The sequence below is a fragment of the Cajanus cajan genome, chromosome 2 (assembly GCF_000230855.2).
Source record: "Cajanus cajan strain Asha chromosome 2, NIPB_CcT2T_4, whole genome shotgun sequence".
NCBI classification, from domain to species: domain Eukaryota; kingdom Viridiplantae; phylum Streptophyta; class Magnoliopsida; order Fabales; family Fabaceae; genus Cajanus; species Cajanus cajan.
In genome coordinates this window covers 53579032-53651120 of record NC_138518.1, presented here as the reverse complement: position 1 = coordinate 53651120, position 72089 = coordinate 53579032, and the positions used below count along the sequence as shown (strand labels likewise).

Here is a 72089-nt window from a genome sequence, read left to right as displayed (position 1 = left end):
AATCCTTACTGAAGTCTTGAAACTTCCCAAACACTATACTCAATTTCTTTAATGCATTTTGATACAAATGCCAAATATAGAGGCGGTGGCATGTTTCTGGCCATACCAAAGCTAATTCCTTTGCCATTGCTGCATCTTGGTCAGTAAGCATAGTCTTTGGTTTCTTTTCTGACATAGCTTTAGCAAAAGTATTGAACAACCAAATAAAACTTTCAGTCGTTTCATCATATAATAATGCTACTCCAAAAATAATGGTAAGCTTATGATGATTGACTCCAACAAACATTGCAAATGGACGACCTTCTTTATTTTTTCTATAAGTAGTATCAAAACAAACGTCACCAAAATATGAATAATCAATCATCATTTTCACATCAGCCCAAAAGATCACTAGTGGAAAAAGTGGCTTTTACGTCTCCTAAATTACGTCGGAATGGGCAAAGACCGACGTTATAAAAACGCGGTGGCACAACCGTAAATAAACAGAAGATAATTTACGTTGGCCTGGTAGGGGTCCGACGTAAATTATCAGTTCTACGTCGGCTCTATACCTGCCCGACGTAGAATTGATAATTTACGTCAGACCACTACCAGGCCGACGTAAATTATCTCCTGGTGCTACAAAACTCCCAATATTCTCATATTCCCGCGCGTGCCTTCTACTCTCCTTCTACTCTCATATTGATTCTCATATTCTTGTACGTAAGTTTCGGAGGCCCTTGTTTGGACACATTGCTCTCAGTCTAAGTCCTTGAAGAGTCTGCACTGAGGTAACTTTCATTCTCATATTCTTCCCATTATTTTGTTTATTTTTGTGTTTTACGTTCATCTGGAACGACCTGTTCTGCAAGGAGAACGGCCCGTTCTGCTGGAATTTTTGTTCTTGTAATTTGTTGATCTGGAACGGCCCGTTCTAATTTCAGTAAGGGCCGTTCCAGATGCATTAAAGAAGAGACTTTTTTAGGCATTGACCTTTAGTTTACCATCCATTCTGTTTGTGTATTATTTGTTTTTTTATTAGTTATTATGTTGCTATATTGTTATTATGTTTTAGGCATTGACCTTTAGTTTACCATCCATTCTGTTTGTGTATTATTTGTTTTTTTATTAGTTATTATGTTGCTATATTGTTATTATGTTTTTTACTTTATTTGTCTATTCAGTTAATTCATTGTTTTAATAATGAGAGTTTAATTTTTTCAGGATTATGGAGGATTCTAGGTCTGGCAGTGGAAGGAGGGAAGGTAGATCTGTCACCCGATTGTCTGGGTTGACAGCTGGGCGCATTGCCAAGGAGAGGACACTGGTTGAGGTGGATCCTCGTTCTGGCAAGGCATCAGGCCCAAATGCTGCCAAGTTTAAGAGCTATTTGGGAGTCCTAGCTCGACGACATGTTTCTATTATCATTCCATCATGGGATGACGTTCAGGAGGTTGACAAGAACCCATGTGGCAGGATATTCAGGTATATACTTTCACATCCCTTGAATATTATATAACTTAAATACATTATTTATTAATTGTTGTTATTTTCATAGCAAAATTTTGACATTCCTAATACTGAGGTCGTGAGGAGGAAGATGTTATCTGCCCTGGCCACCAGGTGGAGAGACTTCAAGACTTTCTTGACACGGGAGTATGTATTTGGAGAGCGACAAAATGAGACTCTCTGTCTAAAGTACCAGATCACTGATGAGGAGTGGATGCAATTTCGTGCCACTCGATTGGACCCTTCGTGGCAGGTTAGTTATTGATAACTCTTACATTGACACAAATACTTAAGGTATATTTTAATTAATCTTATTTTCTTTTTTGTATTATTGCAGGCTAAAAGAATAGTTGCCCAAGAACGACAGGCCAAGAATGATGCACCCCATGTATTGTCAAGAGGGGGATATGAAAGAAAAAAAAAAGAAATGAAGAAGGCTAGGGCAGAGGCAGCAGGGGTTGAGTCTGCTGACCGTGTGGAGTCACCTCCCCGCCATGAGATGTGGATAGCAGCCCGGACAAAATCAGATGGGCAAATGACTTTTGAGTCTGCAAGGGTCGTTGCGGATAAAATAGTAAGTAAAAATATACAAACTAACACTCTTCATTTCAACTTATTTAATTCATAAGTGTAGTTTAGGGTATACTTATTGTTAATATGTTGTAGGAGGGTTTAGTTGAGCAGAGCACCCAGGGCTCATTTGTTTCCGATGGTCGGAATGATATCCTCACAACGGCCATAGGAAGGCCAGAGCACGGAGGCCGTGTGCGTGGTGTTGGTGGTTCTTGGAGCCACCGAGATTTCTTTGGTGCCCGATCATCGAGGAGCACTGTTGACTCTTGCAGTCAAGAGGTTATGCAGAGATTGGAGCAGAGATTGGAGAGTCAGTTTGAAGAGAGATTGAAGAATATTCAAAAACAGTTTGAACAGAAGTTTGAACTTTTGGCTCGTTCTCAGCAACAGACTGCAGTTGCTCATGATGGTGTTCGAGTCAGCACTAAAGGGAGTTGTGCTGCTCCAAATCCCTCACCGGATCAGACTCACACTGATGTACCAAACCAGTGTGAGTTATATGTTGAGGATGACCCCCCACGGTTAGTGGCTTTTGGCCGAGTATTTGAGGGTGGCTCAACCATCCATGGTGTCCCTCTACAGCCAGACTGGACACCGGTTGTGGTTGACCAAGTTCAAGATGCTGCTGCTCCAGTGCCTTTGCCCAATACAGAGGTTCAACTAGTGGGGCAGGCAACCGGCATATTCTTAGCTTGGCCAAAACGTTTGGTCATGCCGCTTTCAGCACGGGCAAAGGTAATTATATTATTGCTCTTTTATATTCTTATAATTCTATTATTGTTTAACTAATTTTCATTATTTCTTTAGGATTTTATCAATCGTGGTAAGGAGGTCATCAGAGAACCTCATGTTGATGATGTTGATATCGCAGAAGCTGAGGGTGATCCCATATTTAAGCTTCTAATCATATTACCACGATTAAAGAAGAAACCAATTCAATTGCAGTGGGACATTAGAGTTTTTGGAGTTGATAGCTCTGATGTTCCACTATACATATCTTTGCCTGATGCATTAGAGATTGTTGGGGGAAACTCCATGTTAAATATATCTATCATACAGCTGTGGGCCATGTAAGTCATATTTTCTTTTATGAGTCTAAATTTACAATAATTACATTTAACTTATAATAATTATTTGTGTTAGGTACATGGACAAATTGAGTGTGGAGTAAGGACAAGCAGAAGTATATGGATTTATTGAGCCTCAATCAATCCAAAAATCAGGAAACACTCAGGTCCAGATCCAGCAATATATGCAAACATGGATGAGTGACTCAAGAAGAGATATATACATGGCTCCATACATTGACGGGTTAGTTTTTTAATTGGTTTTTTAATCATGGTAATTTTATAACTAATTTGTTTGTCATACAATGTAGGTCCCATTGGCAGTTAATGGTAATCATTCCTAAGGAATACACCGTGGTGTGGTTTTGTTCACTACATCGAAAACCAAGCCACGAAATTAAATGCCAATTACAAGGGTAACTAAATTTTTTCATTATGTTTTAAAACTGTAATTATATATATTGGCTAACATTTGTTTTTATTTCAATTAATTAGAATCGTGTCTGGAGCTAATATATTAAGTGGAAGAGGCGGATCATCAAAGTCATTGCATTTCATATGCCCTAAGGTTAGCAAATTAATTCATACAGTCAATAATATTTAAATTTATTGACTTTGGAAATAGTAGTTATTTGCTTCTCATTTTAGTGTATTAAGCAACAAGACTCGTTTGAATGTGGCTATTACATCATGTATTGGATGAGAGCCATAGTTTCTGCGGGTATTATTGATTCTTGGGCGCAGGTAATTCATATCAAAATTTATTTAACTATATTTACCTTTAGGATAATTAACATTGCATATTAATGACACTTAAATTAATGTTTCAGGTCTTTGAAGATCCATCTTCATTGCCCGAAGATGAGTTGCTCAAGATAAGAGAACAATGGACAACTTTTTTTCTAAGTTTAGTTAGTTAGATATTATGTTTATAGTTTGATAGTTAGTTAGTTTAGTTAGTTAGATATTATGTTTATAGTTTGATAGTTAGTTAGTTTAGTTAGTTAGATAGCATTGACAAACATATGTTTTATAGCTTTTTTAGGATAATAGGATTTATAGCTTTTGTCATTCAATTTTGAAATATAATTTGAATTTCTATTCTGGACTGCTTGGTTTAGATTTGGTATTTTGGACTATATTTATACGCAGGTTTTGGGTATATCAAAGATTTATAAACGTTTTAAAAAAAAAACAGCCACAATTTACATCGGACATGGCGTTGCCGACGTAAATTTACGTCGAGCCTTGCAATGGCCGACGTAAATTTACGTCGGACCACTCCATGTCTGACGTAAAATTGTGGCTGTTTTTTGTCCCTTTTACGTCGGTCTGTGAGAATCCCCGACGTAAATTTACGTCGCCTTTCAGAGGCGACGTAAATTTACGTCTCCCGTATTAATGTCGGAACCTTTTCCGACGTAAAAGGCTCAAAAAAGGCGACGTAAAAGACCCTTTGTGTACTAGTGGATATTAGTAATTAAGTCATCCTCATCGACTTGTATTGCATAAAAGAAATTAGAATCTTCTAATTGCATTTTTTTCAAGTACTCTAGCACACCACCTATATCTCCTGACTTCATTTGCATTGTTCTCTTGGAATGTAAATAATTTCTATAGTCTTCGGGAATGAATCCAAGATTTTCACGACCACCAGCTCACCTAGCCATTAACTCACAACTTGCTTTTGGAGTAATTCTAGAATCATCAGCTAAATGAACCTCGGCTACTTAAGGAATAGTCATTTTCCTTTGAGATCTAAGAAAATGTCTCTTACTAGGAGTTGTAGTCTCATGTGCTTGCTCAGCAATAAATTCAGTTACACGATACTTTCCCGTTAAACGACTATTAACTTTCATCTTTGCCAAACAACCAAATCTTGATTGTGGTCGAGGATTTTTGACATTATCTTCTCACTTATCTTTCCCACGATATCCTTCACATGAACAACAAAATACTCTATTGACTATCTTCCCATATTTATCTTTATGCCCTTTGCTAATCCTCACACTGAAACCTACTCTATAAGCATAATCATTGTAAAAATTATATGTTGCATCTTCAGTCTCAAACTTCATCCCAACTTTTGGTACAAATTGACTAGGAATTGTAACATGTATCATATCAAAAAAATTTCGTTCAATTTCATCCACATTATCAATGCCCATTTCTTGATGTTCTTCTTCAGCCATAACACAATGCTCTAAACAAGTGACCAAGAATTAGATACATATGAAATAAAGAATGAACTTGTGTAATAATCCAACAAAATTAGAGTCAAACAAAATGAAACAAACACGATGTTTAAAGAGATCAAACAAATCTTAAATCAAGAAGAAAACCACAAATTATGTAATGTAAAACAGAGAAAAATAATAGAAGTAGAAGAAACTAAAAGGTAATAGAAACATGAGAATGACTTACGTGAGACCCTGTTAATAAAGTCTTTAACGCATTTTTATATCTGTTTGTCAAAAGAGAGACAAAGCAACAAGAGTGATGAGTGGAGGCACAAGTGTTATTGAAGAGCTCGAAAATAGGGGATTGGATGTTAGCACCAGGCTAATGATAATGGAGGGCACACACAACAAGTAAAATAATCAATAATAGAAAGGAACGTTACGTGAAAAAGGAATAAACAAAAAGATGTTATATTTGAAAAAAAACATTATATAACTATTTAACAAAATATTTAAATATAATAATTTTTAAAAATATATATATATCTAAAAATCATTTTCCTATTATATTTATGTGAATCGTATTCCTGAAATTACAAAATAAAAATAGATATTTTCATAGAAATAAATATATTTGAAAAAAAAATTATATAACTATTTAACAAAATAATAATTTTGTTAATATAACAGTATCAGATCTTCATCATGTAGTGTATGTGGCAAAGTTTATTCCTTTTCCTTAAATTATTTTTGTAACATATCAAGCAGTGTTTAAAAAACCGGACAGAACCGGCCGGTCGGACCGGTTGGACCGGGAACCGGTGGTCCAGCCGGTCCGAACTTTAAGTTGGATCGGTTATGCAGTCGACCCGTTTCAAACCGGATTGAACCGGTCAATTTTCCGGTTCAACCGGTGAACCGATGGGTCAAACCGATTCAACCACTTTTTATTTATTTATTTTTTATTTTTTAAGGGACCATAAACCACAAAAATAATAATGAAAATTGAATCTTTTAATAGAAGAAGAAAGATTCTTATTAAATATAACAATAACTACTTGTTCTAATGTATTTGTTTTTATAATATACAACTTAAATAACTTTTATAGTATATTATTAATTTTATATTATATATTTAATAATATAATATATATGTAAATATTACATATATTATTTTGTGATATCAATTGCAAGCATATTATATATGTACATATTATTTATATTTTTAATTTGTATTAATATACAGTTTAATATGTAATTTTTTATATATTTTTTACAAAATAAAAATAAAAATAATTTTAAATAAGATAGAAAAATTGAAATTTAAAATAAGATATAAATTTATTAAAATTTATAAGTATAAAATATATTTAATATGAACATTTTTTTAATATAAATAAATAAAAACCGAGTCATGCGGTTCAACTAGTGACCCACCGGTTCAACCTTTGACCCACTGACCCAGTACCTTAACCGGTTCGATAACCGGTCCGGTTTTTAAAACTATGGTATCAAGTTATTTTAGAAGGCCCAAAAGCCCAGTATGGGTGATTCAGTAGCCCAGAATGGGCCGTTCCCAAACCGGAACGGGCCGTTCCAAACTATTGAATTGACCTATAAATCATAGTTGAGAACAGGTCGTTCTGGAGGGAGAACAGGTCGTTCCAAACCCCAAAACGGACCATTTTGGAGGGAGTACGGGCCATTCTTGATGGAGAACAGGCTGTTCTGGATGAGTCCCAAAACAGACCGTTTTGATTTCAAAACGGGTCATTTTGCATGTAATTTTTATACATGATAAAGGGGTGCAGAACGGGTCGTTCCGGATTTGGAACAGGCCGTTCTGGCCACTACTGAATGTCTATAAATAGAGTTGGGTGGTTGAGGAGAAGAGGAGGGTTTTAGAGAGAAGGACTCTGGACTAGGAAGCTTGCTTTGGGTGGATTGAAGTCCTAGGTTGAGCTTCGGAAAGGGAATTCCACTTCTTGGCTATTCTGAGCCAATCTTCAGGTAAGGGAAGCTAGATTGTAAAGTTCCTGGTTCTATGTGAGTTGGGAACTCATTTGGGTACTTAGGTTGATTAGTATGAGTTGTATTATGTGATGAAAATATTGTGTGTTGCTAATATATGATTAAATATTTATTAATGATGTTGTTGGAGATGCATGTTGTAGTTAAGTTGTGAAGTTGTTTACAAGTTGTGTGTTGATCTATGATATTGTTGAAGCTAGTTGAAATTAAGTTGATAAAGTTGCTATATGTTATGTGTGAACATGTATATGTTGTGAAGTGCATGATGATAATATTGTTAAGTTGTTAGAGGAGAGTTGTATGTTGCTAAAAAGTTGTATGTTGTGCCATGTGTTGTTTAAAGTTGAAATGAGATGTTGTGTTGTTAAAATGTGTTGTTAAATAATGTTGATGAGTTGTTGTACTGATATACCATGTTGTTTAAGTTGTAAGTTGATTAAGCTGTGATGATAAGTTGTTGATCACTAGGATTAGAGGAGATGTTTTCGAAGTTGCTCATCCCATTGTGCGGATTGAGATAGTTATGGTGCTCTAAGAGCCCAATTTGTTGAAAGCCCTCCTTGGAAAGTTGTCCCTTGGAGTGGACGTTGTGTTGTGCTCCTCTAGGACTTAGTTGATCCCGAGTGTGGGCAAGGTCGAGGCACACGTGTATAAAGCGACCACGGTATAGGGTCCAGGCCGAGCTATACCGATTACAAGCGGCTAGATGTTTATTGTTGTAAAGTTGTTATGGTGTCTATTGTTGTAAAGTTGAAAACTTGGTGACATATGGTGAAGATATATGTCTTATGTTGAGATACATAGTACTAAGGTGATAAGTTGAAAGTTGTTTTAAAGTTGAATCCCTTAGTATTGTCTGGGCGACATGGAAATAGTCGATCCATGTCATGGTTGAATGACCAATTTGAGTAAGGTATCTAGTTAGAGATGTAGTCTTTGACTAGGTACTAGAGGGTGCGTGGTACTTGGAGGACAATGGGTGGTCTAACTCCATATGTGGATTGGTGATGCTAGCCAAGGCCGTGGTAGGCTCATACCCAAACCCTTCTGTCCTGACAGTAGTACTGGACCTCCGAGTCTAAGTGGCACACCTGAGAAATTTCCTATTGTTGTCTATATCTGGTTCTCTTCAGAGTTCCTAACGTTGTTCTATACTTGACCTGGTTAAGATAGGTCAAACGTTGGATTCAGTAGGGTTTAGGCCACCTAGACTGCTCAACCTCAGTTGTTGGAGATCTCCGAGTTGAAATGCGTGATGACGCATAAGTTGTCGATGAGTTGATTTGTTGTTGATAAAAGTTGTATCTATGTTGTTATGTTGTTAATCTGTGATTGTGTTGTATGTTGTAATTGTGTTGTATGTTGATCCTATTGAGGATGATGATAGTGTGGTTATGTTGTAAGAGGTTTAAACATGTGTTGTTGAAAGATGGATAATATATGTGTTGTTTGTCTTCTGTGTCGGTTGTGAAGATGATTATAGTTGTTATGTTGCATATTTGATATTTATGAGTTGTTTATTGTCTCTAGCTTACCCTTGCATGTTTCCATGTGGTGTGGACTGTGATGATCATACGTTGTATGGGAGCAGGGCAGGGATAGGCTGGGAGATAGCTGCTAGAGGCCACAGGAGGTGCCTGGAGATGAATATTTTTTTTGTAGGCTACCTTATAGTAGCATACTTTGTTGTATATAATTTATTTGTTATTGGTTGCTTGATTAGCAACTTGTATTGTAAATATTTTATTATACTATTTTAGTATAAATATTTAGTAGTGTGTAGTGTTATTTCCTAGTGTGATGGCCATGGCGGGTCGTTACACTTTTATGGTATCAGAGCAGTTCGAGTCTAGTGGACACTCTGTGGGGGTGGTCCCTTTAGGTTTTTGTTGCGTTGAACTCTGTGTTGTGTTGGATGTTGTGTTTTTTTGTGTTGAGTAGTTGAGATGTAGTGTGTTGAATAAGTTGTTCATTTTGTAGAAAATGCTTAAAACATGAGCAAATAGCCCATGCCATGGAGATGATGGCTATGGCTATGCAACAACAAAATGCATACTTTGCTAGGATGGATGCTGAGAGCTGCGACTAGTGCCGCAAGACCAGTTGGGTCATAGGAGAGTCGGGTTTTGGCTGAGTGCAGGAAGTGTAGTCCTCCTCAGTTTAGAGGTGATGCAGATCTAGAGGTAGCTGACCACTGGATCTGTGAGATGGAGAAGATGTTTACAGTGTTGAGGTATTCTCAGGAAAGGAAGTTGGCTTATGCAGTGTATATATGTTGATAGGGGAGGCAGAGTATTGTTGAAGAAGTATTAGTCAGATGTTGAATTGACCGTGGAATGGTTGTGGACTAGGTGTGCTTTAAGAGGGCCTTCCTTGATAAGTATTTCCCAGAGTGTTAGGCATGCTCGGGAGGCAGAGTTTATAAGATTACAGCAGGGGAAATGGCGGTGACCGAGTACGCCATGAGATTCAAGCACTTGGCACACTTCTACACTCGAGCCACCTTTGAGGCTTGGAAGTGTAGGAAGTTTGCTAAAGGCTTGAAGTATGATTTGAGGAGAATGGTGGTGCCTATGACACGAAGTTTCCAGCCTTGGTAGAGAAGGCGAAGGTTGTAGAGCGGTTAGAGAGTGTTGACTAGCTAATGAAGATTGTTGGTGGGCCAGCTAGGTCCAAGAGTGGTGGTGGTTCTCAGAAGAAGCCTTATGATAGACCCCAATCACTATAAGGGAGTCTTGTCACAAGGAAACCTATTGACACAGCTAGGAGTGGGGGTTAGAGTGGAGCTGTTACTCTCAGATGTTACAGATGTGGTGGACCTCACTTTATTCGTGATTGTCCTCATACCGAGAGCAAGTGCTTTAGGTGTGGCCAGATGGGTCACATGTCGACTAGTTGTCCTGTAAGTGTCAGATAGACCAGGAGTGCCCCGAGGGGTGATAGATCTACTATAGCTAGGAGGGTGTTTGCCTGTATGTAATTTGGGGTTGAGATTGCTTGTGTCTGCGCATGCTTCTATTGTTGCGTCTAAGATGTGTTTTGGTTGTCCCTTGGAGATGTATGATAGGAAGTATAAGGTGAACTTGATCTGTTTTCCTTTAGTGGAAATTGACATAATCTTAGGGATGGATTGGTTATCTGCCAATCAAATTCTTATAGATTGTGCCAATATGGAGTTGGTTTTTCCCTTAGAGGGAGGATGAATTGTTGATTTCAGCTAGCAAAGTTGAAGTGATGTTGAGAGATGGAGCAGCGTGATGTATTCTATTTGCTGCTGTGAGTGTGAAAACTGAGAAGGTGATCAATAGGTAAGAGTTATGAGGGAATTCCCGAAGGTGTTTTGGATGAGGTGCTTGGGTTACCTCTTACTAGGGGGATTGAGTTTTAGCATTAGTCTGGTCCCTGGTGTAGGGTCAGTGTCGGCTGCTCCCTATAGGATGGTCCCAACAGAGTTGGTTGAATTGAAGTGTCAAGTGGAAGAGTTGAAGAGAAAGATTGACTACTTCTCCTATGTTGGTATTGCCTAATCCTAATGAGCCATTTGAGGTGTGTTGTGATGTTTGTCACCTAAGGTTGGGGTGTGTGTTGATGTAGAATAGGAGAGTAGTTGTATATGTTTTAAGGTAATTGAAGAATCATTAGAGGAATTACCTTACTCATGACTTAGAGATGGTAGCAGTTGTTTTTGCCTTAAAAGTATGGATGCACTATTTTCATAGTGCGGGATTTAACGTCTTTGGTGATTACAAGAGTTGAAGTACTTGCTTGATCAGAAGGAGTTGATCATGAGACAGAGACAGTGTGTAACATCCCAAATTTTATTCAATGAAAAGAAATATTTTTTTATGTATTTATTATGTGAATAAGTATTTTATTTATGTATTTTACTATTTACGTATACGTATTTTTACTATTTATGTATACGTATTTTACTATTTATGTATATGTATTTTACTATTTACGTATACGTATGTATGAATAGTATTTCACTATGCAATTGCACAGTGAAGGGCGGCTGCACGAGGGACGCGGGTTCAAATTTTATAATAAATTTGAATATAATAATGAATAGTGCATAGTAATTTATAATATTATTTTAATGAATAGTGCATAGTGCATAGTAACTTCAAAAATTCTATAAATAGGGACTTAAGGTTTTGAAAATTTAGAATTCTAGAGAGAAGGAAATTCTGGAGAAATAGAGAGAGAAAGTAAGAGAGAGAGAAGGAGAAAGAAAAGGAGGTTCTGCTCTAGTGCCTTGTTTAAGGAGAAAGAGGAAGAGATTCTGCCCTAATTCCGATTCCTTTTAAGGAAAGATAGAGAGGAGGAGATTCTGCCCAAATTTCTGTAAACCCAGGTAAGGGGGGAGTGGGAAACCTCGCTTGGGGGTGTGGGAATAATTGTTAAATAGTTTGTTTGTTGGATTGGCTCCCGATCCCTTACCTGTTGTTTATTTCTTTGAATATGTATTATTGATGTGTTTTGTTTTATATCTTATTTACATATTAGAATCTGTTATTTGAATGGAAGGCTAAGCCTCCTAAGTATTTATAAATTTGTAATCTGTTATTTAAATGGAAGGCTGAGCCTCCTTATTATCTTATATTACCTTTTAAGCTTCCTACTTTACTTAAAAGATCTTAATATATTATTATTGAAAAATATGATACCTAAGCAACCTCTGGACTGTTGGATTGTTGGACTGTTGGATTGTTGGACTGTTGGACTGTTGGACTGTTTGGACTGTTGGACTGTTTGGACTGTTGGACTATTGGACTATTAAATTGGATTATTGAAATAATTCTTAATTATGAAATATGAATATGATATGTGTAACATGCTAAAGGTTGAGTCTGTGAATGTATGACATGCATCATATGCACATATTACTCCAGGTGTGCCGCTGAGGCCGCATACCCACGACTAACAAGGTGTACCTTTGAGTCACCCACGATATGCTAACAAGGTGTATGAACACCAGTGATAGGTGTGCCTTCGGGACACCAGTGATGTAACATGCTAACGAGGTGTATGAACACCAGTGATAGGTGTACCTTTGGGTCACCAGTGATAAATTCTGAAACTTCCGTATGGCGCCACATGCATACAATAGTGAGTCAAGTCAAGAAAATCATTATACATAAGCATATATGTGAGATTGATTATATATGTGAATTATACTGCGTGTGTGTGTGCTATTTAACTTTTATTTCTATATCTGCAACTGAGTGAGAAGTTTCTCACTCCCTTGTCATTTTTGTGTATATTTAAATTATGATGCAGATAATTAGCATGAGGCTGAGGATGTTGGTGGTGAAGCTTAGGCTTCTGTTTGGGTTTCGCTCTGATAGGATGTGACATCGGGATTAGCTAGACTTATTGTTAAATTATTATTATTTTTCTTTTGTAATTTTTATGTTGAAAGTGTGTATTTTTGTCATATTATAATTTTACTAAAAGATTATAAGTTAATTCCTAACTAGGAGGCTCTGCCACCTTTACTGGGATTAATCTATAATCTTTATTTTATTATTTCTTGACAATTTGATACTTACAGTTGAAAATTATGAATGTGCATCTTTTACCCAATGATACTTGAGATAATTATTTTATATTAGACTAAGAAAGAATTTATATATAGATGGTTTATATCTATTGTAATTATGTTGGGGTAGAGGGTGTCACATTTAGTGGTATCAGAGCGGCGCAGGGGAAGCGTGATTGTCTAATATGGAAAGAGAAGTAGAGAACTTGAATCAAGGTATGGAGAGTGAGTTTAAATTTAGAGTGGATGGAGTTTTGAGATTTAAGGATAAGTTGGGCATTCCTAGTGTGCTAGAATTTAATAAAGCAATCCTAGAAGAAGGTCATAAGAGTATCTTTAGTATCCATTCAGAAACTACTAAGATGTACCAAAATCTTAAGAAGATATTTTGTGACCTAAGATGAAGAGAGGAGTAAAGCAATTGTATATTTATGGTTAGCATACTAAAAGTTTTTAAGAATCTTGTAGCACTTAGATGCTCCATTTTGGAAGTAAGATGGTGAATAGATAGACCCTAGTGGAAGATTTGTCTAAGACGCTTAAGAAATTGATTTTGTTTGTGTTTAAGTGGATAAATTCGTCAAGATCTTTCCCTAAGCAAATCCTTTGAGGAAATTGATAAAAGTTGTACATCAACAAGGTAGTGATGTTGCATAAGAATTAGAAGTAAGAATGCGAAGAGTTTACCATTGCAAAAATTTCGGGGACGAAATTTCTAAAAGGAGGGGAGAATTGTAACATCCCAAATTTTATTCAATGAAAAGAAATATTTTTTTATGTATTTATTATGTGAATAAGTATTTTATTTATGTATTTTACTATTTACGTATACGTATTTTTACTATTTATGTATACGTATTTTACTATTTATGTATATGTATTTTACTATTTACGTATACGTATGTATGAATAGTATTTCACTATGCAATTGCACAGTGAAGGGCGGCTGCACGAGGGACGCGGGTTCAAATTTTATAATAAATTTGAATATAATAATGAATAGTGCATAGTAATTTATAATATTATTTTAATGAATAGTGCATAGTGCATAGTAACTTCAAAAATTCTATAAATAGGGACTTAAGGTTTTGAAAATTTAGAATTCTAGAGAGAAGGAAATTCTGGAGAAATAGAGAGAGAAAGTAAGAGAGAGAGAAGGAGAAAGAAAAGGAGGTTCTGCTCTAGTGCCTTGTTTAAGGAGAAAGAGGAAGAGATTCTGCCCTAATTCCGATTCCTTTTAAGGAAAGATAGAGAGGAGGAGATTCTGCCCAAATTTCTGTAAACCCAGGTAAGGGGGGAGTGGGAAACCTCGCTTGGGGGTGTGGGAATAATTGTTAAATAGTTTGTTTGTTGGATTGGCTCCCGATCCCTTACCTGTTGTTTATTTCTTTGAATATGTATTATTGATGTGTTTTGTTTTATATCTTATTTACATATTAGAATCTGTTATTTGAATGGAAGGCTAAGCCTCCTAAGTATTTATAAATTTGTAATCTGTTATTTAAATGGAAGGCTGAGCCTCCTTATTATCTTATATTACCTTTTAAGCTTCCTACTTTACTTAAAAGATCTTAATATATTATTATTGAAAAATATGATACCTAAGCAACCTCTGGACTGTTGGATTGTTGGACTGTTGGATTGTTGGACTGTTGGACTGTTGGACTGTTTGGACTGTTGGACTGTTTGGACTGTTGGACTATTGGACTATTAAATTGGATTATTGAAATAATTCTTAATTATGAAATATGAATATGATATGTGTAACATGCTAAAGGTTGAGTCTGTGAATGTATGACATGCATCATATGCACATATTACTCCAGGTGTGCCGCTGAGGCCGCATACCCACGACTAACAAGGTGTACCTTTGAGTCACCCACGATATGCTAACAAGGTGTATGAACACCAGTGATAGGTGTGCCTTCGGGACACCAGTGATGTAACATGCTAACGAGGTGTATGAACACCAGTGATAGGTGTACCTTTGGGTCACCAGTGATAAATTCTGAAACTTCCGTATGGCGCCACATGCATACAATAGTGAGTCAAGTCAAGAAAATCATTATACATAAGCATATATGTGAGATTGATTATATATGTGAATTATACTGCGTGTGTGTGTGCTATTTAACTTTTATTTCTATATCTGCAACTGAGTGAGAAGTTTCTCACTCCCTTGTCATTTTTGTGTATATTTAAATTATGATGCAGATAATTAGCATGAGGCTGAGGATGTTGGTGGTGAAGCTTAGGCTTCTGTTTGGGTTTCGCTCTGATAGGATGTGACATCGGGATTAGCTAGACTTATTGTTAAATTATTATTATTTTTCTTTTGTAATTTTTATGTTGAAAGTGTGTATTTTTGTCATATTATAATTTTACTAAAAGATTATAAGTTAATTCCTAACTAGGAGGCTCTGCCACCTTTACTGGGATTAATCTATAATCTTTATTTTATTATTTCTTGACAATTTGATACTTACAGTTGAAAATTATGAATGTGCATCTTTTACCCAATGATACTTGAGATAATTATTTTATATTAGACTAAGAAAGAATTTATATATAGATGGTTTATATCTATTGTAATTATGTTGGGGTAGAGGGTGTCACACAGTGGATGGAATATTTTAAAAGATTATGAATTTCAGTTTATGTATCACCGTAGGAAGGCCAATGTATTGGTCGACGCTTTGAGTAGGAAGTCCATTCACATGTCTAGTTTGATGGTGAAAGAGTTGGAGCTGGTTGAGAAATTCAGATATTTGAATCTGTTTGTGGAGTTGGCTCAAGACCACATTAGCTGTGGCATGATTACCATTGCTAGTGAGTTCTTGTAGCAAGTTGGTATGAAGTAGTTGTAAGTTTCGGAAGTTGTGAAGGTTCTTAATTTGTTAGATACAGAGAAAGCAATTAGCTTTGAGATGGCTGAAGATGGGATTTGAGGTTTAAGGGCAGAATTTGCCTACCTTAAGATTCTAAGTATAAAGAGACATTGTTGAATATATGGTTGCCTGTCTGACCTGTCAGAAGGCTAAGGTTGGGCACCAGAATTCTGGTGGTTTAATTGTAGATGATGGAGATCTTGTAGTGGAAGTTGGATAGTATCACTATGGATTTTATTGATGGATTTCCTAAGTCGACTAGGAATAGTGATGCTATTTGAGTTGTGGTTGACAGATTGACCAAGTGTGCACATTTCTTGCCTGTCAATATCAAGTGATCCTTGGAAAAGTTGACACAATTGTATGTGAAGGAAATAGTACGGTTGCACGGGGTGCCTTTCAGTATTATTTCAGATGGAGATCTGAGGTTCACTTCTAGATTTTTGGCGGTTCACTTCTAGATTTTTGGCAGAGTCTACACCAAGCCTTAGGCACGAGGTTGAGGTTGAGTTCTGCTTATCATCCACAAACGGATGGTCAGTTAGAGAGGACAATTCAATCCTTGGAGGTTTTGCTGAGAGCTTGTGGGCTAGACCACTTGGAGAGTTAGGAGAAAGTCTTATTACTAGTAGAGTTCATGTATAGCAATAGCTTTCATGCTAGTATCGAGATGGCACCGTTTGAAGCCCTGTATGGTAAGAGGTGTAGGACTCCTTTGTGTTGGTACCAAGATAGTGAATCAGTGGTTGTAGGGCCGGAGTTAGTCCTACAGACTACTGAGAAAGTAAAGTTGATTCAAGAAAGTTTGAAGACTGCCCAGAGTAGAAAAAAGTCATATGTTGATAAAAGGTGAAAGCCTTTGAAGTTTGTTGAGGGGGAACATGTGTTTCACGTTTCACAGTTGAGGAAGTATGTCCATGACCTGAGTCATGTAGTTGAGATGGGTGAGATTCAGGTCAAGGAGAACCTGACTTATGAGAAGAGACCGGTAGCTGTGATTGATTACAAGTTGAAGAAGTGGAGTGGCAAGTCCATTGGATTGGTGAAGATTCTTTGGGATATAGTTACTGGTGAGGCTACCTGGGAGGTGGAGAGTCAGTTCAAGGAACTGTATCCATTCCTCTTTTCAGGTAAGCCTATTTTCGGAGACGAAAATTCCTATTTTTTGGGGGGTATTGTAATGTAGCAAGTTGTTTTAGAAGGCCCAAAAACCCAGTATGGGTGATTCAGTAGCCCAGAACGGGTCGTTCCAAACTATTGAATTGACCTATAAATCATAGTTGAGAACGGGCCGTTCTGGAGGGAGAACAGGTCGTTCCAAACCCCAAAATGGGCCGTTCTAGAGGGAGTACGGGTCATTCTGGATAGAGAACGGGCCGTTCTGAATGAGTCCCAAAACGGGCCGTTCTAATTTCAAAACGAGCCGTTCTGCATGTAATTTTTATACATGATGAAGTGGTGCAGAACGGGTTGTTCTAGATTCGAAACAGGCCATTCTGGCCACTCCTGAATGTCTATAAATAGAGTTGGGTGGTTGAGGAGAAGAAGAGGTTTTTAGAAAGAAGTTTTAGAGAGAAAGACTTTGGACTAGGAAGCTTGCTTTGGGTGGATTGAAGTGTTGGGTTGAGCTTCGGAAAGGGAATTCTGCTTCTTGGCTATTCTGAGCCAATCTTCAGGTAAGGGAAGTTAGATTGTAAAGTTGCTGGTTGTATGTGAGTTGGGAACTCATTTGGGTACTTAGGTTGATTAGTATGAGTTGTATTATATATTGAAAATATTGTGTGTTGCTAATATATGATTAAATATTTATTAATGATGTTGTTGGAGATGCATGTTGTAGTTAAGTTGTGAAGTTGTTTACAAGTTGTGTGTTGATCTATGATATTGTTGAAGCTAGTTGAAATTAAGTTGATAAAGTTGCTATATGTTATGTGTGAACATGTATATGTTGTGAAGTGAATGATGATAATATTGTTAAGTTGTTAGAGGAGAGTTGTATGTTGCTAAAAAGTTGTATGTTGTGCCATGTGTTGTTTAAAGTTGAAATGAGATGTTGTGTTGTTAAAATGTGTTGTTAAATAAAGTTGATGAGTTGTTGTAATGATATACCATGTTGTTTAAGTTGTAAGTTGATTAAGCTGTGATGATAAGTTGTTGATCACTAGGACTAGAGGAGATGTTTTCGAAGTTGTTCATCCCATTGTGCGGATTGAGATAGTTGTGGTGCTCTGAGGGCCCCATTTGTTGAAAACCCTCCTTGGGAAGTTGTCCCTTTGAGTGGACGTTGTGTTGTGCTCCTCTAGGACTTAGTTGATCCCGTGTGTGGGCAAGGTCGAGGCACATGTGTACAAAGCGACCACGGTATAGGGGCCAGGCCGAGTTATACCGATTACAAGCGGCCAAATGTTTATTGTTGTAAAGTTGTTATGGTGTCTATTGTTGTAAAGTTGAAAAGTTGGGGACATATGGTGAAGATATATGTCTTATGTTGAGATACGTAGTACTAAGGTGATAAGTTAAAAGTTGTTTTAAAGTTGAAAGTTGTTTTAAAGTTGAAACTTGTTTTAAAGTTGAATCCCTTAGTACTGTGTGGGCGACATGGAAATAGTTAATCCATGTCATGGTTGAATGACCAATTTGAGTAAGGTATCTATTTAGAGATGTAGTCTTTGACTAGGTACTGGAGGGTGTGTGGTACTTGGAGAACAGTGGGTGGGCTAACTCCATATGTGGATTGGTGATGCTAGCCAAGGCCGTAGTAGGCTCATACCGAAACCCTTCTATCCTGACAGTAGTACTGGACCTCCGAGTCTAAGTGGCACACCTGAGAAATCGCCTATTGTTGTCTATACTTGGTTCTCTTTGGAGTTCCTAACGTTGTTCTATACCTGACCTGGTTAAGATAGGTCAAACGTTGGATTCGGTAGTGTTTATGCCACCTAGACTGCTCAACCTCAGTTGTTGGAGATCTCTGAGTTGAAATGCATGACGACGCATAAGTTGTTGATGAGTTGATTTGTTGTTGATAAAAGTTGTATCTATGTTGTTACGTTGTTAATCTGTGATTGTGTTGTATGTTGTAATTGTGTTGTATGTTGATCCTATTGAGGATGATGATAGTGTGGTTATGTTGTAAGAGGTTTAAACATGTGTTGTTGAAAGATGGATAATATATGTGTTGTTTGTCTTCTGTGTCGGTTGTGAAGATGATTATAGTTGTTATGTTGCATATTTGATATTTATGAGTTGTTTATTGTATCTAGCTTACCCTTGCATGTTTCCATGTGGTTTGGACTATGATGATCATACATTGTATGGGAGCAGGGCAGGGATAGGCTGGGAGATAGCTGCTAGAGGCCATAGGAGGTGCCTGGAGATGAATATTTTTTTTGTAGGCTACCTTATAGTAGCATACTTTGTTGTATATAATTTATTTGTTGTTGGTTGCTTGATTAGCAACTTGTATTGTAAATATTTTATTATACTATTTTGGTATAATGATTTAGTAGTGTGTAGTGCTATTTCCTAGTGTGACGGCCACGGCGAGTCATTACAATTTTCTTTTCTTTTTTTTTGGCACTTTTTGGTTGGGTAGAACTCAAACGCTATGTTACCCATAAAATCAAGCTATATTTTCATCCGCAGTGGCATGCCAATAATTTTTATAAAAATAAAGCATTCTTTTACGAAGAACATTGCGGCGAGATGACATGGGAGAAAAAATCGTATCATAATCGATTACATTTTTAAAAAATCAAAATTAAAATTAAAATTAATGATGTGGTAATCTAAATGACATTTTGTGATTGGAGGGACAGGGTTTGGGAACAAGGGTTGGAGACAAAGAATTTTGATCCCTTATAAACACCTTGCATAATATAAAAAATATATATTATTAACATAGCGATAATTTGGTCAAAACAAAATTAAAAATATAAATATTTTTAAATAGCGTCAGCCAATCTGATATAAAATTATATAAGATAAATTATTAGAATACAACTTAAGTGTCGGAAAAACCGACACAAATGCAAATAGACTTTAAACATTCTTCATAATGTTAAAAAAAAGTTTTTCTTCAACATATTATAATCTATTACGCCAACACTTATACTATTTTTTTTTTAATAATTATGGCTTAAAAATGCTTTTAATACTTATTTTAAATAAAAAATAATTTAGTTCGAGTACTGAATTTACAATCAAGTATAATGTTCAAAGGGCTAATTTTGTTATTTTAATGATTCTACCAAGTTTGAAAAAAAATCTTTAATTGCCGACTGTGCAAGATTTTTTTTTTCTCTTTTTCTGAGAACGGGACAAGATACTTGTGGTTTAGTAATATTTGATTTTGGTAAAGAGGTTGAATGTTAAGATTATTGTTGTAAATGTTATTTCAAAGTTATGACAAATAAATTTCCTATAATAAGCCTACATTTTAACTTTCGAAGAAAATACATATAAAGTTAGCACATCAATGGATAAAACAATATATTTCGACATACTTTTCAAACATCATCAAAAAAAATTTATGAAAAACACCATCAATTTAAATGATACATTTATTTACCCGCACATTGACATAGACGTACTTTAATTCACCCCTCAGTCACTCTACAATATTCAGAGTTTTGAAAATTTGGAACACCTTTTATTTCTATGTAGATCAAAGAAGCTAACAAATCCTGCAAATTTTTTGGCTCTAGATTCAAATGTTTTAAGTACTTGAGACGTACGATATCCAAACTGCATGGAGTAATGTGAACATATTCTCCAAGATTCAAGCTTTTGAGTTTTCCTCCTGTTATAGATAACTCCTTCAGTACTTTAGGTAGTTCACTAGGCTTCAACCATTCTGGAATATTCTCTTCAGGAAAGCCTTCAAGGTGCAATGTTTTCAAATTCGAAGGCAAACTCATTTGAATATCACTGTACCTTATGTTGTCAGACGCACCCCATGATATCTTGAGATGCTCAAGTGCCTCCAATTTTTTAAAGCTTTCATACTCCCCATCTTTGATCAGAGCCCCACTTGCTATGTGTATGCTGAGTTGCTCTAGATTTTTCAACTTTGCAAGATCTGATATTCTATAGGGAGTCTTGGTAGAACTATCTATTACAAAGCCCTTGAGAACTTCAAGATTAGTGAGTTTCTCAATCCCCTTTGGCATTCTCCCCAACAAGTAGCATTGAGACAAATTCAAATGTCTGAGTTTTTTCAATGATGAAATATCATAAGGTAGTGTTTCTAGATTGTGACAAGCCTTGAGATCTAGAATTGCTAGGCTCTCAAGTTGAAAAATGGAGGGTGGCAACTCAAATATTCTTGATATCCCACGAAGGCTTAGATACTTCAAACGCCTTTGATGCCTCAACTCCTTGAAAAACTCTTCACTCATCACTTCTATATGATGTTTGGGTGAATCATGCAGCCAACGACCAAGTTGAAGCACCTCCAAATGCTTCATTTTTGCTATCCATTCGGGTTCAATATTAAGATAACTAGCACCCACATTGAAAATAGCTCTCCAATGGTCAAACTCAGATCTCAACCCAAACTTATCACTTAGATTAACTTTTTTTTGATCAAGCATTAAACTTCGATGTGAAGTATTGGGGCGACGCAATTTTACTAGTTTTGAATAAACTCCACAAAGTTCTTCCTCATCATTTTGTAACACTTGCCTCATCAACGCATGACGCACACAGGGATTTATTTTAAACTTTTTCACGTTTGGACGCTTGTCATTACCATATGGTACAATCATTTTACCATTGAAAAGATAATCAAACACATACTCAAATTGCCCTATCATGAAGTAACCCACCACAGATGCCCACCAGAAATGAATAGTGCTTTTCTTTATAACAGCGTTTTTAGGGAAAAGCAAGAGAGACAAGAAGAAACGTTTATGAAGACGATCAAGGTCATAATAGTGTACCTTAAACTCTTCTACTTGTCTCGCATCAAGCTTCTCATCCTGAAATGTTTCTTGTGATGTTTCAGTTTGAGCAGCTTCTGTGTTAGTGTTGCTACTACTTTGAGAATAAGCAGCACCTGGTAGCAACTTTTGAGTTATGCCCCTTAATCTGTTGCAAATTTCAATCTCCTCTTCCTTCAACTTACGTATGTTTGAGTTGCGAAGATAGCCATCCACGACTGTTAACATGTCAAGGAGTTCATCTTTGTTTTTCTTCACTATGGAAAAGAGGTCTCTTATCTGAAACAACTCAGACTTCAAATTCTTCAATTTTGCTGGTTGTTCAAGATCCATTAGGCGCTTCAACAACAAATTCACTGCTTTCATTGGATTTGTTCGAATGGACATTGTTTTTCTTGGATTGAGAGATTGAGGGATAGAGTTTGTGACTAATTGATGAAAGGAACAAAAGATTTTTGGGACAAAGTAGTGGGAGATATATTGTGAGATTTTATGGAAAAACTGATGAAAGAAATTATGAATATATAGCTTTGAGATAAACAGTGACAATAAATGAAATAATCATATTGCATGAAACATGATTATGGCAACAGCTTTACGTGATTCTTTTCTTAATTAACTTGAAATTTAATGTAACCCGTATTCACTCAATAAAGTTTAAAACTAAAGTTCTAATTATATTTGAAAAAAAAAATAATAATAGTTTGTTTTGAAACTTAAATTTATAAATTAAAATCAATCTGACTTTTGTCTTTGCCAGAAAAATATATAATTTATAAAATTCATACTATTAGCAAGACAATTCTGCGCCAGGGTATTTTTTTAGTCTAGGGCATATAAATTAGAAAAGGTTTATGATTAAAAGTATATACTATTTAAAACTAGAAATTCCTTTTTATCTTTAATTCAAAAAATGATTAAAGAGAGGTATGTTTTGTTTGGTTTAACTTTTTGGCAAGGAATTATTCCAAAACCCAATAACAAGTTTGATATACCATTCTTTTTTCTCATGAAAAAATTCCACATTAATTATTCTATCATTTCTTTTATAAGTGGAATTATTCCAGCGGATATATAATGTCAAGCAAAGAACCTTGTAACAAGTTTCGCATCATTTTTTTTCCACAGTACTGTATACTTTCTTTGGTAAATGGAATTATTCAGCAGACTGTAACAAGCAAAGAATCCAATTATAATAAGTTTGACATCTTTTCTTCTTCTTTTTTTCCCATGAGAAACTGCCACAATAGTCTTGTCTTAATTTCTTTCCCAAACGCAACCCATGTGTTGACGGTGAATTAGAAGCGTATCATTTTTTCAATTAGCTAATGTTATAATTTATATCAATTTTTTTAAGTGAATACTATTGCATCATTTTCTTTGCTTGGAGTAACTCCAGCAGTAATACTATATATAATTTCCTTTAGAATTCTATTTTTGGAAGTGGGATTCTTGGAAGAGATCTATTGCTCTTCTCTTGTTATTTCAAAATATATTATTAAAAGGTTTAAATATGATTTATAATCCTTTAAACTTAACGTAAATTTATTTTTAGTTTCTTAAATTTAAAATTGATCTTTTTAACTCGTGTAATTTCAAAAAAAAATATTTTAATTCTTATATTTAAATTTTGTTAGAGAATTTATCAAATATTATCACAAAAATTTATTTATTGTTATTCTTGTTAACAAAAATATTATATTAAACTCGATTGATAATGCATGATTGTTTCAGTCTCACATTTTTAAATATGTTGGTGATGTAAAAGATTGAAATAAGATTTTTAAAGAATTTAATAACTAAAAATAACAATTTTAAATTTGAGGAACCAAAAATAAATTTATTCTAAATTTAAGGAACTAAAAACATATATAAAACTTATTAAAATATATAATATTTTGTGCTTTTTGTATGTTTAATAAACATATATATCGTGAGATCCATTTAAGAAACTTTAGTGTGTTTCTTGGTTGCAGTAAAAAAAGTTAAGTAAATTGTTTAATATAAGTAATGTGATGTGACATCATGAAGAAGTGTGAAATATTATTAAAAAGTAAAAGAGAAACTTTAGTTGAGTTGATGGTTGGAGATATTTTTCGGCACCAGTTTTTTAGATTCAATCTTTACAAGTTTTGAGGGAATTTTTTTACGTAAATATTATTTTTTTAAAAAGAAAATACCCAAATAATTACTGTGCAAGTTTATTTACAGAGATAGAACCATTTACTGTTCAAGCTCAGAATTCGGTTTCCAGAGAACCGAATTCTGAGCATCAAAGTGTATTTTTTTTGTTTTTTCAACTCAGAATTCGGTTTCCCGGGAACCGAATTCTGAGTTGGTTTTATATTTTTTTTTTGTGTTTGCAGGAAAACGTGGGCAGATGTTGGAAGCGGAACAACCCGTTCCGAAAGCAGAACGGGTCGTTCTACTTAAAGGAACAGAGCGACATTTCTGAAAGTGAAACGGGTCAAGAACGGGTCGTTCCAGCGTTAAGAATTAACGTTGAAATAGATGTTAGAAGCGGCCCGTTTTAAACAAAATTTTTGGTATTTTTTTTAATGTGGAACGGGCCGTTCTTGTTTTAGAACGGCCCGTTCCAAAATAGAAATTTACACATTTTTTTACTCCTGGAACGGCCCGTTCCAGGAGCTGTTTTAACAAAGGGTTTGTGATTTGGAACGGGCCGTTCTGGTTTTGGAACGGCCCGTTCTGGGTAAACAGTAAAAACGCGAATTTTTCTATAAATAGACCCCCTCCCCTTCATTTTTTTATGCGATTTCAGCTGAGTTTGTCTCCTTTACTCCTTTCCTGTACTGCTTCTGATTCACCTTGATAGTAAGAAATTTTTTTTTGGTTCAATTTTCATTAACCAAATATCAAAAATGTTGTTGTGGAAGCAAAATGAGCATAGGTCTGCTTTCATTGGTAGAACGGTAAGTTTAGCACTTTCGTTATTTACTTTAAATTTCAATGAACTTGTAACAAATTAGTACTAATTTTGGTAATTATTGCAGGAGACTGAGAATATTATTTGTTCTTACTGTCATTCAATGCCAGAACCTCACCCTCTAATTGTTCCTATACTAGAGGAAGTGGGTTTTTCTAGGGTTGCAAAGCTCAGACATCTGAAAGTGGATCACGCATTAATCACAGCTTTGGTTGAAAGATGGAGACCTGAGACTCATACATTCCATTTTTTAACTGGAGAGTGCACCATAACACTGGAGGATGTTGCACTTCAACTTGGCTTAAGAGTTGATGGTTTACCAGTCATTGGCCCAACATTATATGACTGGGAGGAAATGTGCTCCACCTATCTCGGAATCATGCCAGTTAAAGGTGAGTCAGTAATTGGCTCTATGATTAAGTTAAAGTGGTTAAGAGATAATATGTTAGAATTACCAGAGGAGCCATCTCAAGAACAACTTGATGCACATTGTAGATCATATATATTAGGTTTAATAGGAGGTGTTTTGATGCCTGACAAAACAGGCAATAAGGTACATCTTATGTATTTATCTTTATTAATAAATCTTAGAAGAACAAGACGATATAGTTGGGGGTCGGCTTGTTTAGCTATGTTATATAGGGAAATGTGTAGAGCTACAAATGTTAGTAGTAAAACAATGGGTGGTTGTGCATCTCTGTTACAGTCTTGGGCATGGCATCGCATGCCATATATTGCCCTATTTCCAGGTTACCAGCAACATTCCCTCTAGTCTGTAAATGGAGCGGGGGCAGAGTTTTAAACTTTCAAAATGTACCTCATAATGATGTTGTTGGATATAGATCAAGGTTTGATCACATTCAGAATGATCAGGTAACTCTTTAAAATCAAAGTTTTATTATTTTTTTTATTTTCTTTTGTTTAGCATAATATGTTAACTAAAGAAGTTTAATTTTTTTTGTAGTTTTTATGGGCGCCATATGGAGTATTGCAAACAGCAATACCGATGCAAGCATATAGAGATGCTCTGCTATGGACATCATGCACCTCCATTATTTGTTTTACAATTGTTGAATGGCACCAATCTGATAGAGTGAAATTGCAATTTCGTCTCTTCCAAGATGTCCCTTCTCCACCAAATAATTTGGATAACCTGCACAACATTGACATGAGGGGAAGACAAGATGAAAATTGGGTTACAAGACATGCTCAGTGGATCGACATTGGCAAATTTTGTGTTTTCTTCAATACGAAATTAATTGACTCAGCTAGGTTTGTTGTCATGTGTCCCCAACGTCGTCCATTGTCCCATGCTAGTGTCCATTTTTCCCTAGGAATGTTGTCTAACCATTGAGCTTCTTCAACATTAGTATCTCTTACTATGTTGTAATAGTAAAAGAATCTAGGTTCAGTCATCCCGTAGGCTGCAAAAAAAAATTATTAAATAATTAAAAGTAATAATCAAATGCTTTAAAAAAAAGTAATGATAAACTTACCCATATTGACGACATCCTTCTTTAGTGCTGCATTTTTGAATCGTCGCATGAAATTTTGTGCAATATGTTGAATACAATAGACATGGACAGAATTATTTTCCGTCCAACCACTTCCATTTCTTGAGTATGCACTTCGAATAGCTTCATGACGATCAGAAATAAGGCACAACCCATCTTACGGTGTTACATACCGCCTCAAGTTCACTACAACATTTTTTATATTAGGCAACGAGTTTTTAGGCAACCCCTAAAAAAATGTTCTCGAAATATGGAATAAGCAACAATTTTATAAACTGTTGGCATTTTGTTTGACAACAATCATAAAACCGTTCCCAAAAGTACATATAAGCAACAATTTTGTAAACTGTTGGCATTTTGTTTGACAACAATCATAAAATCATTCCCAAAAGCACATATAGGCAACAATTTTGTAAACTGTTGGCATTTTGTTTGACAACAATCATAAAATCGTTCCCAAAAACACATATAGGCAACAATTGATCAAAGCGTGCACTATTCTCTTTTCAATATTAACAAAACTATTCTTGGACTACTAAGAAAGATACCTTCACACCCCCTTCCCCACCTCTTCACATACCCTTCCTCATCTCCCAACCCCACACCCCTTCTCTCTTCATCATCGCCCTCTCCGCCCCCTCCCTCGCCCTCTTCCGCTGCCTCCGCCACTCCACGCCGCCGCCTCTCTCCTCTTCAGCTGGCGCTCCCCCTGGCCAGACTTTATAGTGTGAGCTGCGTGCGCTGACTCCGTCGCTGCACTGTCAGCGCGCGACACCAGGCATCCGTTCTCCTCCTTTCTCAAGCTGCTCACTGAGGTGCTTTTTACGGAGCAGGAGCTGAGCTTGCAGGCCACCTCTATGAAGAGGACGATGGGGTCGTGGATGATGTTGATGCCGATGGAGACGCGGCACCGTTCAACGCTGGAGACGACGCAGTGGGTTTCGTCGTCGATGACGGTGGAGGCGGCGGAGTGGAGGCCGAGCTAGTCGATGAGGGTGTGGACGCAGGCTTTTTTCTTGGACTTAGACAGAGAGCGGGGGAGGCGGAACTCGGCGACGAAACACGGAGGAGCGGTGCTAGGGTTTCCGATTTGGGGAACTCCGAGCACTGACTCGTGGATCGCGAGTTTAATGTAGCAGAGGTTAGGTCCGTTCCTCTTTGTTCTCTTTCATCGTTCAGTTTTAATCAGCATTTGCCAAATCTCAATCATGAAGTTTATTTAAATAGCTAAATATTCATGTTAATCGAAACTATTTTTTGAATAGAACATGTAGTGTTAGCGTCATTGATTGATTATTCATTAATATTGGAATTTGATTATTTATGTGTTATGGCTGCGTTTGTTATATGTATTGTCGATTCTTGTGTTCTAACATTTATGTTATAGCTTTTTACACTGTAGGTGCTCCAACTTTTACCTATGAAGTCACTTTCTTCTAAGCTTGTGGTGAAGAAATTAGAGTTGTCGTTGGAGAAATTCCTGAAGGATCATTACCTGTCTGGCTCCCCGGTTATTATCAGTGATTGTATGGCTCACTGGCCGGCCAAGATGAAATGGAATAATGAAGACTACTTGCTAAGTGTTGCTGGTGACCGCACGATTCCGGTTGAGGTAATTCCTTGATTGATATATCTGTGATTGTTAAGGAAGGCACCTGGTCTTCTGTGAGGAACAAATGTTGAGAGATGAAGGTTTTGAGATCGGATGTATTTGTTTAATTTTCTTCTTTCAAGAGAAAAATGTTGATGGCTGATTGAAAATTTTCTCTCATTATGTGTTAAGCTTAACTCACGTTAATGAATAATTAGCAAACTGTCACTTAACTCGCTCCTGGGAAATATATGTGTAGTAGTAGCTGCTGTGCTGGATTCAAGCTAAATTATGAAATTTAAGTTGTTTGCAGGTAATATTATTTGTGACTACATTTTTTACCAGGAGCTTGATATTAATGTGTGTTGTGGATATCAAAAGTTAAAGACTTGAAAATGGTCTACGTCCGAAAATCAGGAAGAATTAGGATAGGAACTGGTTATTATAGTGAGTAAGATGGATTTAATTCTGATTTTTCTTTACCATGGAAAATTGGTTATCCTTGCATTGTAAGAGATCACAAATCCTTTTGCAGTTACCACTATATCTCTTTATACGAAAATTCCGGCCCAAGAGTAGTAAGGCAATAAAAGCTTAAGCTTTAGGAATTAGGCCTACCAACAAAAAATTATTTGCTATTAGATTTTATAAAATAAAAGGTTACACATGTTGACAAAATGTCTCCTATGTTGGATAAAAGACCTAATATATATCTCTTTCATTTAAAGAAAAAAAAATGATCTCAAAATTTGCTTTAGGTCTCACTTACTATTGGTGTAGTCTTGAAGGCAGGCAACATTTGAGGGAATATTGAAATTTCTCTTATATTTGAACATATAATTTTTTTCCGTGAGGTGCTTCATGGATCTCTTTTGTGCTATGTTGAATTGGTCTTTAGATACTACCAATTGGTTTGGCTTTTGGTAAACCATGACTATTTTTAATCTTAGTTATTGAAAACCTTTTAAACATTGTATTCTTTCTTTATTCTTCCCCTGTTCTGGCCACTAATTTCTTGTATAGTGTCTATGATTTAGTATAAGTGAACTTACTATTACAATTTTCATAGTATGTTAATCCATTGTTGCTTCTATGCCATTATGAATTTTAATTTTGCTGAAGAATGTTTAAAAATGTTAAAAATCAAAATAATTTGATTTTTAACATTTTTAAAATGTTAAAAATGGTAAGCCAATCTTAAAAATAGTTTGATTTTTAAAATAATTTTAACATTTTAATTATGAATTTTAATTTGCTGAAGAATGGTAAGCCAATCTTAAAAATGTTGTAGTGGCATAGCACATAGAAGGATGGTCATATATTGAAATTTTTTATGTAGATTAAATAATTTGTGCTACACATATATAAATGCTAAAAAAATCAAAATTAAAGACAAACTCGTAAGGAACAATTTGTTTGAAGCATGGCACTCTGAAAGACATAATTTGAATTGTCAAATAAGAACAGGAAAATTGATTCTAGTCATAGATCGCTTGCTGATTGATTTTATCTCGGTTTCTAATGTATAAGCAATGGTTTATTGCAAAAATGTGAAGATGATTACACTTTATGAGCAATATTCATTATTTCTTGAACTGTTTTTAATTACATTTTGCAGGAAATGGAGGTACTCGGGCTCCAATTTTGGTTTATCCAAATGACATGGATGGTGTACCAAAGATTTCCTTACGAACTTTCGCAATGGCTTCTTATAAGTTAAAGGGATCTATTTGGATGCAAAATGGAGTTAGTGAGAGTCAACTATCAAATTCTCTCTTGCAGGCTGCAGATAACTGGTTAAGGCTGCTTCAGGTAATTCTCTTGATTTTAATTAATTTGTAAGTTGTATGTTTTCTTATTTTTTGAACTGAATCTGAATCTAATTAGATGAACTAGTCCATTTAAGAAAATAAAGCACTCCCTGGCCTTACTTTTTTTATTTTAAGAATCTAAGTTTAGTTTACTTTTTGATTGTTTATATTGATATTGCTTTTTGATGACATAATTTAACCAATGTTGTATTGTATCTGCAGGTGATGGAATTTCTGACATCACTTGCGGGATGAAAATCAAGCATTCAAGGTCCCTGAAAAGCTTTACATGGTGTATATATTGGAAATTCCTTATTTATTGTATTTATACTTGTGTATATTTGGTTTATTTGATTGTTTATACTTTTTGTGGTAGCTGTAAATTCCTGGCTGAGAATTATATATATTGGAAAGATTAAGGAAAATCTGCTCAGAGGGTTTTTTTGGTTCCCCCGTTAGAAGTTCATATTATTGTATTTATTTCATATTCTTTCTTCAGTTTGGTTACTGCTCCTAACCAGCTCCTTAGGGATTAAATATGAAATATGAAATTTCTAAAGCTATATATATGTTCATTTAAGGTAATTAGAAATAATCCAAAAATAAGCATGAATTTTTTTATTTTTTTTAAAGACAATCTACATCGGTTAAATTTAGTCTAAATTGTTACCTATATTATCTCATTGACAACCTTAAAAAAATGTTCCCTAATGTCACTAGCAACGGTCATAAAAGTGTTGCCTATAAAAACAGACAACATTTCTAAAACCGTTCTTTAAAAATTAATAGTGTTGCCTTAAATTAAAAAAAATCGTTGCCACTGAAGATCATGAAAACCGTTCTTGAAAGTTTAGGTAACGATTTTTTTGACATCGTGGGCACAGGCCAAAAAACCGTTGCATATTGAAATAGGCAACGGTTGATAAATCCACGCTTGAAAAACCGTTGCCAAACCGTTCCCTAAACTTTTAGGAACGGTTTTTGGGCTTTCAACAACGTTTTTTTATTGTTGCCATAGATAAAAAATGTTGTAGTGGTTCTTCAGAAAAAAAAAAACCATACATCGCTAGTTTCACCTTCAACAGCAGCAAATGCAATAGGAATTATGTTGTTGCGACCATCTTGCGCAACTGCGACCAATAGTGTACCTTTGTATCTCCCGTATAAAAAGGTACCATCCACTTGTACAATTGGTTTGCAGAAGGCAAAACCATCAATGCATGGTTTAAAGGTCCAAAATAACCTTTTGAAGATAACACTCCCCTCGTCCAATAATTCACCTTGGTAAGCCGGTTGCGTATTTAATTTCCAAATAAAACCTGGAACATACATTTGCATTGCTTGCAACATACCTGGTAATTTGTTGTACGACTCCTCCCAGTTTCCAAAGATATTCTCAATAGCATGTTGCTTGGCCAACCATCCCTTTCTGTAACTAATTGTATAACCCATGGTGGACTTGATGTGGGCTATGATGGTTGAAATGGATGCCGATGGATCAACCTCAATAATTTCACCAATGCTTTGAGCAATCATTTTTTATCCCAATTTATTATGATCTTGGGAGATAAGTGGGGAAACACATGTGTGGGGGCCCTCAAGGATCATGATTTCCCAATGTTGTTCCCTGGTGCGCAATATACCACGACATCTCCAGGCACAGTCGTGGTGAACGCATTCTGTAACAAGCCTACTACTGCTTGAGTTTTTAACCTTGTAAGTGCAATGGTTGACAATGTGAAATCTATTTATGGCATCCTGCATTTGTTCTTTTGTTTGGAAGCGTTGGCCAACAAATAGTGTTCCAGGTGGATACATAACCATATCACGCTCCAACAAATGGCTATACTCAGTGTCTTGTTGGATTTCATTGGGAAACTCTAAAAAGTGTGGAGGTGGGTTGTATATGGCTACTGGTTGTGGTTGTAGTTGTGGATTATTTGGAATTGGGAGGGTTTCTTCATCATCATGTTCATGTGCAGAGAGAATTTCGTCTTTGTCCTCGCTAAAAGGATCAAAGACATTTTTTGTTGGGAGACCAACAACAACATCATCTTCAATGTTGGTTTCAACATTGGGTTGAGAAGCAGAAGGTCTAGCTTGCTCAAATGGCTGAGAAGGTATTTGATTAAGGTCCATCATTGGACCACTTAAAAGTTGTGTGTATGACTCAATGTTGTAGTTGGAGGGGATATCATAAGAAGGGCCAGATGGGTTAGTGTACTGGTAACTTTGATAAACTTCGTAAGGTGAACGTGAAGGTGAAACTTGTGGTGCATGTGATTCAACTGTAGTAAATGTAGCATATAATTCAATACCTGATTGAAGTTGATTAGAATCGTGAACATTGAAAAGTGCCTCAACATCTTCATCATCCGTCAACTCAACACAGGTATAGTTACTAACCCTTGGGCCAAGTCTAATAGGGTACCGAAAATGTATGCTATCCACCCTCTCAAAATCTTGTCGATGTAGCTTTCTGTGGATGACTCTTTGAAGCCTTTCTAGAGTAATTCCTCTGTTGATACGAACTAATTTTGCAGATGGAGAGGAGAAGGTGATTCCTTCATTCGGACATTGGTTAATGGAACCATCAGAATGAACAATAACGTAGATTGAAGAAGCCATTTTATGAAAAGTTTAAAGGAAATGAACGTGATTCTAAGAAACTGATTCAAAAGGGGTAGACGGAAGGAATAAAGGAGAGATGCTAATCTGAATTCGTGTGAAAAAAATGAAGGGGAGAGGGTCTATTTATAGAAAAATTCGCGTTTTTATTGTTTACCCAGAACGGGCCGTTCCAAAACCATAACGGCCCGTTTCAAATCACAAACCCTTTGTTAAAACAGCTCCTGGAACGGGCCGTTCCGAGGCCGTTCCAGGAGTAAAAAAATGTGTAAATTTCTGTTTTGGAACGGGCTGTTCTAAAACAAGAACGGCCCATTCCACATTAAAAAAAATGACCAAAAATTTTGTTTGAAACGGGCCGCTTCCAACATCTATTTCAACGTTAATTCTTAACGCTGGAACGGCCTGTTCTTGGCCCGTTTCACTTTCAGAAATGTCACTCTGTTCCTTTAAGTAGAACGGCCCGTTCTGCTTTCGGAACGGGCCGTTCCGCTTCCAACATCTGCCCACGTTCCCCTGGAAACACGAAAAAAAAAATATATATATATATATATATATATATATAAAACCAACTCAGAATTCGGTTCCCGGGGAACCGAATTCTGAGTTGAAAAAACAAAAAAAAAATACACTTTGATGCTCAGAATTCGGTTCCCCGGGAACCGAATTCTGAGCTTGAACAGTGAATGGTTCTATCTTTGTAAATAAACCTGCACAGTGGTTATTTGGGTATTTTTTTAATAAAAAAAAATATTTACGTAAAAAAATCGTTTTGAGGCCCCTAGACCAACATAATTAATGATCTTAAAGGGTTGGCCGAGCTTGGTTGGGCAAGATTCATCCTTTTTTTTATTTAACAACACCCACCTTTTTTCGTCATAAGTACAACTATTAAAGTGGGTAATAAGACTCAAATAATTGGTCTAGCATGGGTTTAGTAATAAGTGAGTTAACCTAATTCAGCTCACATTTTGATAAACTTAAAAAAAAATCAACCCAATTCAATTTGTGAGTTAAATGATTTGATTCACTTGAATTAAAAAAAGTAAAAAATAAAAATTATTGAACTTATAAAAAAATACATATTATAATTTTATATTTTAGAATTACAACTATGTTAACAATAGTATAAGAAAATGTTAAAAAAAAATAGACATTAATCACAACCAACTTAATTAACTTATAATATCAAATATTATTAAAATTGTTATAAAATATTGACAAATAATATCAAATTGACATTAATTATCATAATTAAGAACTAGAATGTACAAAGTTTAGTCAATGATATAAATGTATAATTACATAAATTAATATTTGAGAAGTTAATAAAAAAAATATAAAATATATTAAGTGAGTCAATATGTGAATCATCCTAATTTTTCACTAATTAACTCTTAGTGAGATATTTTCTTTATAATTGAAATGCACCAAACTTTTCTAATCCTACTCAACTCAAATGGTTGAGAGCCTTCAAATCACTTTGACAACTCTATCATAAGTATAATGACTAGAAGTTGCTGCTTAATTAGGAGGGGCCTTCTACGTTGTGGGAGAGCATAAGTAGTCAGCAAAGTTATTCTAAATTTGAGGAAAAAAACATATATAAACCTTATTAAAATATATGATATTTTGTGCTTTTTGTATGTTTAATAAACATATATATTGTGAGATCCATTTAAGAAACTTTAGTGTGTTTCTTGGTTGTAGTAAAAAAAAGTTAAGTAAGTTGTTTAATATAAGTAATGTCACTACAAGAAAAATGCTAATTTTCGACCGAAAAGGGTAAATTTCTAACGAATTTTCTTTTTTTTGATGGATTTAAATCTGTCAGAAAAAGTGGCATTGAAAAAAAATTCATCGAAAATAATTTAATCCATCGAAAATTTCTGACGAAAAATTCTATCATAAATTATAACTTATTTTTTAAATTTTAATAAATTTATTAATGTAACAGCCCTCATATTTAGCCTCTCAAGGATTCTATTTCAAGACATTTCACTTTTAAGCGTGTTTAATACTTACTTGCGCAATTTCTAGGAAACTTCCCAGAAGGTTACCCATCCCTATACTACTCCAGGTCAAGCACACTTAACTATAAAGTTTTGATGAGTAAGCTACCGAAATGTATATTTATGTTGTCAGTATAACTTGTACAAATTAATTCATTTAAGTCATTCTCAAATATACAATCTCATACTTGTACTATAATAATAATATCTAATAATTTTATATTACAAATAATAATAATAATAATATATTCAATTATTCTTTATTTATATGTACTTACTTTTATAATTAACATCTACTTATTTCTATTTAAAATTATAATTTAAATTATTTAATTTTATAATTTATAATGATAATATAATTTATAAAATTATAAATATTTATTTATTACATACTTATAAATTAAATTTTAAAATTTTAAATAAATTATTAATTAATTTAATATATTTATTTACCTTAAATCAAACATATAAAATTTAAAAAATATATTTATCCTTGTTTTATTTTCTAATTATCAACTATTAATAAAATAATAACTTAAAATTTTATATAATTATATCATAATATTCTCATATCAAATTTAAAACCAGATATTAGTTATACAAAAATATTAAGATCATATAGTAAATTGTCAATAAGATTTTAGTTAAATAATTTAAAATAATTAATATTTCAATTATATTGTTAATTAGAAAATAATTTATTCCAAAGCTAATTAAATTTTTTTATATTAATTATTAATAAAATTTAATAACTTTTAATTTAACAATTAATTGGATCAATGAAATTCAACACACACCATGAGTTATTGAGCGGAATAACTTTACCAAGAGTTATTTTGTAAGTTATCTTAAATCAAACATATAAAATTCAAAAAAAAAATATTTATCCTTGTTTTATTTTCTAATTATCAACCATTAATAAAATACTAACTTAAAATCTTATCTAATTATATCATAATATTTTTATATCAAATTTAAAATCAGTTCTTACATTTTCGACAAATATAAATTTGTTGGAATAATAATCCATCAATAATATAGTTTTTCCTACAAAAAAAAATTTTCATCGAAAATATAAATTTTCCGATAGATTTAATTTTATTTTATAAGAAATCATCTTCGATTAATATAACATTTTGTATATATGATTTAAGAGTAAAGAACTTTCAATTTAACGGTTGGATTTACAAAATTCACATTTAATATAAAGTTATTGAGCGGTGTAATACTTAGTAAAATTTACACCGGTGTAATTATACCCCCTCTCCTTGGAGAACGGCCTGTACTCAAGGAAGAACGACCCGTTCTCCAATGAGAACGGGCCGTACTGAGAATTAAATTTTAAGCCTTTTGATTAGACTGGAACGGCCCGTTCCAGTTTTGAAACGGCCCGTTCCAGTTTAATTTTTTTCCCCGCCAGACTTTTAAAATCGGTTATTAAACAACCGATCTTAAAAGTTAACTTTTAAAATCGGTTGTTTAACTGATTTTAAAAGTCTAACTTTTAAAATCGGCTCTTTTAAAATCGGTTACAGAACCGATTTTAAAAGTAAAAAATAATCGATTTTAAAAGTCTTTTTTTCACTAGTGAATTATGATAACAATAGTACAAGAAAATGTTAAAAAAAATAGACATTAATCACAATCAACTTAATTAACTTATAATATCAAATATTATTAAAATTGTTATAAAATATTAACAAATAATATCAAATTGACACTAATTATCATAATTAAGAACTAGAATGTGCAAAGTTTAGTCAATGATATAAATGTATAATTACATAAATTAATATTTGAGAAGTTAATAGAAAAATATAAAATATATTAAGTAAGTCAACACGTGAATCATCCTAATTTTTCGCTAATTAACTCTTAGTTAGATATTTTCTTTATAATTGAAATGCACCAAATTTTTCTAATCCTACTCAACTCAATTGATTGAGAGCTCAAAATCACTTTGACAGCTCTATCATAAGTATAATCACTAGAAGTTGCTGCTTAATTAGGAGGGGCCTTCTACGTTGTGGGAGAGCATAAGTAGTAAGCAAAATTATTTATTTAATTTTTAATTTTTAAAAAGAACTTAAAAGTTTAAAAATAGATAGTTACCTTTATACCTTATTTTTATATCACCTCTTGTTCACGGGGTATTCTCAAACCTCTTTCTCTATCTTTGAGTCTACTAGTTCATCCCCCCATCCCGTACGGCCCCTCATGCTGCATTCAACTTTATTAATATAACTCTAAATTATAACACCTCAAAATAGCCACTTGTATCAATTTTCTTAATCTCCACATAACAGCAACAACAACATTTGTTTGTTCCTTCGCGAGGGAGATAAGGATATGGTTTTTAGACACCAATTATTCTATGTTAAGATGGAGGGAGAGAAAAAAAAAAAATATATATATATATATATAGAAAGACACTGTGAACAGGAATTTCAAATCACTGACATTGTAATAAGAGAAATCAATTAGTGTAAACATTTTTTTTTTATTAAAGGGTCTTTGACAAAAGAGAACGAAGTTTTCAACTTTGTTGGGCCTATTCAGTTTTCTTTGTTACACTATGGACTTCATGTCTAGGTGGGAGGATTAGTAGGGTTTTTGTGACCTGAATCCTGTTGGGCCTGATCTGATAAGATAAACTTATGGTGCAACCCATTTGTTGAAGGAATATTTTGAGGAAAGATATTAGTGGATCCGAGATTCTAGTATATTGTTATACTATATTTTTCTTCTTCTTTTATTACCTTTTACTTTGCATCACTCTTGTAACATAACACAATTATGATCATATTGAATTTCTCTTCTCTGACCTTGGTTTTTTGCCATGTTGTCTTCATTCGTCGTATTTTCGTTTCTGTTGTCATTTTTTTTTTAACGGTCTCTATACGTATAAAGTATAAAGTTTAGGTTTTAATCTCAATACGTACCAACAATTTTTTTGTGTGTTTTACTTCTTGTTATTAGCTTTTTATGGTATGAAACCGCCAGAAAATGAAGAAATAAAGAATGAAAGATAAAACAAATGTTCATATTTTCATTGCCTTATATCCCAAATACCATACTTAACTAGGGAATATGGAATAGACAATCGAAAGATAATATCTACATTATGTATATTTATGATCTCGATAAAGATTAATCAATATTCATTATTTTTAAGAGTAATATTTTGTATCAGTACTATAATTATAAAAAAATAAAATCAAGTATAGAATTAAAACAAAAAGGTTGACACAAGTTGAGGTGATGGGGAATCAAATCAATTCAAAAATAGTTTGAAATTCGATTCAATAATTAACTTGTTAAATTTATTTCATGATCTAAATGAGAACTTAAATTAAAGATTGAGCTCGATAAATAAATGAATTAAACTTGAATTTCGTATAATTTGACTCATTTAGTTTAGATATTAGCTCAAGATATAAATATATAATTTATATAATTAATTTTCTACTAAATTTTAGTTTATTAAAATTTGAAGGACTTTCAAAACTTCGTTATAAGTTAATAATAATAATAATAAAAGTGTTGCAATCTTGCAAATCTAATAAAAAAAAAGTTATGTTTTGTCTTTTAAAAAAATCATTTTATTTGAAATCTTTTATTAAATTGAAATTTTGAAATGTATAAAATCCAAAAAAAAAATCAAAAAAATCGAGTTATAGTTCATGTGATTCAAGCTCTTAAGAAAGTGGGTTAAAAGTTTGATTCAACCTTACAAAAATTGATTTGTAAAATAAAAATTATTTTTCACTTTTATACATCATTATGACCTTATTTTTAAATAATGTAGGATTTCAAACACGAGCTAATAAGCTTAATCGAGTTATTAATGAACTTAAACCGAGTCTGAAAAAAAAAATATTAAACTTGAATCAATGAGTCAAATATTATCGAGATAAGTCTAGCTTAACCAATTTTTGTTCAACTCGAGTCATTTCCATACTAAACTTGACCAAATAATTAATTAAACATTTCCTTTTGTTTCCCTCCTACATCCTTAAGGTAAACCAATTATGAATATATTGGATATTTATAACTTCCTGGTCTCCATGAAATGATATTTTAAGTTCTTGAATTTGCATCAAAACCCGACAAAAACATACTAGTCACCAAATATGTAGCTTACCATCTTTGAATCGCTATGCCTCTTTATATATTATTTCATTCTTATCTCATACATGAAATTCAAATTCACCAGTACTCTATATGCTTTAAACACTTGTATCCTATGTAGAAGTCAGGGTCAATGATGGAGAGGTATTGATTCATCCTCCTCAACAAGTGTCACCCTTGAATACCTTCTCCTTTTCATCTGGACGACTTTCTTGACAACTGTTAGTCATCATTTCATTGCCCAAAGCCACTCCTTGATTTTGTATATAGACCCATTTTTCTTGAAAAAGGTAGAAAAACACAATCACAGATATCTGAAGAGTGAAAAGTATGTTCCAAATTTTTATGCTTTTTGATGTTTTTTGGTGGTAGGCCCCTAAACCAAGATATACATTCAGGACACCCAAGAATGAGACTACAGTTCCAAGTATCCAATGTGCAAAGAACCACACACTTCTTTTGGTTCCCCTGTTAAGAACAAGGAAATATCCTAATTAACATGTTCTATTAACAAAATATTAAAATGATCATTAAAAAGATGAACTCAAAAGAAGAAACCAAAAAGTGTTGAAATAAATGTACTTCCTACCATAATTGTAAGAACATGGAACATGAAAATTCCAATTATTTTTTTCTCCTTAATGAAACCCCATATAAGTTTAATGACAATAAAATGATTCAATGATCTAAGTTTGGAATTTCTGTTAAACATGGATACCAATGAAATCTTGTAGATACACATTTTCTCAATAAAAGGGAATTCAGTAGTTTTACCTTTGTGGTCGAAAAATGCCTAGTAGGACTTGCAGCCAGATAACACCATATAGTGCAACTCCTAATCTTTGATGACTATTGTTGAAGAGGTTGTTGAAATTTTTTATGGACATGATTGCTCCAGCTGTGGCAAGTAGAACAGCAATCATCTGTTGAACAGAAATTCAAAAGTATTCATCATGTTAAAATGGAAAAGTTCATAGCTCTTAAAAAATCAGGAAAAGGTTAACAATGAAAGAAATATTATAGAAATTAGTTATTTCTGTTAATAATGGGCTATATTAACTTCTGGACTTCATTATAGCTGTGACTTAGTACCACACATAACCAACAGCATAATTTTGTTGTCCTCTTCACAGGCTGTGTTTAAAAAATGAGATGGAAAAGCTTGAAATATCTAATAACAAAAGATTATTTAATAAAATGCCTTTCTTGTCCTCAAAGCATCCATTATAGTCCTTGTAAATAAATTAGGAGGCATATCTCATTAGCTACTAATAAGCTTTAGGCTAAATAAAATAACTAAAAATCTGAATCTTACTACTTTTAGCTTCATTTCATCATCAATAAAGTTAATAAGTGGAACAACTGACCCTATTAAACTAATTTAAAACCAGTGACAGATCCAAAGGGTGGCCAGGGCTTCCCTCTTCCAAAATTTTAACTAGTCTCTACATAAAGTTGTCTTAAAGGTTTTAAAATGACCAAATTATGTCCTAATCTAAAAACACTTTAACTTGTTTTATACTCACTCTGACTTTATTCTTAAAATTATATAGTAAATTTAATCATTCACTAACTGATAAAATGCTTTAACTTTAGACTTTAATTATATATAAATTTAGAGTTTAAAAAGTAGAAATATGTTCTGAATTCATTTTATCCCCTTCAAGTCATATAGACATATTTGAACTACATGTGTATTTAACAGATGCATTACTGACTTAATAATAATGTGTCTGACCTGTAATAAAACACAAATTCATTTAACTTCTCTATATTTTAAAACTTTTACATATAACTTCTGAACTGTAAATGAAATAATAAAAACTATTTAATGAAAAATAATTCTTGAAACTTTTGCCACAAGTTCTAGAATTAGGCATTAAATTGAGAAAGGTGAGTTAAAGATGACATAACTATTTCAAAAACACTATTTACATAGAACTTATTTTCTCCACTTTTGCTTAATACCACCATAAGTACTTGCTCTTTTCCTGAATAGATCACTGGTTGTCAAGTAAAAGTACAAGAACTAACAATATACACAATCAATTCTTACATCTGATTCAGAATTATGATGTAATACGGACTTAGATATACTTGCCTGCAAAATTGCATGAACATAGAACACAATTCTATGCCTTCTTGGATTATCCTCTCTGTTTGACAGTCTAATTGCAAGTATACCAACAGGCATCAAGAACCCCATTGAAGCCCACAGCAGAAAGCCATGTAATGTAATCTCAAATTGAAGCCTAGGAGTCATCTTCACATATAAACCAATCACAGAAAAAAGTTAGATTCACAGAAAAAACTCATTTATGAAATAAATGCTTAAACTTATAAGATTGAAAATAGGGCAAGGTGCGTATAATGAACAGATGATGCTGCCAAAAATAAAAATTCAGGAGAATATGCAACAGAAATGAGATACCTTAATGCGGTTGTTTTCTTTGGTTCTCGAATGGTGCTCTTGGGATGAACTAACAAGGGGAAACATGATGAAAACAAGACTTGCATTAAAGAGGAAAGAAATGAGCTTTTGTTGAACTCCCATTTTTCCCTTCTTTGGATGAGAATATGAAAAAATGATCAAACTCAATCTTCAATTCTAGGGAAGATTTAAGGCAGAAAAACTATGACATTCTGAAATCCGAATATACTTGACCCATGAACTGAAGGATCTTGTCCTTTTTTCTGTATGTTTTTGGCTGTGTGAGAGGATTCTGAATTCTGAGTAGGGAGCACTCTTATCTAGATAGTACAACCAAAAAGTTGTCACCAATGCAAGAAAAATATGAGATCAATGTGAGGTCAGAGAAAGCTCATCAAAAGGCCAAGGATAGAGAGAGTTTAACCTTCCTAAGTATACATTTCATTTCAGCTTAAATTGACATTTTCTGAAGGTTTGTTGCATGGAAATAAGTTGTTAATACTTGGTCCAGAAGATGTTATACTTACAAATAATAAATGGAAGTGGAGATATAGCATAAGATGAGATTTCAAACTTGTGGGGTTCACTTTGACAGGCTTTTTGAGTTTATGGAGGAGAGAATGTGGACTTGCAGAGGTAAAGTGTGTCAGATTTCAATGTGAGGGGTTAAAATTTATACATATATATACATACTGAAAGACAAAGTGGATCGTGCTAAGTTTACATGGTAAACATTATCTTCTGCTTCCCACTATTGAATACACATCATTATAACATGCTTGAATAGACTTCTCCACCAACCAAATACCGACCCAGTATACAGAATTTGATTATTGAAAGTGGGTCAATAAAATCAGATTCTGGAAAGGTTTTCAACTTCTGAACATAAGCATCTATGTTTTCATATACTCATGTAACATAACAGCTCATATCAAATCATGTTAAACTTTTGTATATGCTGTATAGTTAATGTTTTCTTTCACAGAATTTTTAACATCTCAGCAACTACCTCTTACCCATTTTTTGTTAGTATTACTTCTTATAACACTTTTATTAATAACAGAAAATTAAAGACTAACTATTCAAAATATTGGAATCTCTTAAAAGTAAGATTATGTGTCAATCATGTCGAGTTTGTTATTGATATTTTATAGGGTAAATAATCCTTAAATTTAAAAGATACTATCATATTAATCTTTGAAAACTAAGAAATTATCAAATAAGTCTTTAGAGTATTAAATAAGTCCTTAATTTAACTAATTATTGTCATTTTAGTCTCCAAATATATATCAATATTATCACTTTAATCACACATATTTTTTAGTTTGGACTAACATGATTGAAAATTTGTCCTTTCTTATACATATTTAACATTTTGTTGGTTTCAGAAACCAACATAATAGTGTTTTCTAAATTTAAGAACCAACTTAGGTGTTTAGTCAAATTTTATATTTATTAAAATTTTGATCCAGATCTTCTAAACGATTATGTGGGCTAATTTTATATTATCATATGTTGGTAACTTCTAAATAATGTTATATCATTCAAAGCTATAAATAGAGCATTATTAGTGTTATCTTTTCCTGTATTTTATTTTGTGGCACAGGCAGGTGACTTAAAAAGATGTCATAAGATATGGAAAATATGTAGCAAACACCTATAACTCTCATCCGTATGATTTTGAGTTCCAAGATGCATCCCCACTTGTAATAATAACAAAATATTTTAAAGCCACGCCAGACTGTGGTTCAATGGGCTTGTGTATGTTGTTCATTAATCATGTAGAGATTCAAGACTCTAAAAGACAAATCATTTGTATACCACGTGAGAGTATATTATTATAATATATAATATGTGTACTTATTGAAACCTGACTATTATACTTACAAATTACTTTCAGCATAAAATGGTTATTTTCTCTAATTTTAGCTGTAGAGTTATAAGAAACTCTGAAATTTTTCTTTGAAAAAAAAAAAAAGTATACCCATTCTCTTATATACGGGTGGTAAAAGGGGCTGTAATAATTGAAATTGTTATTTTTAGTAATGTAGCATGATCTCATGTCATTTAATGAATTTTATTTATGAGTTTGGAGTTTATAATAAATCTTAATTCATAATAAAAAGTGGGTTAAAAAGAATGCAATAAATAGTTCCTCCTCAATAGCACTTCTCATTTGACTATTTGTGCATGTATAGTATACAACATATTGGGGGTGATTTTTATGTGATTGGAATTCTTTCTTCTTCTTTTTTTCTTCTCTTTTTTGTGGCATTATTTTTTGTCCCCGTGAACTTTATGGGGAACTTTTTTATTTGAGAATTGTCACAATTCAGAACATGTGACACTGTTTTCTTCTACTTTTCTGTGTGCGCTGAGAATAGAATAAAGTAAAACGATGAGTATGGAGAATAACGATGACCACGATATATAGAATAACCAATGCATGAATTAATGCTATTATTTTCTTTACGAGTGAATCCAAGAGTGGCGTAGGGAAAGCAACGTGGTCCTCTTTTATGAAATATCATGCAAACCATATAGTATATGATAAATTGGAAGCTATATAACCCGAGTTTGTATTTCTCATAGTTTCTTTCTAGCCTGGATTCTAATTTTGTCTATGTGTCTCTTGTAATGGGTTGGAGTACCCCTTGTACTCCCTTTAATTTAAATTTCTTTTGTTTATCAAAATATATATATATATATATATATACACGTGATGAGGATATTCATTTGCTAAATTGTAGTCTTAGAGTGATAGAGACGTCTATACAGCTATGTTTTGCACGTGATTCACCATTAATTGCTTATTATGATACTTCATTACAATTTTGAACGCAACCCCTCTTCTATTAATTATTGCTTATCCTAATATGTCAAATGTTTATTTTATTTGCCTTGCTAGTTAGGGTTAGGATGAGGGGCAAAGCTTGGTTACGACATAAGGGTCATGACCCCACAAATATTTTACAACAAATTTTTATATATAATAAAAAAATAATATCTTTAATTGATACTCATAATATTTTTAAAAATTTATATCTCAAATATTAATCCTTTAAACCCATTCAAATAGCATATGAAAATTAATTTGTAAATTTTAGTTATAGAAAGAGCCAAAAAAAAATTATATATATATAGTACTAGCAAATCACTTTTTAATACATATTTTTTACTCACACTTTATTATTATGATAAAATTTATTGAGAACTACAAAAGTAAGAAAGACTCACTCAATGAATGATACCTCCTTCTTAGAGATGACAAGTACATTTATACTTGTAGGTAATATACGAACTTATCTTGATTTTGATGAAGAATATTCAATTTGACCGGGTACATATAATATCCAATTTATTAATTGGGTACAAGGATAGGGATTTGGTATACACATACTCACTCTGTAATGATCGTACTTGTATCGGTACTTGTACTCACTTTAAATTTGTAGAAACTTAATTTTTTAAAAATAATTGTTTGACATTTATGTAATTTTTACTCTATTTTAAGTTTATGTCAAATAAAACTTAATTAATGTAATTTTGTAATTGTTGTTTTATGTTGAAAATCATATTTTTTAATATTTCTTGTTTAGAAAAATATTTAATTAAGTTTTTAATGATACAAGTATACACAATACCTAACAAGGACGGGAATAAGGGCATAAATCTCATATTCGTTACATATGAGGACGAGAACGAATATAGGATACATAAATGAAAATAGTGAAACTCTATCCATCTCACTCTATTGTCATCCATATATATTCCTTCTCAAAGTTTGTTACTTTCACCTCCTAGCTACCATTTTAGTTTTTAATGATAAAAAGAGTTTGTTATTATAAAAAATTTCAGTCAATAATAAAAAATGTGTTTCAAGAAATATATTAAAAATTGTGTTGTTAATATTTTTCGATAAAGTAAACTTTAGTCTTTTTTTATTACTACTTTTGTAGATAAGTTTTTGTTAATATTGCATTTTCATATTTTGTTTTTAAAAAATATTAGCCCATATTTTTCGGTAATTGTATTATTGATGTGAAATGTCTAATGATTTTGTTGATTTTTCATTAAAGAACCTAATTGGTCATTTATATATAGTAAGGTCTCCTCTTTCTTCCACTAAACTAAAAACCTAGATCTTACTTAAATAATCTAATCTCTAAAAACCTATATCTTACTTAAATAATCTAATTATCTTAGTTTGACTCCAACATAAGGCTTGTTAGTTAATATATATAGTAGCTATTATTAATTGACTTAATAATATTTTTTATACATTAGTTATTTTAATAATTAATTATCTTTTCATAATGTAAAACTTATTTTATTTTACATTTTAAATCTATTTTTCTATGATTTTTATCATCATTCTGTTATAAGAAAATGTGTTTAATATGACATCTACGTTTTTTTGGTATGTAGATTTTTCTTGTGAATTTTATATATAGAAAAATTATTTTCTAAGAAATTTTTCTGCAAATTTTGTTATAATTTGGGTAAAAATGTGATTATTTTCTTAAATATGTTGAAAACTTCAAAGAAAATGTATAGGATTTTTTTTCATATTTTTATACAAATTTTGGTTCTTGTAAAAATAAATTAATGTTTCTTGCAATTTTTCACATAAAAGTTATATATGAATTTTCTATTTTTCATATTCAATAACAAACGATACATAGAAGCCATAAAAAATCAGTTTTATTAATTAAATAGAAAGTATTTTAATATATCACAAGAGAAAATTAATTAGTGGAAATATTGAATATTTGAATAATATCATAAAAGAAAATTCACTAGTAGAAAATAAGTATATTACGTCACCCCTTTTACGTCGGAAATACGAAAATCCGACGTAAAAAAAATGCGGTGGCATTTTTGTAATTTTTGCGAACTTTTTTACGTCGCACCTGGTAAGGTCCGACGTAAAAAGTCCAATCTACGTCGCACCTTCCCAGGTGCGACGTAAAAAGTCCAATCTACGTCGCACCTTCCCAGGTGCGACGTAAAAAGTCCAATTTACGTCGCACCCTACCAGGTCCGACGTAAAAAAGACGCAAATTTGAATAAGAGAGCGCGAGGCACACCGCGCGCATTCACTTTTCATTTTTTTCTCTGTAAACCCTCTTCCTCTTCGTTGTGTAAATCCCTCCGCCTCCTACTCCTTCGGTCCTTCCTTCCTTATAATTTTTCTATCATTCAGTCTCCGTTCATACGACAAAAACAAGCGGTTTGCGTTCATACGACTAAATGTGTATTTTGAACTTATTATGTGTGTTTCTTTATATATTTTGAGTAGGAACAACCAGTGGCTGAAGCCAAGCCTGAGGAGAACAGAGAAGAGAAGCGATTCTGGGAAGAAAAGCGATTTCTGGGAGGAAAACGCAGAAGAAAAGCGATTTCTGGGAAGCAGAACGGGCCTTTCTGCAAGGAGAACGGCCCGTTCTCCAAGCAGTATGGGCCGTTCTCCAAACAGAATGCCCCGTTCTGCAAGGAGAACGGGCCGTTCTCCAAGCAGAACGGGCCGTTCTGCTGCATTATTTTTCTTTTTTTTTTAAAATTTTTACGATTTTTTACGTCGGACCTCGGTATGTCCGACGTAAATTTACGTCGGTTTTTGACCCCCGACGTAAATTTTACGTCTCCCGCTTCTACGTCGGACGTTTCCCTGACGTAAAAACCCCTAAATAACCGACGTAAAAAGGGTCTTTTGTACTAGTGATTATACACACGTTTGTGGTTAAAAGTTTAAAATAAGTTTTTTTTTTCATTGGAATATGAGATAAACAAGCTAGTGAATAACTATTTCTAATTAAGATATGATGAATGTTATTGTATATGTAAGAAGTGTGTACACGGTTAAAATGAAATTACAATATCTTGTAATTTGAACTTTTTGAAGTGTCATGAGGGAGTGTGCAAGTTTTATTGCCCTCTAAATTATGGACATTCCTGATTGCATTAGTTAAACTAATTTGGAATGTTGTTAATATCTTGTCGTTACATATACACAAGAATTATATCACAACCACCATTGGATCATCATAAAACCTAATGGAATGGGTCCATGACACCAAGGTTCAACACATGACCCTATCATACATATATATTTTTATTTTTTTTTATTTTCTCTTGGCATGAGGTTGTTGAGATGTCAGATGTGCTTCAAAAACAAACATTGCCCACTTACAATCATTCCCTTGAAACAAATATCATCAAAATTTTCATACTATTGGGATTAGTAACTTAGTAGTTTGTCATTTGTCAAAGACAATGATTTCTTCTATTGGTTTTGCAGTGTTTAGAAATTTAGTTTTAAATCCGAAAAAAGTCAAGTACACAAGATTACTAAGCTTTACAACAAGTTGGTTAATTTCCTTATGTCAAGGGGTATCTTGAGAAAAGTTTAAATTGATTGGAACCTTGCAACAACTTTTCTTTCATAAACTTGATTAGGGTTACTTTATATCTCACCACTTTGTAGTCGTTATATGTCCAGGGTTGAAAATAAGCTCATTGGGATAGGGAAAGGGTTTTCCTAATGAAACTTCCCTGCATTTGAAGTCACAATATTAATCATTTGTGCCAAGAAAATTGTAGCTCAGAAACTTCTTACTCTGCCGTAAATAACGCTCCAGTTTCTTTAATCTAAATATTCACTTTCTCCCTTTGTTTTTAATGGATTTTTTTTTTTTTTTTACTTTTTTACCTTCTCCTTTCGTGATGAGACATTTGTGACACGAAATCTAGTGTATATTTTGTATAACTTTTTATCTGTACAGTTTTATATGTTCATGAGAATTTGTCCAATTCTCTTATCTTATAATAAGACGTTAGTTTTAAGGATATTTGATAGAATAATATTTTTTATACTTAAACATATGATTCATAAAAATCATTAATCTCGAAAAATAATGGTAAGAATGATTAAATTTTATTTAATTGGTCATAAATATTTTTAAATATTATTTGAGAATAAATATTTTTATTATATTAAATAAAAATATGAGACTACAAACATTATTATTTTTAAATAAAAAATCAAACATAAAAATATAAGACTCAGGTTGAATGGATCAAATTTTAGATGAGACAACGTACCATCACTATAAGAGGCACCTGATAACTAGGGGTGGGCAAAACGAACTGAACTGAACTGAACTTATAAAAACTATACTGAACTTAAAAGTAGTTCATATGAACTGAACTAAACTAAATATTAGTTCAGACGAACTGAACTGAACTATTTTTTTGTGTCATTGAACTGAACTGAACTATACTATAAAAACTTGAACTGAACTACAATTTAAACTGCACTAAACTGTTATGATATTTTGAATTGAACAATTTTGACTCATTGATCTATCAAAATAGGACACATTTGCCAACTTTACTTTATTTTCCATTTTATTTAAATTTTTCAAAGGAAAAAATTATAAAATTAAGTCAAACAAACTCAATGAATTTTAAGCCTAAAAATAAGTAGTTCAACATAACTCAATTAATCCGTTAAGTTCGACAAAATTGATACAATTTTTTTTTCAGATCACTTTTTTTCTAAAGTTTTGGTTATTAGACTATCGAGCTAATCCATTAAAACATAACATGTTAAACACATTTAATTTTTATTCTTTTATAAAAATAGTTCAATTTTTATAATTCAGTTCAGTTTTTATAGTTCAGTACAGTTCAATTTTACAACAGTTCAGTTTTTTTTAAACAGTTCAGTTCAGTTTTTTATAGTACAGTTCACTACCAATTCAGTTCAGTTCAGTTCAGTTTAGTTTTTTTTGCCCACCCCTACTGATAACAAATTATGAAGCTTCTACAAGCACAGTAACAGCAAAATATAAGAATATGGCCTTGTTGGGGTTTAAGTCTTGCTCCCTAAGATGGCTAAAATCAAATTAACCACTACACAAATATAACATTATAGTGAGAAGTTTAATATATGTATATATATTGTTTCATACGATTCAACTAGGAATATTTTTTTTTTAACAACTAAAACGAAGATTATATATAAATATAAATAGGTACAAGGGGTACCTAAAACTCTTTTACAGGTATCAATTACTTGAAATTGTCCTACAACTCCTTACTTAACTTTATTCTCTGTCTAGTCTTATACCTTTTTTCCACTAATTATATACCTTCAATGTAACTAAGCACAAACTTGGATTAGCACACCATTGAGAGAAAGAATACTCAAACTTATCGGCCAATGTTGATAACCAAGTCCAAAAGTAAAATATAATGTCTTTTAGTAGATTAATTTAGTTATGATAACATTATTCTTAATCCTAAACCCTAAACCCAAGAATACTCAAATTTACTAATATAATACCCTAATCGAATCGATAATTAATTTGATTATGATAATATTATTCATAACCAACCAATATTTGTTACCAATCAATAGTTAGCTGGTTTAATCGGAAAAATGCCCAAGTTGTGCCAGTTTGAAAGCATGTCAGACCTATTAGGCTCGAACTAGTTGTGATATTGGTTTCTGATTTGACTGATTCATTTGAACCGGTTTTTAAAATCCAACTCTCTTCACCGGTTAAATGTCTTATATCTCTTATTTAATAAGAAAAATTAAGAGGAAGAATGATTTATTTTAAGAATAAATTTACTTAAATTTATTTTAAAAATAAGTTTATTTAAATTTATTATAATAATAAATTTACTTAGATTAATTTTATTTTATAAATTATATTTTACATTAAGTTTTAATAATTCTTAATCATTAAATTAAAAAGCTTTTAATATATAGATCAAGCTTACAAAATTTTTAAAAATTTGAAAATTATTCAATATTTCGTTCTATCAATTCAAATTGATGGATAATCATAAAAATATTGTATACGCTAATTTGAATTAATGAAATAGAGGATTTAATAACTTTTTAAATTTTTTTAAAATTTGTAGACTTGATATATTATAAATTTTTAATTTAATAATTATATCGTTGAAACTTGATGTAGAATATAAATTATTAAATAGAATAAATTTAAATAAATCAACTCTTAAAATAAGTAAATCTCTCCTTAAATATTAATTATTGTCTAATATATGAACAAGTCATAATCAATAAGTCTTTTAATAATGTTATTATAATGGGTTTATATTTTTTAATTTTACATTTAATATTTTAACTAAATTTTGAATGGCCTTCCTATCTATTTTTTCTATTAATATATTTAGTTTTTATTGTAAATTATCATTGTTAAGTAATGAGGTGTAGTCATATTGACATCCACATAGACTATTAATTTGACATGACAGACGGGTTTGTGTAAAAATGTGGATGAATTATGTTTTAAGTTTTTCCACTTTTCATAAATACCTTTTTAGTTTTTCAACAATTTTTTTTATTATTTTTAGTTCCATGACTTTTATTCTTCAACATTTAATCTCTTTTATCAAATATTATTGTCAAGTGATGATGTGATTCTCACATTAGCAACTACGTGAATTGCTATGTTGAATATTTGCCATGCAATCACACTACAAAAAAAAAAAGGATTTTAGCGATCACCAAAATCGGTCGCTAAATTGCTCAAATCGATCGCTATTTACTTTAACGATCGAATTTATTGTAGTCGCTAAAATTATTATAATTAATATTATTTTTTATATATTTTGCGACCGATTATATTTCGGTCGCTAAAATTATTTCAAAAATATTAACATTTTTAGCCACTAATTATAATTCGGTCGCTAACGTTACTATAAATAATCAATATATTTTTTTTAGCGACCGATTCTGAGTTGGTCGCTTTTTTTTTATTTTTTTAGCGACCGAATTTATTGTGGTCACTAAAATTATTATAAATAAATATTTATTTTTTATATATTTTGCGACCGATTATATTTCGGTCGCTAAAATTATTTCAAAAATATTAATATTTTTTAGTCACTGATTACAATTCGGTCGCTAACGTTACTATAAATAATCAATATATTTTTTTAGCAACCGATTCTGAGTTAGTCGTTAACTCTATTTTAAATAATATTTTTTTTCTTTTTTTAGCGACCGAATTTATTGTGGTCGCTAAAATTATTATAAATAATATTTATTTTTATTTATTTAGCGACCGATTATATTTCAGTCGCTAAACTTATTATAAATAATAAAAAAAATTATTTTTTAGCCACCGATTTTAGTTGGTCACTAAAGTTGTTATAAAATAATATTATTTTATTTTTTTAGCGACCGATTTTCTATTTGGTCGCTAAAATCATCATGAATAATATTATTTTAATTTTGTTAGCGACTGAAACCGTTCTGTCGCTAATTTAACAAACATTTGTTATGTTAGCGACCGATTTAGCGACCGATTGTTAGCCACTACAAATTTCGGTCGCTAAATAAAATTTGCTACCGAGTCAAATTCGGTCACTAATTAAGTCGCTATTAGCGACGAAAATAATTCGGTCACTAATTTCGGTGGATAAAATGACTTTTTTTTGTAGTGTCATATAGTAAATATTGTTGGTTGAAGACATATATATCACCAATTATGGCACTACAATCTTTTTGCCAGTGTAAAAAAGATTATAAGGTTTGAAATTTTAGGAGAAACACATAAAAAGATGCAATAAGCAAAACCAACAACTCACAATACACATATCAACAACCTACTACCATGATCCAAAACACAAAAATTATGATAAACAAAATCACAAACCACTAAAACAATGAATTAAAACCAGAAGCATCAAAATCAAATAACCCTAACACAAAGAACCTGAAGCAATGAATTAAATACTAGAATGACAACAATGAATTAAAACCAGAAGCATCAAAATCAAATAACCCTAACACAAAGAACCTGAAGCAATGAATTAAATACTAGAATGACAACTTGTGATAAATTAGTGTTGTTAATAATAATATATTCGAATTGAAGGCCCAATTATTTTATTTGGCTTATCTTACATAAATAATATATATATATATATATATATATGTTTATAAATAATTAAAATAAGAAAGTTTAATATAACATAAAAGAAAATAAATAACATAATTTTATATTATCATCCAATCACAAGTTATCTTTTACAATTAATTGTTAACTTTTATGATAAATAAATAAAATATCATATTAATAATAATATTTATTTTATTGACAATATAAAATTATTTTATATTATTAATGTATGACCATTAATTCATAACAAAAAGCTATTGCATAATGTCCCTTTTGTTAAATACTTCTTATCTAAACTAATATTTTAATATGTGTATTTGATTGGCTTATATATCCAAATTATATTTGTGTGAAACTATCTCTCAAGTATGAAATAGTTTATTAAGGTCTTTTATTATTACTAGTTAAGATTTATGATTAAATTTATCTTTTTTTGTATTTTATATCTTTTCATAAGAATTTGTATTGAATATGGGGTAAGCAATCTGTACCACAAATTTTTTTAAAAAGAAATTAATGGTTGATTCTAACATTGTATAGGACGTGTTGTATCATAATCTAAATTTTTTTATTAAAAGTAAAATAAAATAAAATTCTGTGTTGCGATCTATTTGTCGGTTGTCACAAAAATGTTCTAGAAGTGCGAGTGTTTAAGGCATAGACGATGGACATTGGTCGTTGGGCTATATTGCATAGGCCTATTTTACCTAACTAGGCCCAAATTCTTTAAAGAAGAGTCCAGCACAAAATTTAACATATGTCCACAAGTATTTATAATTATTTATTAATATTGAACAATTATTGAAAATAAATAAATAAAATGCAATTAAGAATAACGATATAAGACCGGGAATTATTACTGTGTGTGCAAATTAATAGGCGTGAACGTGAACAACGTTGTCAGCTTAGTGTATGTGTAATATGCATAAAGTCTAAGCTGCACTTATGTTATATTTATTGTGACTTTGATCGATTAAAAAAAACTTTTTAATGTAAATTTTATTTAAATTTAGTTATGATTTTCAAATTTTTTATTGCAGATTTATTTTTTACAATATTCAAAAAACAAATTGTGTAAATTTTATTTGAATTTTAATTATAATCTTCAAACATTTTTAAAAGCAGATTTTTTTTTTATTAAATGCAGATTTTATTTTTTATGATCTTCAATGTAGATTTTATTTGAATTTTAGTTATAATTTTTAAATTTTTTAAATGCAGATTTTATTTTCGTTAAATGCAAATTTTATTTATAATCTTTAAATTTTTTTATGTAGATTTTATATTTTCTAAATGCAACTTTTATTTTATATAATCTTCAATTTTTTATGCATACTTTATTTTATTTATGATCTTAAAATTGTTATATAATGTAATAAGTTAATTGTTTAGAATTTAGTTAACTCTAGAGAGAATGATATATAAGGTTTTCTTTGAGAACGAAATCTCATAAGCTCATTCTCAAAGAAAATCTAGCTCATTCTCAAAGAAAATCTAGAGAAAAGTTTTAGAGAGAAGGGCTTTGGATCCGTGAACTCCTTTTCCCCCCACATTTCTTTGTTTGATTTCTCTTCTCTTCTATATCACTAATCTCTTTTTTCTTTTCTTTGAATTCAGGCTAGAAAGCTTGATTTTGACGGATTGAAGTCTACGAGTCGACCGTTTGGGAATTTTTCTTCTTCTTCCTCTTCGGAGCCAATTTTCAAGTAAAGGAAGTTAGGATTGTGATATGTGAGTTTAGAAACTCAATCGATGCATGAATTGGGGGTTGATTTGCTTATTTGAGGGATTTTCCCATTTTTGGGGTTTTTAGACTAAAACGGGGTTTTGGCTGATTTGGTGCATCGGATGAGTGCATGTTGTTTCTAGAACTTGAATTGAACTGTTTTTGGTGCATGGATGTTATCTCTTCCATTGCATGTGGGTTTTTTTTTTCTGAGTTTCAGGTGTGGAAGTCCAAAAATGGTGAAGAACATGGTGCCTTTGTCATTAAACAGCTGAGTCATTTTAAAAGGTTGAGCCCTTTGGGGGTCGCATGACAGAGGGGGATTTCTGGAACCAAAGGACTGAGTCGTTTTAAAGGGTTAAACGCTTTTGAAACGGCTGAGTCATTTTAAAGTGTTGCGGGTTGCATCAATTGTCTCGTGGCGGAGGCTAGGTGGGCCAAGTCACTGTCGAATCATGGCGCTTGGGCTGCTGCGCTCTTAAGTAAAAAGAGTTGCGCCCTGACTATCAGCTATAGCTTTTGGCCTAGTGGTAAGCGCTCGATCCAATAATTGGTATTAGAGCCAACGTCATGAGTTCGATACCCAGCGGGGCAATTGCTGAGGGGGAGATTGCTGCGGGTTGCATCAATTGTCCCGTGGCGGAGGCTAGGTGGGCCAAGTCACTGTCGAATCATGGCGCTTGGGCTATTGCACTCTTAAGTAAAAAGAGTTGCGCCTTGACTATCAGCTATAGCTTTTGGCCTAGTGGTAAGCGCTCGATCCAACATAAAGGATTGAGCCCTTTGAGGGCCGCGTTACAGGGGAGAATACCTGGAAGCAAAGCGCCAAACGCTTTGAGAGGCACTGAGCGGGTTGATGTTTTTCAAATTATACTTTGATGTCTTCATAAAAAGTTGTAGCCTTGGATGTTATCTTTCCAATGACGTTAGAATCACCTAAAAAGGAGGCCTTTGAGGGGCCGCGTTACAGGGGAGAATCCCTGGAAGCAAAGCGCCAAACACTTTGAGAGGCACTGAGCGGGTTGATTCTTTTCAAATTATACTTTGATGTCTTCATAAAAAGTTGTAGCCTTGGATGTTATCTTTCCAATGGCGTTAGAATCACCTAAAAAAGAGGTCTAAAACTCTAGTTATGACTGTTTTAGTGAATAAGGGTCAAGCTATTAACATTGATTATATCTGTTATGATTTTTGACAGTTTTAGCTAAGTAGATGATTCTTTTGGAATTTTATGCCTTCATAGGACTTGTAGATTATTCTCTTATCTTTCTTTTGAGATAGGTTTGAGTTTATTTGGATGAGTATAAATCTTTGTGTGTTGTTTTCTTTGACAGTTGTCAAAGAGAGATACTTGTTGTTTTGATATTTTAAGGTGTTATCATGTGGATTAAAAAGTTGTAAGATACTATGTTGTATAGTGGTTCATACATGTATGATATATGATGTAAATTGGTGCTTGATTCATATGTATGTTTGGTAATGATATATATGAATGTTTAAACATGATATGATATGTATGTATGTTTATATGAGGATGATATTGATCATGATGGTGGATTGAACATGTATGATGTATGATGTATTATTGCATGTGATGTCTTATGGCATATGTCTAGCCTAGGTCTTGAGGAGAGGTAAAATGTTTTCGAACTGGAAGAGCTCACATAGAGTCTCTTGAGAGTGGTGCTTGGATAGGCCACTAGTTTGGGTGAGTCTCCTCTAAGTCCTTAACTAGTGTTGGAGCGAGGTATAAGGTTGAGGGTTATTCTCTTAACCAAATACTGGAGAAGGTGCGTGGTTCCTTGCGGATAGTCGATGAGCGAACTCCATAAGTGACTTGGTAATGCATGTCAAGGTCGTGGTAAGCCTGTACCCAGATATGCTATACTTGACGATGGAACCAGACTTCTAAGTGTGTAAATGACATCATCCAAGTAAACCTGAGTGGGGATTAATATCTCGGTTTGCTATGACCGAGCGGGCATATTAGGCGTGAAAACGGTTGGGTGGTTTTGGTAGGATGAGATGTCACTTATATTGCACTATTGTTAGGGAAATCTCCTAGGTGAATGTGTGATGACGCATTAGATGATTGATATGCATTGATATCTGTCATGAGTTGCATTTACTGCATGAGTAGTGTATGATAGAGTGTATGGTGTGACTCTATGAGAATGATTGGTTATTTGATGATGGTGTAGCATAGATGTTGATTCTTATGCTTACATGATTGATTATTGAACTCTAGCTTACCCTTTTATTTCCATGTGGATGGACTGCGATGATCATACTATGTATGGAAGCAGGTCAGAGTTAGGTCGGAGCTGGTTGTTGTGACCGTTGTAGGATGTGGAGAAACATAGTTTATTATTACTTTTATATACATGTATGTATTTGGTTATCCAGTCTAATATCGTTTTTTAGTTCACTAGTGTAATTAGCACGATTCCACTGAGTGTAGGGACCACGACGAGTTGTTACATGTTACAAATAATTAAGATGTATGATAAAAATATTTTGTTAAATAATTAATACAAATTATAGTTAATATATATATATATATATTTTTTTTAATATCTTTAAGATATTATTTTAATAAATACCTGTGGGGTAGGTGTGATCACAAAATCCCGCTCCAACCATAACCGAAGAAACTCGCAACTAGAGATGCATGATGGACACGATGATTTAGGGCGGTCGAAATTTCAGGTTTTGAAAATCAGATTTTTATGGGTTTGATGATCGGGTTCGGGTTTAAATTTCTTTACCAATAAATACGCAAACTCGACTGGAACTTGATTTCTATAAACCCTACATATAAAATGGATTGTTACTTAATTTGTAATTTGTAACCTACCGCTGCTCAAAACTTCCTATATTGAAACCCTAATGTCACTTATACTTTGACCTTCCTATCTGCAAACCTAACACCATGAAAGTAGAGTTTGTCTTCTCGTCTCCTTCTTTTTCGTAAACCTAGCACAATAGGAGATTAGGTTCCCAAAGAATAGTTAAACCCAAAATCACATCCCTTTCCTTCTCAAACGACCAAACTCAAAACCATATCTCTTTTTATTCCTAAACTACCAAACCAAAAATCACATCTCCTTCCATTTCATAAATGTAGCAAAGTGGGAGATTTGTTCTCCAAGACTTCAAGGTTGAGCACTAAGTGTTGGAGGTTGTGGCTTTCTACTTTGAGCCTAAGATCGAAGGTCACAATTGTTTAGGTCAAGCTCGAGGTTGAAGGTGAAAATCTGATAATGTAAAATTATCTTCTTTTTTTTCTTTGTTCTTTTGAAGTTTGCATGTTGTTTGTTGTTGTAAGTGCACTACAAAGACAAATTTTTTTTTGGAAATGTATAGTATATGAGTTTGGACTTTGACAAAGAAATTAGTGATGAACTACCTAATATCTCTATTTTGAGGTCCTTTATGAGAATAACACATAATAGGGAACACTAATATTTTTTACTTTGTCTTGTGAGTGAGTTGTTTTAGTGATGAATTCCCTATGTATGTCATGTTCTTTTTAGGTTTTTTTATATCTTTAAGAATGATTACAATGTTGCCTATAATAGGATTTATAAGTTTTGAGTTCTAATTTATATATATATATATATATATATATATATATAATACTAAAAATAATAATAATCATAATAATATGTATTTGGTATAATTTCTAATTTGCACTGGATGTGTATTTTGAATAAATGCAAGAGAGGTGGAAGAAAGAACAAATGGAAGAAAAACATAAAAAAGGTAAAAACTTTAAATTTAAAAGGATTCAAGTTCTTACAGATTAACTTGTTATTATTATTTTTTAATAATTGATGTCATGTGCTTTTTATTTATTTTTTTATATATCTTTAAGAATGATTACAATGTTGCTTATAATAGAATTTATAAATTTTGAGTTCTAATTTTTATATAAAAAAATAATATGTATTTGGTATAATTTCTAATTTGCACTAGATGTGTATTTTGAATAAATGCATGAGAGGTGAAAGAAAGAACAAAAGAAAGAAAAACATAAAAAAGGTAAAAATCTTAAATTTAAAAGGATTCAAATTCTTACAATTTAACTTGTTATTATTATTTTTTAATAATTTATTTGTATTTTGTTTTACTGAATCTTATTCCATCTATTTGTATTCCACTTATTTAGTTACAAATATGTGCTCTACTTATTTAGTTAAAAGTAAATATTTGTATGTTTACATTTGTTTGTGTCTTTATCTTTTATTGTGTTTTTCTTTTTGCTAATTTTGTTTGACATTTTAAATGATGAATTAAAATTTATAATCATTCTTAAATAACAAATTAAAAGTTGTTAAAATACTATAAAGACTTAAAGATTGCCTATTACTTCTTCATTATAATAGTGATGGAGGGGTCTAGTCAACTTGAAGAGATTGTAACTCCCACCATGAGTAAACCTAGAGTAGAAAGAGGTGATGGTGGTGGTGCACAACCTATTGGACAACCAACAACTACAACTAAAGCCGGAGGAATCGATCCTAATGTTTTTTTCCCAAATAATACAAAAAAAATAAAATGAAATGCAAGTGGTTCTCAAAGTCTTCTATAGCTTGGAAACATTTCAAAATGGTACCTGAAAATGAATCCAAGGAAAAATGGATGAATGTAATCATTGTGGTAAGCGATATAGGTGTAATCAAAAGATACATGTCACATCAAGTTTACTTAACCACACTAAAAATGTCCTAAATATCAAAATGCTATTATTAATGACCTCAATCAAATAACCATTACCTTGAAGAAATGAGATGCTAGTGGTTTAGTAACTATAAGCCAAAGATATAATATTACAAATTAGAATTTGTGGATTGGTCATTTAAAGAAATATATTTAGATGATGCAATTTTTGCTGATAATTTGTCCACTTCTTTAAAAGAAAATGTGTTCCAAATGTATAATTGGTACAAGATAGATTATGAGAAAGAGAATAAATCTACATGATCATCTCATGGTTCAACATTTTGTGCTTATCATAGTGAAATATCTATCTTTGCTAAAAATCCATCATATTTGGTTAGGAAAGATGCTTTTGAGAAGCACTTGAGGGGAAAAAATTCTATTGACAGAAAAAATGAACTTGAAAGGTATTTGAATGAAACTTGTATAGATGTTGATGATACATTTGACATTCTTATTTGTTGGAACCAAAACTCTTCAAGGTTTCCCATACTATAAAAAATGGTTAGAGATGTTCTAATCACTCTAGTTTCCATTGTTGCTTCTAAAAGTGCATTAGTATTGGGGATAAAGTTTCATACACTTTTAAAAGCTCTTTAAACCCACAAATGGTAGAGCACTGATTTGTGCTCAAAATTGGCTAAAGTCAACTATACAAAAATCTTAATATTAATGAAGAGTTTGAAATTTCAGAAAAGATTGTTACAAGTATCATAATATAGTTTTTTGCTCTGAAAATTCTTTAATATTTGTGTTGTACATGAGTTAACTTTCCTGTTTTTAAATGTATTGTAGAATTTCAAGAAATTTCAATGTGTTAATGAAATTGCACAAGGAGGAGATGGATTAGCTGTCATAATAGGTCCATCATCTCAATCACAGCCATTGCTATAATTGGTCATACTTAAGATGTTTGTGACTTAAAGGAACTATCTTTAGTGATTTATACTTTTAATGTTTCTTGTTAATTTGTTCTCTCTCTACTATTTTTTTTTTTGCAAAATGACCTTTTTGCTATTTTGAAGCCATTTGTTAGAGACATGACTATTGTTGTTCCTTTCGGGGAATTTGTCCTAAATGATTCCCATGACACTTGTTTTGCTATCAATATTATCAATCACTTGCAACTCGAATTTTTTTGGGTAATTTTTTAAATAGCTTTTCAATTATTTATTTTAAAATATTGGCAAACTTTTATAAGTATGATTTTGTTGATGTGTATATAAATATGTTTTTTTACTTACAGGTATTTTGTTATTACATTTTTGTGTATTGTTTTTTTTATTTCCTTGCTGACTAGAAGAACTTTTTCAATCTTTTGTGAGTTTAGGGTGGGTTTTTACGGCTTTAAAAAAGTTAAACAATTTTTAAGAAGTAAGGAATGCAGACTTTGAGTGACTATGACTAAACCACTATGATTTTATTAGTTGAATGTCTTCATCCCATGGGTTTTCCTCTTAAGTTCAGTTGTTGTTAATAACATTTGGTGCTTTTTGAAGGTTGCTTTGTGGCTTTATGTTGGAAGACTATTGATAGGATGTGGGCTTTGCCTTTTGTCTTATGTGGTAATTATTGTGACTTGTAACTATGCAATATGTTATGATTGTAATTAAATTGATATTCAGTCACTCAAGAAATACAAATACATGGTTTCATTTGTATATTAGGTACTCGTTTATGTAGCAGAAATAACATCCAAGAATCTTCAAGGGGCATTCCACTACAGTTCATCAAGTAAAGCAATACTAAAATGATTCAATATCATCTTACTCTTATTGTATGTACCATACCACTTATGTTTTACTATGTCATTTACATGCTTATTTTAAATCCCCATTTGGTCTTATTTTGATAGTTAATGATTTGTGTTAGAATGTCATTAACTTATTTTATTGGAGCATATGTAAATCGGCAAATTTTGGCTCTAATTAGTAATAATATTCTTCTTTCTAATGTTCTTTTCACAAACCAAATTAAAAAAAGGCTTCATGTAACTCCCATGTTTTTGTTTGTCTTAGGAACTATTCCATGTCTTATGCAACTTCTATAATAAGGAACTAATATTTTCATCACTTTTGTGAAATGGTTTAAGTTAAGACATTAGTCATTAGACACATATATCACAAGTGATACTTGCAACCCTATGTAGGCTAAGGTCGTCGCTTGAGAAAGAGAGATTATGTTTTACGGTGCCTTAGGGGGAAAGAATGTTGATGTTTATGAAAAGGCCACTAAAATCAGAGTATGTAACTAGTTTTTGTTTGTTAGAATGTTACACTTGAATTACAATCTTACTAGGATGCAAAACAAGGAAAATTAAAAAAAGAAGAAACCAAAGAGTTTAATATATAATTTTTTGGGTCAGAAATATATTATTATTATAGAGGAAAAATATTTTATAATATACATGTATTTATTTTATTTAATTATTTTGAGGAAAAAGAGAAGTGGGTTAGAAGAGAAGAAAAATGGGTTGGGTTGACCCAGTCCAATGGATTAATTTTAAGAAAAGAGTCGGGTAGCATTAATCCTATCCCCTCATTTGCGTTCTAGAGGGTTAGGGAAAAAATGAGGAGAAATAAAGAGGTCTAAGGAAGAGTACTCAGGAATGACTTAGATCACACCAAGATCATTCGTCTTCTGCTCATCCAGGTAAGGGGGAGTGAGAAACCTTACTTTGGGTGTGGGAATGTATGTTGGGTAGTGGGATTGGCCTCCAATCCTGTGTTTGTTGTATGCTCATGTATGAGGAGTTTTCCCTTATTGTATCTGTTTCATCTATTGTTCCTCTTGTATGTAATTAATTGTAAAAATTACTTGAATGAATGATTAATTTCAATTTTAAAATTGTAATCATATGATTTGAGATTTCTGTGGGTCCCTATGGAAACCCTATGAGAAAACGGGCAAAATATTAATGTTTTCTATTTTGCCTTCTGATTTCTTTGTTGTGTTCCTTAATGTTTGCAGAGCGTAAATATGTGTTTAATTTTGCAAATAGATGAGTTTTAATATGAATTAAAGTGCTTTGTGAGAATTGTGAATATAATGTGATAATGTGATAATGTGAATATGATGATGAAATATGATGATGGAATATGAGGATGAAATGTGATGATGAGATGTGATGATAATAATGTGAAATGAGAATACATAGAGTCTTGATTGACATGCATCATGTGCATAAATGTTTTTAAGGATACGATATGAAATACACCGTCAGAGAAGGCCCCCTAGTGTAAAAGCTTTGGGGATTAGTCCTTGGGAATAGCTCGGTTTGGAAGTCTCAGTCTCGCCCATTGTGTGCATGGCATGTATCTTGCGCGGCTTAACTATCCCGACGAGACTCGGGTAGTATGTCTTTCTAGTGAGAGTGCGCAGAGGGTGTGATCCGGCATGTACTCCTAGACTACTCTTCGTGTATTGCTAGCGGCAATATGCCATGTGATGTTTTACTGGCGCCACTTGCATGATAAAATGTAGTCCGTGTCCATCCATGTGCATTGTAATGTTATATGATAAATTGATATTTTTATGTCTTAAATGAGTGAGATGTGATATTATTACTAATTTATCTGTGTTATATATGTTTTGTTTGTGTTTGGTTATCCGGTGTATATTCCTACACTGTGAGCCAGAGTGAGATGTTTCTCACTCCCTTTTCTTGTGTTGTTTTTCCTTGACTGTCTTACAAGTGATTATCAACATGAGGCTAAGGATGTTGGTGATGAAGCTTAGGCTTTTATGTTGGGATTTGCTCTGATAAGACATGTGACATCGGGGCGTAGATAGGATTAAATTAGTATGTTATTTCTGTTAAATTATTTTGAAAATATTATCCTTATTTCTTTTTGTGATTATGTTATTTGTTTAAGTTATGAATGTGGTGCTCTCTATCTGAACATGTTTGGTATTTTTTTAAAAAAAATGAAAGACTATGTTATTTAAATTTTATTATTTGTATTATGATATGTGGTGTAGAGGGTGTCACATTAAGTGGTATCCGAGCCTGGTTGATCGAATCGGCTGTGAGTTATGTACTTATCATGATTCTGTTGTGTACTCTGACAGTGTTTTGTTTGTTGTATATTTTGATGATGCTTTGCTTTGATAATGATGATGATGATGTTCTCCTTGTGCTGATATTATAGAGTTTTATATTTTTAGATTATAGTGTAGTTAGAGGAATTATAGATAGTGTTAGCTAATATTATTATGACTACTCTTCTTCATTCTTATGAGTGCTGAATTGTTTGATACTTCTTGCTTACGTAAGAAGTAGTGGTTGGGTGGTATCGCTTGTGTTGCAAGCATATGTGCGAGTAGTAGTAGACGAAATATTGTGCTAATCAACTAGAAATTATTGGGACCTTAGATTTGGGTGAGAGATTGATTTGTCGAGAGTTTACGGTTAATGGAGTTTCTAGAATCTATAGTTGTAGCGATTGAATCCAAGGAGGTTGTATCTGCGAATTGGAGTTTTGGTATCCTTGATGAGAGATTGAAATGTTGGTAATTCCCTTGAGTGTTGGTGCTGGCCTGTTAAACATTTATGGTTTAGGTAGCATGTGAGTTTTATTTTCTAAGTCTGTTGTGCTAAATATGTGAGTTGTTTTGGTTTAGGATTGTAGTGGGAAGCTTGAGTATGAAGTTGAGGTGTGAATTTGGAAGGGTTGAGGTATTTTTGTGGCCTTAGATATATTGATATACTATTGCTGTTTGGTGTAGAGGATATTTTCGCTACAGTTTTGTTGTGCCAGTATGAGTACCATATTGACAGATTTAGATTTTATGATCTTCACAAAAGTTGTAGTCTTGGATGTTATCTTTCCAATGGAACTAGAATCAGGTAAAACGGAGGTCTATAACTCCAGTTATAGATACTTTGGTGATCAAAGATCTAGCTGTAAGTGCTGAATATATCTGCTGCGGTTTTTGAAATTTTTAGCTAAGAAGATGATCTTTTTAGAATCTCATGTCTTCATAGGAGTTGTATCTTATTCTCTTAGCTTTCTTTTGATATAGGTTTGAGGTCATTTGGATGAGTATAACTCTCTAGGTATCATTTTCTTTGATCGTTGTTGAAGGGATATGTATGGTGTCATGATATTTTTGAATCGTTAGGCAATGCAAGGAAAAAAATTGATTTTTGTCATGATTCTGAGATGTCATGTGGATTGAGAGGTTGTTTAAGTTTATATGATGTTATGTGGTAAAGTTGGTTCATGTACATGCTATATGGAGTAAATGATGATTGATTCGTACATGCTAAGGGATGATATATATCGAATGTTTGAAGTAGGTATTTTAATATGATTTGTTATGTGTGTATGTTGATACCAGGATAGATGACCTTATGGATTAATTAGTGGATGTTTGTATGTTCAGTAAGGTTTACCTTAAGGTGTGCTATCATCAAATTGGAATTGAGAGTGAGGATTTATCCAAGATAACTTTAGGCTAAGTTATCTAAGTATGAATTTTGGTTGTATAAGAAGAGTTTTCTAGGTCCTGTGATTTTAGTGGAGGTATAACATAGATCTGTCTAAGGTAGAAGTTGTGCTTAAGTGGGAGATACCAAAAGTCAATTAGTGAGGTTAAGAGTTTTCCTAGATTAGCTTATTATTATAGGAGAGTTATTGAGGAAATTTCTAAGATAGCATTACCTTTGACTAGATTGACCAGGAAGAGAGAGTTGCATTTATGTGGGATAGTAAGTGTGAGAGTAGTTTCCAAACTCTTAAGGAAAGGTTGACTAGTGTTAATACTACTGGATTTTAGTAAGTCTTTTATGGTATATAGTAGTGCTTCTAAGATAGGTTTGGGCGGAGTGTTGATGCAAGAAGGAACGATAGTAGCTTATGCTTCTAGGAAATTGAGAAATCATGAGAGAAATTACCTTACCCATGAATTTAAGTTAGCGGTTGTAATATTTATACTAAGATTTGGAGTCACTACCTATATGATTCTAAGCTTGAGGTATTTAGTGATCGTTTGGGCCTTAAGTATCTTTTGATCAAGGGAGATAGTTGGAATTTCTTAAGGACTAGGATTTTAATCTTAGTTGTTATCTAGGTAAAGCCAATGTGGTGATCGATGCTTTGAGTAGGGAACCTTTATATTTGCCTTTCCTTATGATTAGAGAGATGGATCTTTTAGTTCAAATTAGGGATTTAAGCGTGACTTATGAGGTTACCCTTAGTAGTGTGAGACTAGGTATGACTCGAATAACTAGTGGATTGTTAAAGCAAAATTGGAGAAACATAATTTGTTGATTCATCTTGGTGATAAGATATGAGGCTATAGAACAAGATGATGGATAAGTGTTTACCTTGGGTATAGATGAAGTGGTAAGACTTTGAGATCGAGTATGTGTACCTAGTGAACTTATACTTAGGTGGTTGATCTTTAAAGAGGGTCATAAAAGAAAAGCTAATATTATGGCAGATGCCTTGAGTAGGATGACCATTCACCTACCATATTTAATGATTTAAAGGTTGGATTTGATTGAAGAACTTAGAGACTTAAGCGTGATGTGTGAGCTCACCCTTAAGAGCATTGAATTTAGTATGTTGAAAGTGATTAATGAATTAATGGACGAGATTAGAGAAGCCTAGGAGTTAGATCCTTTCTTAGTAAACCAAGTAAAGATGATTGGTAAGGGTATAGATAACCCTTTACTAGTGGAAGTTGATGGTGTTTTGGGGTTCAGTGATAGGATCTATGGCCTAGTAATCTTGAATTTAGGAAGATGATCTTAGAGGGAGGATATAAGAGTACTCTTAGCATCCATTTAGGAGTTACTAAGATGTATCAGAGTGACACAGTGGAAGCGTGGTGGCCTAAGGTGAAGAGAGGAATAGAGGAAGTTTGTGTAATCATGTTTAGTATGGTATAAGTCTAAGATAGAACATCAGAAGCCTTTTAGGACTTTTGTAGCCTTTAGATGTCCCTGTTTGGAGGTGAGATAATGCGTCTAGACTTTGTTGTGGGTTTGTCTAGAAAATTTAGGAAGAATCTTGAGTTTAATGAAGTAGTCATAGTCGAACCTCTTCATTTCAGAAATTCGAGGACGAATTTCTTAAAAGGGGGAAGTATTGTAACACCCCAGTCTTCAAAAAGGTTATTATTATTATTATTATTATTATTATTATTATTATTATATGGTATTTGGTCATAATTATTTTAATAATTATAGAGGAATATTATTTTGTATGTATTAAATAATTTTTTATTAGCGTTTTTAAAATAAATATTTATATGTTTTAAGAGAAGGTTGATTTTATATGATATTTTGTTATTGAAATTATATTATTATATTTTGAGTTAGAAATATATTATTATTATAGAGGAAAAATATTTTATAATATACATGTATTTATTTTATTTAATTATTTTGAGGAAAAAGAGAAGTGGGTTAGAAGAGATGGAAAATGGGTTCAACCCAGTCCAATGGATTAATTTTAAGAAAAGAGTGGGGTAGCGTTAATCCTATCCGCCTCATTTGCGTTCTAGAGAGTTAGGGAAAAAATGAGGAGAAATAAAGAGCTCTAAGGAAGAGTACTCAAGGAACGACCTTAGATCACACCAAGACCATTTGTCTTCTTCTCATCCAGTAAGGGGGGAGTGAGAAACCTTACTTTGGGTGTGGGAATGTATGTTGGGTAGTGGGATTGGCCTCCAATCCTGTGTTTGTTGTATGTTCATGTATGATGGGTTTTCCCTTATTGTATCTGTTTCATCTATTGTTCCTCTTGTATGTAATTAATTGTATAAATTGCTTGAATAAATGATTAATTTCAATTTTAAAATTGTAATTGTATGATTTGAGATTTCTGTGGGTCCCTACGGGAAACCCTCTGAGAAAACGGGCAAAATATGAATGTTTTCTATTTTGCCTTCTGATTGCTTTGTTGTGTTCCTTAATGTTTGCAGAGTGTAAATATGTGTTTAATTTCGCAAATAGATGAGTTTTAATATGAATTAAAGTGCTCTGTGAGAATTGTGAATATAATGTGATAATGTGATAATGTGAATATGATGATGAAATATGATGATGGAATATGAGGATGAAATGTGATGATGAAATGTGATGATGAGATGTGATGATAATAATGTGATATGAGAATGCATAAAGTCTTGATTGATATGCATCATGTGCATAAATATTTTTAAGGGTACAATATGGAATACACCACCAGAGAAGGCCCCCTAGTGTAAAAGCTTTGGGGATTAGTCCTTAGGGATAGCTCGGTTTGGAAGTCCCAGTCTCGCCCATTGTGTGCATGGGATGTATCTTGCGCGGCTTAACTATCCCGACGAGACTCTGGTAGTATGTCCTTCTAGTGAGAGTGCGCAGAGGGTGTGACCCGGCATGTACTCCTAGACTACTCTTCGTGTATTGCTAGCGGCAATATGCCATGTGATGTTTTACTAGCGCCCCATGCATGATAAAATGTAGTCTGTGTCAATCCATGTGCATTTTAATGTTATATGATAAATTGATATTTTTATGTCTTAAATGAGTGAGATGTGATATTATTACTAATTTATCTGTGTTATATATGTTTTGTTTGTGTTTGGCTATCTGGTGTATATTCCTACACTGTGAGTCAAAGTGAGGTGTTTCTCACTCCCTTTTCTTGTGTTGTTTTTCCTTGACTGTCTTACAGGTGATTATCAGCATGAGGCTGAGGATGTTGGTGATGAAGCTTAGACTTCTATGTTGGGATTTGCTCTGATAGGACATGTGACATCGGGGCGTAGATAGGATTAGATTAGTATGTTATTTCTGTTAAATTATTTTGAAAATCTTATCCTTATTTCTTTTGTGATTATGTTATTTGTTTAAGTTATGAATGTGGTGTTCTCTATCTGAATATGTTTGGTATTTAAAAACAATGAAAGACTGTGTTATTTAAATTTTATTATTTGTATTATGATATGCGGGGTAGAGGGTGTCACATCTTGTTTTTAAATGTACTACAAAATTTCAACAAATTTCAACAAATTTCAACAAGTGTTAATGAAATTGCACAAGGAGGAAATGGATAGCTACCATAATAGGTCCATCATCTCAGTCACATCCATTGCTGTAATTGGTCATACTTAAGATGTTTGTGACTTAAGTGAGCTATCTTTAGTGGTTTATACTTTTGATGTTTCTTGCTAATTTTTTCTCTCTCTTCTTCTATTTTTTTTGCAAAATGATCTTTTTGCTATTTTGAAGCCATTTGTTAGAGACATGACTGTTGTTGTTCCTTTTGGGGAATTTGTCCTAAATGATTCCCATGACACTTGTTTTGCTATCAATATTATCAATCACTTGCAACTTGAATCTTTTTGGGTAACTTTTTAAATAACTTTTCAATTATTTATTTTAAAATATTGGCAAACTTCTATAAGTACGATTTTGTTGATGTGTATATAAATATGTTCTTTTTTACTTATAGGTATTTTGTTATTACATTTTTGTGTATTGTTTTTTTTATTCCCTTGTTGGCTATAAGAGCTTTTTCAATCTTTTGCGAGTTTAGGGTGGGTTTTTACGGCTTTAAAGAAGTTGAACAATTTTTGAATTTGTTGAGAAGGCACCTAAGAATTAGCTAAGAGATTAGAATTCAGAATTGAAATGTAGTTCTTTAATGGTTGTTATAATCTTGTATGCAGGCGGGGAGGATTTGTTTAATGGGCAACTATTGGATGTTTACTTGACCCAATCATTCTTATAAGCTTCTGGATGCTTGATAGGCAATTTTCATTTGTGTAATTTTTCCAAGGTAAGTTTTTATGTTAACAATTTCTATCTCTAACTAATAGATAGATAGAGTAAGAAGTAAGGAATCCAGGCTTTGCGTGACTATGACTAAACCACTATGATTTTATTAGTTGAATGTCTTCATCCTATGGGTTTTCCTCTTAAGTTCAGTTGTTGTTAATAACATTTGGTGCTTTTTGAAGGTTGTTTTGTGGCTTTATGTTGGGAGATTATTGATAGGATGTAGAATCGACCTTTTGTCTTATGTGGTAACTATTGTGACTTGTGACTATGCAATATGTTATGATTGTAATTAAATTGATATTCAGTCACTCAAGAAATACAAATACATGTTTTCATTTGTATATTAGGTACTCGTTTATGTAGCAGAAATAACATCCAAGATTCTTCAAGGGACATTCCACTACAGTTCATCAAGTAAAGCAATACTAAAATGATTAAATATTTTAATATCATCTTGCTCTTATTGTATGTACCATACCACTTATGTTTTACTATGTCACTTATAGACTTATTTGAAATCCCCATTTGATCTTATTTTGATAGTTAATGATTTGTGTTGGGATGTCATAACTTATTTTATTGGAGCATATGTAAAGGCAAATTTTGGCTCTAATTGGTAATAATATTATTCTTTCTAATGTTCTTTTCACAAACCAAATTAAAAAAAGGCTCCATTTAACTCCCATGTTTTTTTTTTTTCTATCATAGGAACTATTCCATGTCTTGTGCAACTTCTAAGTCTCCTCTTATCTCTGATTCTCCAATGTGGCTAGTGAATTGTTCATAGCTTCTGTAATTTTATTTTGGGTGGTACATATTGGACACTGTTCACACAATGAACTAATATTTTCATCACTTTTATGAAATGGTTTAAGTTAAGACATTAGTCATTAGACACACATATCACAAGTGATACTTGCAATCCTATGTAGGCTAAGGTTGTCGCTTGAAAAAGAGCGATTATGTTTTACAGGCCTTTAAGGGAAAAGAATGTTGATGTTTATGAAGAGGCCACTAAAATCAGAGTATGTAACTAGTTTTTTGTTTGTTAGAATGTTACACTTGAATTACAATCTTACTAGGATGCAAAAGAAGGGAAATAAAAAAAGGAAGAAACCAAAGAGTTTAATATATAATTTTTTTCATTATAACTTCATTTGTAGGATTTATATAGAAGCCTTTCAGCAACAAACAAAAGCTAGCATCATTGGCTTATTTCGAATGCAATATTTGAAGTCACTTACCCAGAGAATTCTAAATTATCCTTATTCATGTGGCCTACGTTAATCTTTTGTAGGTCTCTCATGGTATTTAGTTAGGTAGGGGTCAACTTGATGATGCTGCAACAATTTGGAGGGATTAATGGCATTGATGTTTATGCCAACTTTATATTTATCTCAGTTGGTATATGCAACTCCTTTTTTATGTTTTCATCCATCATATGACAAGTTAGTGAAGATGAATTTGAGAATTTTAGATTTATAGAATATTATATTTAGACCAAAAGCAAAATCTCTTATGATGACAATTTTCAAAAAGTATTGGAACTATTAAGAAATTGTTATCTCTGACAGATATTTCATTTTAATAGAGGATAATCCTTATTGAGCCAAATTGCTATCTTTGACTAATATTTCATTTGAGCGACATGTTGGTTGCAGGACAAAATACCCTAATAATCATATTTACTTTCATAATGGAAAATTATGTTGGGATTGTACAAGAGCTTAGGAGCATTCCACAATGCATGTTGTTTGAATCCACACTATAAGTGGTTCACCAATCAAGGATTTTGTAATTTGTTTATGTTACACTGGGACATCTACTAACTTTGCAACAACATCATCTATTTAAATGTAATTTATTAATTTACTTTTTCTAATAATTTAATAAGTATTAATGTCTACTAATAAAAAACGCTCATAATAATAATTTAATAGATTTGAACAACTAAGAATAAGAGAAAAAAATTGTAGAGCTAATATGACTCAACTAAATTAAGCAATTTTTTTAGATTTTCAACAATTGAAATAAACTAAGAAAAAAAAAAAAAGTATTGGGTCCAGATTGGACTTGCCTGTGTAACTTGAAACCCAACTAACTTGTATCCGAATAATTTGAAGTACTATAGCAATCGGAAATGTGTGTTTTTTTTTTTTTTTTTTTTTTCCGATTTGGACCGGACTCAACATTTTCAACCCCAAATCCGACCAAACTTAACCTGTGACTAGACCTAGTTACTGGTATTCACTGATATCAACTTATATTAAAAAAATAAGATATTATCTACATAACAAATACAAAATAAATATTTATTTATTTATCTAATAAAAAGGATAACAAAACCTGATATTTATTACTCTCTCTGCCGTGTTGACATCCACATTAATATTTTACTCTAATGTCGTAAGAAAACCCTTTAAAGATTAAAATATAAATATTACGAAATTATAGAACTTAAAAAAAATAATTTTAATGTATAGACTTATTTAATTTTTTAATAAAAAAATTAACCAATTTCTTTGGAAATTATGGAAGTAAAATGCTTGATGAGTTACTCTGTTTCTCGACACAAGTTTCATCTCCGCCTTCAGCGAGATAGAGAGAGAGAGAGAGAGAGAGAGATCGATGTTGGGACGGTGATCCAATCCATTCTCCTCCAAATTCCAAATCCCCAAAATGGCGAACGTGTCCGTGGCGGCGGAGTGGCGGAAGCTCCACAACCGCTTCTACCGCAAGCCGGAGCTCTACCAACTCCCCTGGCGCCACGTCGACCTCGCCCGCACCAAGGTCGCCGCCGCCCCCTTCGGCGGCCCCATCGCCGTCATCCGCGACGACTCCAAGATCGTCCAGCTCCACGCCGAGTCCGCCCTCCGCAAGCTCCGCCTCTTCTCCTCCTCCGGCCGCCCCCTGGCCGACGCCGTCTGGCGGCACTCCGGCGGGCGCCTCGTCGGCATGTCCTGGAGCGACGACCACACGCTCCTCTGCGTGGTCCAGGACGGCACCGTGTACCGCTACGACGTCCACGCCAACCTCATCGAGCCCAACCTCTCCCTCGGCCAAGAGTGCTTCGAAGACAACGTCGCCGATTGCGCCTTCTGGGGCAACGGCCTCGTCTGCATCACCGAGGCGCACCAGCTCTTCTGCATTCCCGATTTAGGAAACCCTAGGCCGCTCAAGCTCGCCGATCCCGGCATCGATGACATGCCGCACTGTATGGCCGTCATCGAACCGCAGTACACGGTGTCTGGGAACGTCGAGGTCCTGCTCGGCCTCGACGACGAGGTGGTGCTCGCCGTTGAGGAGGACGCCGTGCAGAGGCTTGGCCAGGGCGTCTTCTCCGGGACGCTGCAGAAGATGGTGGTGTCGCGCGATGGCAAGTGGCTCGCCTCTTTCACGCATGACGGGAGGCTCTTGGTCATGACTTCCGACTTGACTGAGGTTATCATCGAGAGGGAGTGCGAGGTGGGTTCGGATGTGGGAACTTGTGTGTTTGTTGTTTGAGTGGTTCGAGTTTTGTTGTGATCATGTTAAAGTTGAAATGCTAGCAATCCAATGCCTAACATGCTCCTTGTTAAGTAGGAAGGGTTACGGTGATGTCTGTCAGCTAGGCTTGAATTTAGGACCTTGTATACAAGTGCGTCAGAAGGACGTGTTTATGCGGATTGTGGAATTTGAGGGATGTGCTAAAAAGAAGTGATCGTGAATTGATTGTTGATAGGTTTCGGGGGAGGTTTTTAAAATGGTTTACTTAAAGAGTTTTTCGTTTGTGTTCATGTAGTGGAAGTTTGAATTTTGTGCTGTGTCATCAATTAATTGTTGTTTTTGTAAATGATATTGCAACTCCAGCTTATTTAAATGTTTTAGTATGTTACAAGTGCCATGTCTTATTTAACACAAAAATGGGCGTATCAAATATTTCATGGGGGGTGTATAATGTTTATGCTGTGCATGAAGTTTATACTCTCTTTGTCATGTACGTGCGTTTGTGTGTATATGTATACCTGTCCTCCCAAGCCATTTTTATCCTGTAAATCTCACTTTAGGGTTGGATCGGTAGCCTACATGATGCTCTTGACTCAAAAATTGCTTTTGTACATGCAGTCAGCTCTTCCTCCGCAGCAGATTGCTTGGT

At 33.0% G+C, this 72089-nt stretch overlaps 4 protein-coding genes and 2 long non-coding RNA genes across 7 annotated transcripts in view; 3 read left to right on the top strand and 3 right to left on the bottom strand.

Moving 5' to 3' along the window:
- Positions 1-20256: 20256 nt before the first annotated feature.
- On the bottom strand, positions 20257-22680 carry LOC109811241 (uncharacterized). Its single transcript, XM_020374919.3, has one exon. The coding sequence runs from the start codon at positions 22099-22101 to the stop codon at positions 20371-20373; it is 1731 nt and encodes a 576-aa protein (XP_020230508.1). The 5' UTR covers positions 22102-22680; the 3' UTR covers positions 20257-20370.
- Positions 22681-26403: 3723 nt separating this feature from the next.
- Positions 26404-31097, top strand: LOC145954367 (uncharacterized). The gene is made up of 3 exons (XR_014431568.1): positions 26404-27316; positions 27563-29578; positions 29800-31097. It is a non-coding gene; the product is annotated as an uncharacterized LOC145954367 (long non-coding RNA).
- Positions 31098-31116: 19 nt separating this feature from the next.
- On the bottom strand, positions 31117-32205 carry LOC145955036 (uncharacterized). The gene has a single exon (XM_083069732.1). It carries the CDS (start codon positions 32203-32205, stop codon positions 31117-31119), a length of 1089 nt encoding a protein of 362 aa, XP_082925858.1.
- A 6144-nt stretch (positions 32206-38349) lies between these two features.
- On the bottom strand, positions 38350-41669 carry LOC109811254 (cytochrome b561 domain-containing protein At2g30890). 2 transcript variants are annotated; one of them, XM_029273936.2, is made up of 5 exons: positions 41204-41669; positions 40780-41099; positions 40450-40611; positions 39123-39271; positions 38350-38816 (listed from the first exon to the last, which is right to left on the bottom strand). In XM_029273936.2, exons 2-5 carry the CDS (start codon positions 40900-40902, stop codon positions 38510-38512), a joined length of 741 nt encoding a protein of 246 aa, XP_029129769.1. In that variant the 5' UTR covers positions 40903-41099; positions 41204-41669; the 3' UTR covers positions 38350-38509. The 2 variants fall into 2 exon arrangements, with proteins under 2 accessions (XP_029129769.1, XP_029129770.1); XM_029273937.2 differs by having other exon boundaries at positions 41307-41669.
- A 3784-nt stretch (positions 41670-45453) lies between these two features.
- On the top strand, positions 45454-46192 carry LOC145955306 (uncharacterized). The gene is made up of 3 exons (XR_014431933.1): positions 45454-45740; positions 45781-45923; positions 46082-46192. It is a non-coding gene; the product is annotated as an uncharacterized LOC145955306 (long non-coding RNA).
- Positions 46193-70510: 24318 nt separating this feature from the next.
- Positions 70511-72089, top strand: part of VCL1 (vacuoleless1 (VCL1)) — a 9677-nt gene continuing 8098 nt past the window's right edge. The window contains exons 1-2 of the mRNA XM_020374924.3: positions 70511-71419; positions 72059-72089. The exon at positions 72059-72089 is cut by the window's right edge and continues 260 nt beyond it. Of these exons, the coding sequence (XP_020230513.1) occupies positions 70634-71419; positions 72059-72089 (817 nt within the window). The 5' untranslated portion in view covers positions 70511-70633. The remainder of the gene's footprint in view (positions 71420-72058) is intronic.

Coding starts and splice junctions, on each gene's coding strand:
- LOC109811241 (XM_020374919.3), bottom strand. CDS start 22,101: ATGTCCATTCGAACAAATCCAATGAAAGCAGTGAATTTGTTGTTGAAG.
- LOC145955036 (XM_083069732.1), bottom strand. CDS start 32,205: ATGGCTTCTTCAATCTACGTTATTGTTCATTCTGATGGTTCCATTAAC.
- LOC109811254 (XM_029273936.2), bottom strand. CDS start 40,902: ATGGGAGTTCAACAAAAGCTCATTTCTTTCCTCTTTAATGCAAGTCTT. Junction 39,272..40,449: donor ATGTTCATGCAATTTTGCAG/GCAAGTATATCT, acceptor TCTGTTCAACAG/ATGATTGCTGTTCTACTTGC. Junction 38,817..39,122: donor GGCATTTTTCGACCACAAAG/GTAAAACTACTG, acceptor TGTTCTTAACAG/GGGAACCAAAAGAAGTGTGT.